We start from the raw sequence: 71,546 nt of genomic DNA, 5'->3' as shown, positions 1-71,546 counted from the left end.
CTGCTTGTTTGAGATAGAAGCGGCAGTGAAATGGATAAATGGAGTACTTTGTTTTTCTTGACACTGAAGAATTAGGTAAACAGGGTGCAAAACTGGTTAATGCAGTGAATTTTGCTGTATTAAGCACGTGAATCAATTTTGTGTCCCAGTTGAGCTAGATAGAGCGATGTGAAAACTTTTTAATGGTGAGGAGGACCATGTATGTAGTGAGGATTTCTGTTTATTGTGGGAAATGAGGGCTATAAATTTAGACCAAACACTGCTGATGGTCTTGATTAAAAGATAGTTTCCGGTCACATGATCACTTAAAAAAGTCAATGTACATTTTTTTAATCTTGACCATTTATGTGTGGTTGTATCGTATAGATTTACAGGCAACAACTTCATTCATGCTTATCCTTTATTATAAGCGGTAGTTGGGATGGTCATTTTTTATTCTTAATTAATAATGGGGTGATAGAATGAAATTTTTACTTTTTGAAAGAATTTTTCTAGAAAAGGAGATCTTCAACAATTACCCCATTTCTCCTTATCTTTATCTTTACGGAAGTGGCTTAAGCATTAGCAAAGATCTGCCTACACCAAATGTCAGAACACCATCTGTACCTATGATTTCTAACTTTTGAACTGTAAGCAAGGTTGAAGGAGAATTTTTAAGATCACCCTTTTGACATTAATGTGAAAGAAGGCATCTACTTTGGGACTAACAAATTGCAGCCTTGTATCTTGGATCCACTAGTTAACAGGACAACTTAAAATATGTTTATACTGCTGATAGGTGCTTGAGTGTCTATCTGTAATGAAATGTGATTTTCTTAAGCTAGAAAAAAAAATGATTGTTTCTGCAACTGATTTTATTATGTTCTGTTACTTGTGCTTGTAGATCATGTGAAGCAGTGAGACTCTTGAAAATATAGAAAGCAAAAATATGGTCCTCTAATGTGTACCCTATGCAACATATGATGGATCAACTTTAGGTGGGGTAGAAACTGGGATAACTGCTAGTAAAGCTAGGACCATGATTTTGGATGCATTAATTCGACTGAAAATAAAGGCTATAAAACTTCCTTATTATGTTGGGGTTTAGGTAATTGTATTTCGGCTTGAGTGGAACAAAATCATGGTTTAACCTCTTAGAGGAAATTCACATTAGATAAACTGATATGTTAAAACTAGTAAAAGGGGTATTATTTGTCAACTGACCTGTCAAAAAGTAAGTAGTATTGTTTTAAACTACACCCCTACCGGAGAAAAAACTCTCAAACTTTTTTCTTCAAGAGTAATTCTGAGCTATTAAAATGAAATCCTCCTGAAGGAATCTCTCGAGGAAGGATGGGTCATGCTTGATCACTTAGATCTCACCTCAGTAAATGATACGGTGGTTGTGGGCTTCCACGTCTAGTCATAAGTGAATATGCCATATTTTTCATTTTTATATGTTGAATTTCTACTGTCAATCTGTCAGTTTGTGCATTACCTTTTAGCTCTGAATTTTTAAATCATGTGAGAATTATTTCCGACTTTTGAACTTAAACTAATGAATGCATATTTTTCCATCCTTATATAGAAGATAACAATAGTTATTGTAATATTAATGAACTTGGATATTTGTTACAGGTAGATCCCCAGACCAGGAATCAGTAGGGTCTGGGACAAAGAGGTCCAGTGTATCATCTGGGGGTAGGCCTCGGAATCAGCAGTTCTTCTATAAGTTTGTTGACAGTGGCAGCTTGACTGCAAAACTTGTAGATTGGTTTGGATCTGTAACAGAAGACTCTGCATTGAAACAGCAGGCATTTGATGTTCCATTTGAGTTGATTGAACTTCAAAAATTTGATTATGCATTGGAAGGGATTTCATTTCAGCAGCTGACACGCATGCCCAATGCTGTTCACGCTTCTACATCTGATGCTTTAGAAGCAACCGCTTATCTCGCGATTGAAGATTTTTTACATGCAAGTATAAAAGGCTTGTGGGAGGCATTTTGGAGTCAAGATGAGCCCATGCCTTTTTCTGTGGCTTGTCTGTATAATTCCAACATGAAGTTTTATCAGGCTGAACAGGCTATTGCAAATGGAAGGCTTGGAGGTCTTTGTGGTACTGGTATATTGCTTAATAATTCTCGACATCCTCATGGAAAATGGGATCATGTCCTTGAATTGGCACTTCTAAGGCCTGATATTGGAGGCCATGCTGTTGGCAGTGATCGTCAGCCTTCTCCATCAGTTCTTGGAGAAGCTCTATTTTATGCTCTTCGAATGCTGTTGGCAAGAAGTTTAAGTAGACTGAGCTTCTTTCCAGATCCATGCACAGTGTTTGTTCTTCTAGTTGATTCTCAATATGGGGGAGTTGTAAAGGTTGAAGGAGATGTAAATAAGCTCAATTTTGACCTGAATAATGTTTATGAATGTGCTGCTGAATGGGTAAAAAATCATTCTAGAATTTCTGTTTCCCCAATTGATAGGATCTGGAACAAACTTGGAAATGCAAATTGGGGAGATATTGGCGCTCTACAGGTACTATTTGCAACCTTCCACTGTATAATGCAATTTGCCGGAATGCCCAAGCACTCTGTTGAGGATTTAGCTGCTGATCATAGTTCACGTCTCCAAACAAGAAGAGTTGAGAGGCAGTTCGGAGATACCAGCGTAAATGGAAATGGTGTATTTCGATACCAACAACGTAGTGTTTCCCCTGAAATTGTTGAAGTTGAGGATGATTCAGTTAAAGTTGATTCCAAGGAGTCTATGATATCAGAAGGAACCATATTATGGGTGGAGGATTCAGATTGGCAAAAGGGTTTTCAGATAAAAGAGGTAATCAACACTGGTGAATTGACATACTTCATTGCATCCCATGTTGAAGAATCAGGAAAAAATCTGTTCCTATATGTGGGCTCTCATCCGTCCCAGCTGGAACCAGCATGGGAAGATATGAATCTATGGTATCAAGTTCAGAGGCAGACCAAAGTATTGACAATAATGAAGCAGAAAGGTCTTTCAAGCAAATATCTGCCTCAATTGAGTGCCTCTGGTAGGATCATACACCCAGGTCATTGTCGCCGACCCAGTTCTGGTGGAAATTGTGACCACCCGTGGTGTGGGACCCCTATTCTCGTAACCAGTCCAGTTGGTGAAACAGTAGCTGAAATGGTACGCAGTGGCCAATTTGGTTCAGAGGAAGCTATCAGATGTTGCCACGATTGCTTATCAGCGCTTTCAGCTGTTGCTTCTGCTGGAATTCGGCATGGAGATATCAGGCCGGAGAATGTGATATGTATAAAGTCTGGCGTGAGGCACCCTTATTTTGTTCTGATTGGATGGGGTCATGCCATTCTTGAAGATAGAGATCGTCCTGCTATGAATCTTCATTTCTCATCTACTTATGCACTTCAAGAAGGAAAGCTATGCTCTGCTTCAGATGCTGAAAGCCTAGTTTATATGCTTTATTATTCATGTGGTGGAGTTTTCCCAGATCTAGATTCCGTAGAGGGAGCTCTACTGTGGAGAGAGACATCTTGGTCAAGGAGATTAATTCAGCAGAAGCTAGGTGATATTTCCACAGTGCTGAAAGCTTTTGCTGATTATGTTGATAGTCTATGTGGGACACCTTATCCCATGGATTATGAAATATGGCTGAGAAGGTTGAGGCGAAATATTCATGAAGATGATCATGGAAAGGAAATTGATGCTACAGGCTAGGCTTTCAAACTGGGTCCAATGTCCGAAATGGAAAGTCTTCGTCTTAACGTGTTTCTCATTGCAATGCTTGGACTTTTGGGTGGTAAATAAAACATGGAAGTCATTGGTTTGATCTCTGGTGCTCATGCATTTATATACCAAGAACGATTGATTTGGAGAATGGTTAGTGCATTCCATGAAATGAGCATGTCATGATTGCTCATGTTGGTCTGCTGTATCTTCTATAAATCTTGAGACTTGATTGGTGGCATCTTTGGGTATATGAAGAATAATCATTCCTTCATTTTGAGGTGCCAAAACATGACTTTAACAGCTTTCTTTCCATTTCATTTTTCTGGTAATGAGTTTCTAATCGAAGTAATCAATCTGTATTGATAACATCATTCGTTTGTAAAGATAAAAAGGTCTTTTTAGAATGCTTGATGTTTGTGCTGTTACTTGGCTCCTCTGGCCATTCTGAACGGTACAAACTGCACATGACATGTAAACCTATTCTGTAAATGTGTTGTTTTTCTTGTGTTCATTGGTTTTCTTTTTCACTTTTGAATTTCTGTCTCTAATTTGTTTCCATTTCCATATATGTGCTTTAAGCCTTCAACTTGATGAGGAAAAAGGATATTGTAGTTGTTTTTATCACCATCTAAACTGTCCATTTATTGTGGGATAGACTGAGAACATCATTGTAGAACCTTGTTGAAAGAAACAACTATTTATATATCAGATGCGCTACCTTACTTACATCCATCTTCATTCAGTATTCGTATGAAATTCCTTTATGGCTGCTGAAGTTTCATGCCTCAGGTCTGGTAGGTGAAATTCAGTGTTGTTTACATTATGAGAAGTTAACTTACGAAATTTAAAAGGGAATCACTTATTAATAACATACAAACTAACACCTTTGTTTCTATTTTTCTTCGTGCATGTAAATGCATAGGAATTTGACTTTGAGTAAAAATCACTAGCGTTGTTCGTTGGAAATTTACATTGATTAGAGATAAAACGATTTTATAATATATAAATAAGGATAAATTTCACTTTACAAGTTGATTTTATAGAATTAAGTTAAGTCTGAAATTCATTTCTTAACCTTATTTAAAATCACAAAAACTTTTAACTTTTTGTGTGGTGATCGTGTGTTCCATAATTTCCATTAGTTGCTTGAGCCTCCGCTATCAGTATTTAACTTGGTGGTTATATATTTTAGAAACTAAATGATAAAGGATACTTCATTAAGGAGCAGAGTGAAGAGTGAGTTACAATTAGATTTGGAAATCTGTTAGTGAGATATTTACATTCTAAGATGAGGAGTCATCTACGTACATTTCGCTCTACCTACTGTTTTAATGCTTTTGAAGAATGAACACTGAGTTTATTTGGGGAGAAGACTGCTTTCGAAGAGTGAAATAAAAGAAAATTATAATACCACGAAGTTTGAAAACAAGACTTCGTTTCAAATGGCTTGCTTTCTCAGTACTCCACTGTTCCCTTCTAATTGATAATTTCTTTTGACTGAGCATAAAAAAAAGAAGAAAAAGACCGAGACAATGTCATAATCTCTTAATTACCCTTTGAGAAATTTTTTTTCGTGGCTTAAATAGAAAAATACAAGATATAAGTGCGACACATTTGACGAATGAGTTTTACATTAATAATGTACCTTGGATGTTTTTAAGTCTTTCAAAGTTGCTATTGAGTTAAAAACAGGAAAGAAGATAAAATGTGTAAGGTTTGACAAAGGTGGAGTGTATTATGGCAGATGTGATGAGACCCGAAGAAATCTTGGACCTTTCGCTAGATATCTTGATGAATGTGGTATTGAAGCTTAATATACTATGTCTGGTACTCCTCAGCAAAATGGAGTTGCAGAAAGGAGGAATCACACTCTTTTAGAGATGGTGAGATGTATGTTGAGTCATTCCTCTTTACCAGATTTCCTTTGGGGAGATGCTTTAAGGAATGCTGTGTATATTCTTAATCAAGTACCTAGCAAGTTTGTTTCAAAGACTCCTTATGAACTCATGTATGGGAAGAAGCCAAGTTTGAGACATTTCCATGTGTGGGGCTGTAAGGCGGAGGTGAGGCCTTATAATCCTCAGTTAAAAAAACTTGATTTCAAGACTGTCATTGGGTTCTTCATTGGTTATTGTGTGGGTTCTCGTGGTAGTAGGTTTTATTGTCCTTCTCACTCTATGTGGGTTATTGAGTCTAATCGTGTGGTATTCTTTGAGGATGATTTGGACAGTGGGAGCAATGCACCACGATCAGTCACTCTTAGAGAAGACCGTGTTGTTATTCTCGTGCCATCCATTTATCTTCCTGCAGATAATGTGATTCTAGTTGTCCGTGATGAAAATGAATTTGTTCCAGATCTTGTGGATGCCACATCACCTGTAGTAGATGAACAAGTTCATGATGATGTTATTGAAGAAATTTCTTTGAGAAGATCTCAAAGAGTACGCAAGTCTTCTATACTTGATGATTATTTTGTGTATCTTCAAGTCCATGAATATGATCTAAATAATGTTGATGATCCTACTACTTTTGTAGAGGCTATCTCTAGTTCTCATGGTGATGATTGGTTAAATGTTATGCATGATGAGTTAGCTTCTATGGCCCATAATGATGTTTGGGATCTTGTGGATTTGCCACTAGGTTGTAAACCAGTTGGGTGTAAATGGGTCTTCAAGACTAAGCGTAGTCCAAATAGAAAAGTTGAGAGATATAAAGTCAGACTTGTAGCAAAAGGCTATAGTCACAGGGATGACATTGATTATAAGGAGACTCTCACCAATCTCTACTAAGGATGCTTTTCGTGTTGTTATGGGTTTAGTAGCTCATTTTGATTTGGAGCTTCATCAAATGGATGTCAAAACAACTTTTCTAAATGGAGATTTATTTGAAGAAGTGTATATGGTTCAACCTGATGGCTTTGCTAAAAAAGGTAAGGAGCATTTGGTTTGCAAGTTAAAGAAGTCTATTTATGGACTTAGACAAGCTTCTAGGCAATGGTATTTGAAATTTGATCAGGTGGTCACTTCTTTTGGCTTCAAGGAAAATGCCTCAGATCAATGCATTTACTTGAAGAAAAATGGGAACAATTTCATCATTCTTGTCTTATATGTTGATGATATTCTTCTTGCTAGTAGTAGTGTTGAACTTTTGACTGAGACAAAATTTATGTTAAATAGCCACTTTGATATGAAGGACCTTGGTGATGCTTTTATTGTTCTGGGCATTCAGATCTCCCGTGACAGGTAACGTGGCATTCTTGGATTGTCTCAAAGAGGATACATTGATAAAGTCCTCAAGAGGTTTAACATGCATTCTTGCTCCTCATGTGCAACACCTGTTCAAAAAGGTGAAAAACTCTCCAAATCTCAATGTTCTCAAAATGATAATGACAAAGTTGAAATGAAAAAAGTCCATATGCTTCAGCTGTTGGTAGTTTAATGTATGCTCAAGTTTGTAATCATCCCGATATTGCTTTTGCTGTTAATGCTTTAGGAAGATACTTGAGTGATCTAGGTTTAGATCATTGGAAAGTTGTTAAAAAGGTCTCTAGATATTTGCAGGGAACTAAGAATCATATGTTGACCTTTAAGAAGTCTGATCAACTTCAGGTCATTGGGTATTCTGATTTTGATTTTGCTGGTTGCCTTGACGACCGAAAGTCTACTTCTGGCTCTATTTTTATGATGGCAGGAGGAGCCATTTCTTGGAAGAGTATTAAACAAACTCTTATAGCTACTTCCACTATGGAGGCATAGTATGTTGCTTGTTATGAAGCTACTTGTCAAACTGTGTGGCTTAAAAATTTGATTTCTGGCTTTCAAATTGTTGAAAGTATTTCTAGGCCACTTGTGATATATTGTGACAACACTGTTGCCGTCCATTTATCTCAAAACAACAGAAGTTCTACTCGCTCAAAGTATTTTGATATAAAATTTCTGTTTGTTAGAGAGAAAGTTTTGGATTATCAAACTTGGATTGAGCATACTGCTACAGAAAATATGTTAGCAAACCCATTAACTAAAGGCTTGTCTGTTGGAGTTTTTCAAAATCATGTAACTCATATAGGTGTTGTTAAGTCTTTTGATGTATTGGGTTAGTGGGAGTCTGAGATTTACACTTTATATTATTACGGTTTTCATGAGATGTAAATTTGTCAATGACATCAGTTTCATTACATCTTTTTCTCTTTCTACATATAGAATTTATGAACCATTTTGGGATCACATATTTATTATGTTTGTTTTATTTTATATATTATCCATTATTTAAGAAATCTAAGCATATGGTAAGTATCCCTATCGGATATTATCTTTGTGATTCATGTTTATATTTCTTAATTGGTATTTTGTACTTATGTTGCAATTGATATAATTAATTAATTTATTAGTGTTATCCAAGTGGGAGAATGTTATATTTTATATAATTTTATTATATAAAATTATTATTCTCTATGTTGTTATTATTATGGATTAACATTAATCAATAAGTTAAGTTATTTGTTAATGTTAATTATATTGCACATAATTTATTATTGTATGGGTAATATATATAATTTTGGGTTTCTGATAAACGATTCGTGATGAGTTTGATTGTTTAGTAAACGTATGTGATGGGCTTGAATAATTAGATACTTATCTGAGAGGTCCCTGATCTCTGTTGAGAGGTTATAAAGCTGATACCCTTTAGTCAGTTTTCGAGTAACAACGTAAAACACTATTCTCTTACATTAATACTTATCAGAAAAAGAACAGTAGCATCTCATACTACGTGCTTCCATGGATCCATCATAACACAATTTTTAACTCATACTTGAATATTTTGAAGCGGAAGAAAAAATTGTTATCAAAATTTGATACTAGTATTATGTCAATTACACCAACAAATCAAACAAGCATCCTTATTCATAATTTCAATTTTGATGAAAAATCTAATTCAAGAAATTTAACGAAAATGACAAAATTGCATCATTTTTTCAAAAATCAAAACCATAAAAAAAAACGAAAGAACTAAAAAAAAACTGAAAATAGGAATCAAAAAAGTAATTTCAAAATTTTTATATAAACTAGTAAAAACATTGTATTTACTTTTTTCATGATAATAAAATATAATAAAATTATAATGATTGTTATTATTATAATTATAAAATTAAATATAAATAATTTTTATAATTTTAATATAATTAATTTTCATTTATCATAATTAAGTTTAAAAAAAATAATCAAATAAAAAAGAGTTAAATTATACAAATAATTATTTAAAAGATAATAGGTTAAATTACCCTTTTGGTCCCTTTATTTGTCATGAAATTTCATTTTGGTCCTCACGTTTTTCATTGTCTCAATTTGGTCCTCATTTTCTTAAAAATGACTCAATTTGGTCCTCACCGTTAACTTTGACCAAACAGTGTTAAAGTCAATGCCACGTGTCAATTTCTGGTTTTTTTAAATTTTTTTAATATTTTTTGAATTTTTTTTTAAATTTTTGACAAGTGTCATTTTACCGTTATGCCACATGTCAGTGACTCAATTTTGTTCCTATATTTGTTTTTAGTTTCAATTTAGCACACATAAATTTAGGAACTAAATTTCAAGTTCAAAACAAAATCAAAGTCTAATGTTTTGTGTAGAATTTAAAGTTAATTTAAAATATTTATAGAAATATTTAATAAAAACGTTAATTTTAGTAAGACTATCACCATAAAATTTATAAAAAAGTAAATTTAGTGTCAATTTGAGGAAGGACAATATTGCTTCATTTTTACAAAATTTGGGACTAAATTGAAACTAAAAACAAATATAGGGACCAAATTGAGTCACTTTGACATGTGACACAACTGTGAAGTGACACGTGTCAAAAAGAAAAAAAAATCAAAAAAAATTCAAAAAATATTAAAAAAATAAAAAAAAAAACAGAAATTGACACGCGACGTTGACTTAAACACCGTTTGGTCAAAGTTAACAGTGAGGACCAAATTGAGTCATTTTTAAGAAAATGAGGACCAAATTGAGACAACGAAAAATGTATGGACCAAAATAAAATTTCATGACAAATAAAGGGACCAAAAGGGTAATTTAACCAGCATAATATTAATAAAATAATTATTTTTATTTCAAAAATATTTAAAATATAAAATTAAAAAATAAATATAAACAACTTAAAGGAAACAAATTTACTAAAATATTATATATATATATATATATAATATTATAAATATTATTTTTTGAAAATAAATATTTAAAATTATATATTAAAATATATAAATATAAAAAAATTGGGGGGCCATGGCTCTCTTAATCCCAACGGAAGTCGGTGCATGCATATAATAATTAGTATTATATAATAAAATATGTATAATATATATATATATATATATATATATATATATATATATTAATTATATGGATATTGATAATTGTATATTATTTTATAAATATATATATATATATATATATAATTTTAATTATTATGATAATTAGTATTATATAATAATAATTAATATTATTATTGAAATAAATATCTTTTATAAATGAATTAATTATATAAAATAAAAGTAAATTTAAATAAATGTGGAGATATAAATTAAATAGTGTATATTATAAATTATTTTAAGTTATCATTGAGAATAATAATAATTTATTTTAAATTATTTATGATATTAATAAATTATATTTTTCTAATTTTAAATAAAATTTTTAATTTTATTTTAATATAATTTCTTCTATTTATATTGGAGGGTAAAATGATAATCATACAATTTTTATTTTATTAAAAATTATAGTTTATTAAATTTTATCAATCACATCATACACAAACTTTTATAAACTTTCTACTCATATCCATTCAAATCATATCATCTTTTCTTTATTCTAAACAACTTCATCTTTACCTACAAATCAAACGTAAATCCGCTCCATCAAATCCACATCCCAATCCAAACACAACATAAAGTTACTTCATTATCCTTTGTTTATACTTATTACTTTCCTTTTATATATATATATATATATATATTAGAATAGAATATATTATAAAGATAATATATATTATAATAATTATACACATATATTAATAATAACTATAATTATAATTATAATTATATAATATAATATATTTAATAATTATATATTAATTATATGTATATTGTTATAACTCCGTATATTAATATATATATATATATATATATATATATATATATATATATATATATATATATTATAATTATACATATATTTAATTACTATTTTTTGAAATATTATTAATAATTATTATTATAATATTTAGTATTATATAATATTAATAATATTATTATTATTTTTATTATTATTCAAATAAATATATTTTGTAAATGAATTAATTATATAAAATAAAATAAATTTAAATAAATGTGGAGATATAAATTAAATAGTGTATATTATAAATTATTTTAAGTTATCATTGAGAATAATAATAATTTATTTTAAGTTATTAATGATAATATCAATAAATTATATCTTTTTAATTTTAAATAACATTTTTAATTTTATTTTAATATCATTTCTTTTATTTACATTGAAGGGTAAAAATGATAATCATACAATTTATTCTATTAAAAATAATAATTTATTAAATTTTATCAATCACATCATACACAAACTTTCATAAACTTTTCATTCATATTCACTCAAATCATATCATCTTTATCTTAATCCAAACAACTTCATCTTTAACTACAAATCAACTCAAATTATCAACACAAATTCATTTTCTCAAATCCACGTCCTAATCCAAACACATCATTAACATATGATCTTAACAACACTTTGACTAACACTTGAAGACGACAATTATTTTTTATTTAGACATTTTACTAAACATGTTACCTATACAAAGTACCACCATCACCACAACCATACACCCCTAATTAGAAAAATGAAGGAAAGTGAAAATAAATTAAATTAAAAATTTAGTTAATTAATTAAGTTTAAGTCTATCATATTGATATATTCTCAATTTTTTTGGTGTACTAAAACAATATTATTTTTTTCACTTTAATATCTACAGTTCGCTTTTTCTGTTAAATAGATTACATGATTATTATTATTATCTTATCTTATCTTATCGTCTTGCTTAGTTATTTTCACATGTTATTTGTGTTAATATAAAATGACTTAGTTTTGTGGTTAACATAACATATGACTTATATTATTGGAATAGGGTAAACTGAAACAACGAGACAAAGATCAAGTTTATCCGAAAATAAAAATGGTCTTTTGCATGACCTGATACGTGGCCATGGATAGAGATGCATAACTCTTCTTCATGATTATTACGTTTCGTTTTGGTCGGTTCCTTAACAATAAAAATAATCTATTATGTTAACTACAATAAAATTGTAAGGCCCATTAAAATCAGTTCCTCTTTTCTGCCCTAATGTGTAAGGACTGGCCTTAATCTTTTGGGCCTAAGGACTGGTCCATAGGGTGCAAAATCCCTAAAGCTGCTAGGGTTCCCTTTGTCAGTCTCACTTTTGCAAATTCATATCTAAACACTGTCCCTCCTGTTTCAAAGCTCTGCTAGGGTTAGCCGTCACCCTCTCCGAGCGAACTTCAACTTCTCCACTCCATGTAAGTTATTTCCGAGCTCGTTGTGGTTTCTACTAACTCTTCTGTGGCATTTCCGTGGGACTCTTTTGATAACCCCTTCTGCTATATTTTTTGGTTTCCTTCCAGCCGTTGTTCTCCTTCCTTGAGCTGTTATGCTCTTACCTTCTGTGTCGAGGGCGAGTAGGGCTGCCTTGCTAGCTTATTTTCAGATAAGGGAAGCTAGAACCCTTTTGTCTGGTGAAATGATGGTAGTTTTGATGGTGTTCTGTGAATTTTCGTGCTTGTATGTGGCTGTGATTGTATGGCATGATTTGTGTTGTTGTTGGGCATGATCTGTGTTGATAGCAGTAAGGAGCAGTGGCGGAGTCTGTTAAACTCACCTAAGCGAGCCTGCCTCGCCTAGGCGAGATTAACAGGGACTCGCCTGTGTATTTCTCCACGAAGGGTCGCCCAGGCGACCCACTGCACTTTTGGGCGAGCGAACGTCTCGCTTAGGCGAAGAGGGTCTCGCCTAAGCGAGAACGCGCGCATGGTTCTAATTCTGGAGTTCGAGCTCTCGCCTAGGCGAAGGGAGCTCGCCTGAGCGAGGGTCCTCCTCGCCTAGGCGAGACCCTTCTGCCTGAGCGAGATGCTGGGCGAGAAGGTGGTTGGAATTGATATTTTCTTTAATTTCAAAAGTGGACAACATGCTTGTATGAGTATTCTTTTAAGTTTATGAACTGGATGGCCTTTGTGAATGAGTTATGATTTGTGGGTTTTAACATGATGTGAGCATGACGATTGTATGAGATGATTCATGAAATTGAAATGATGAGTTTGGTATGAGTTCAACATGAGATATGAAAGGGTTAGTATCAATGTGGCATGACAATGGTATGAGACAGAGCTCCATATTCTGGGCTCGAGAATAACGAGTTGGCAAGGTTTGGTTGGGAATACGAAAGATGTGGACAAGGAGAAATTGTATGAGATGTATATGTATATGTATATTGTGTGTATGCATGCCGAATCTGTTTAATTGATTAAGGAAGTTTGGTCCGTGTCATTGCGTAAGTCCTTGGGATCTCTAGGTGAGATTCCCAGGGTCGTGCTTCAGTGGTCGGGACGTAATCCCATGGCCCCTGTTAGTGGGTGTCCATGGTGGTGCCCCATCTGTATAACTAGGTAAGGATTCAAGGTAAGGTTGCATCCTGACACTCTAAGGAGTCAATTAGTCTCACCTAGAGCGGACTGACTCCTGTGGTGAGAGTAGCAGGAGGCCCGAAATTCACTAAGGGCTAACCTTGTGGTGAGGGAAATTGATTCATTATAACACTTGTAACACATAGCTCGGGGGTGAGCAGCTCGGGGGTGAGCAGAGGTATCCACCACAAGTGCAAGCATCCGTTGAATCCGACCAAGTTATATGTATCCGGATGAGTCGAGTCGAATCGTAGTGTATTGCTTGGAAAGTCGTACATTCTTGTTTGATGTATGTTTAATGGACAGCGAATATGTATATATCTGACTTTTTTTTATGAAATGATTTTGGCTCTAGCTTACCCTTTGTTTGTTTGATTGTCTTGTGTGTGTGGTACTTCTCTTTTGCGATGATCATCAATTATTGATGTGAGCAGAAGCGAGACGTTCTCGCGGTCAACAGGGGAACGGTGACTTCGCTGCATAGCCCATCTGGGCTGGAGCTGGTGTTTTATCTTGTTGAGTTTCTTAGGGCTACGACCCATGTATTTCGTTGACTTGTGACCTCCTTAGGTTTCTTTTAACTTAATGTCTGGTTTCCTTTGGCATCGTGGTGTGCCTTACGTTGTAAGGAGTGGGTTTAAACTCCAAGACTGCGCTACGTTATTATTCCAGTGTGACGCTTCTTTAATTACGTTACTAATTAAATTGGGTGTTACATTTATGGTATCAGAGCGGTTATTCCTTAGGTCTGTGGACTTGGATGTCCGCTTAGCTTTCTCTGTGTCTTCTGTTGTTCTTAGTTGAATTCTTGTCTTGTTCGAGCCTAACCAAGTGATTTTCTGTGTGCCAGTGAACTATGGCACCTCCTCGTAGGACTTCGCAATCATCCTAAGGGAACGCATGATAAGTGCCAAAATTCAGTAAAAATTCATAACAAACTCTGGCACTTATGTTTTAAATTTGTGTTCATTTCATATTGATTCTCCCTAAATCTAAGTTTCAATCACATGCTTCCAAGTTTTGATTTAAAGAAATCATTTGATCCTATTTTGTGTGTTTTTCAGGAAAGATTAAAGAGAACTCAAGAAGAATGAAGGAGAAAGCAAGAAACAGAGAAAATAGGGAAGAAATGCTGTCAAGGTCGCTCAAACCAAAGCATTCTCGCCTAAGCTAAAACCACTGCCGCCATTCTCGCTCAAGCGACGCAGGAGCTCGATTAAGCGAGCGCTCGTGCAGTGGAGACCTTCCCTTGCCGCCATTCTCGCCCAAGCGAGTTCAGATGCTGCCAATCTCGCCTAAGCGAGATCCTTTCTTCAGCTTGAAGTACTCTTGCTCGCCTAAGCGAGATGTTGGCTTCAGCACATCTCGCCCAAGCGAGAGGCTTTCTTTGGGATGAAGAATGCTGTCTCGCTTAAGCGAGACTCAGGTAGCTTGAGCGAGACTTCGTGGGTATATATTCTCCATGCATCAGAAAGTGAAAAGAGCTTGGAATTTTGGAGAAGAACGCACTTGAAGATCTGGAGAACTGCAACCACGAAAGCAGAACACAATTTCTCATTTTCTTCTTCTTCTTCTTAGCTCATAGGATTTTGTTGGCTACCATGAGTGGCTAATCTTCTCCTTTGGGATTGAATGTAGTCTACTCAAACTTGGATGTAATCTGGTGATATTTATATATAGCATTTCTGTTTTACTTAATATTGGTATTATTGTTCTGCTCTTAATGCTTACTTCTATCTGATCAATAGATGTTTTGATTTTGATTTTTAGATCTGACTGGAAAGTATTTCTGAAAATCTGATTTGAACAATGATACTTGATATACTGTGATGCTAGGAATAGATCTCAATATATCAATTGCTTTTAACACTCGATCCTAATGCTGGATAGTTTGTTGAATATGTGAGGAATCAATATTCAAGGAACTAATCTTATGAATTTTATACGCGAGGGATCGGTATAAATGATTTTTGAGTGTGCATCAATATTAGTGTTTTCAGATGTTATATATTATATTCATCCAGATTACAGACAAGGGAGATAGATGAAATTCAATCCTAGTTTCTTTTACTGTATTTTTCTAAACTTTTCCGCTTTTACTGTATCAATTTTACGCAATAGTTAATGTCAAATCAAATTAAAATCTTTGTATATATATGCTGATCGAGATAATTAATTATTTTAACTGAATCCGTTCCTCGTGGGTTCGACACTCTTACTTCAAATCATTATACTACAGTTGACTTTTGGTACGCTTGCCAAGAGACCCAACAAGTATTTTTGGCGCCGTTGCCGGGGAACGGTGTTCTTTTGAAATTTTTAGTCATCTCATCCAGCTTTGTGTATATTTTTTTTCTTTATTAGATAGCTTATTAAATTTTCCCTTTGTACTAATCCTTGCTTGAGCTGTTTGATTTATGCTCTTAAGAGGTCAGGTTCCTGAAGATCGATTAGCATTTGACCCGGAGATAGAAAAGACAGCTAGAAGGAACAGAGGAAAAAGCAAAAAGAAGCAAGGAAAGACAAGGGAAGAATCTTCCAGTACTTCCATCACACCTCAATCAGAAAACATGGAGAATCAAAGACCAACTCCAGCCAGAAAGACACTTGGAGACTATGCTATGCAACAAGGGCCAAGATATTTTTCTAGCATAGCAATACCCTCCACCACCAAAACTTTGGAGATGAAGCCAGCTTTCCTCAGCTTGATCAGTTCTCATCAATTCACTGGAATGGATAATGAAGATCCATATACTCACCTTTCTACATTCTATGAATTGATAGGAACCATGGGCTTTCAAGAAGGAGATCTCGAGCATGTATACATGCGTGTTTTCCTTTTTCTTTGGCAGGTAAAGCAAAGGAATGGCTTAAGTCACATCCAAATCAGAGTTTGAACAGCTGGAAGGATGTTGAGGAGAAATTCTTGAACAGATTCTTTCCACCATCTCGCTACATCAAAGCCAAAGCTGATATTTTAACGTTTAGGCAAGGACCAGATGAACCATTCTGTGAAGCTTGGGAGCGGTTCAATTCCTTATTGAGGAAATGCCCATATCACGAATTTAAAGATATTGCTCAGCTGAACATATTCTGCAATGGTCTGAGGCCTGACACCAAAATGATATTAGATGCAGCAGCAGGTGGAACAATGATGAGTGTAGATGCGGAGCAAGCAACAAGAATCATTGAGGCATTAGCATCCACAGATCATCAAGCTCAGCATAATAGGCAAACTGTTCAGAGGAAGGGAGTGCTTGATCTTAGTACTACAGATGCGATCTTAGCTTAGAATAAAATTCTGACTCAACAGATTGAAGCACTGACGAAGCAGATGTCTAAATTACCAGAGCAGTTGCAAGTTGTGCAATCCTCTCCCAGTCAACAACCCATGAGATGTGATTTCTGTGGAGGCGATCATCCAAATGGTCATTGTTCTTATCAGAGTAGCTCACAAGGAGAGGTTCAATATGTGAGCAACCAAGGAAGACCAAGAAATTTCTCCAATAATAACAACTTTTCACAGGGGTGGAGAAACAATCCAAATCAGAATTTTGGATGGAAGCAAGATGCTGATCCTTCAAACAGACAACCTCCTTACCAACAACAATAACAACAGTATCCTTCTGTGCATGACAGAACAACTAAATTGGAGGATACTCTAGAAAAGTTTATGCAAGCTTCTTTGACCAATCAGAAAAATACAGAAGCTTCAATCAGAAATCTTGAGATACAGGTTGGATAGTTGGCTAAACAGTTATCAGACCAGCAAGCAGGTCAATTTTCAGCCAACACTCAGACTAATCCGAAGAAGCACTGTAATTCAATTACTACCAGAAGTGGTAAGATTGTGGGAAGAGGGATTGGAGACAACCTGGTTGTAGAGGAGAGTTGTCGGAGCCAGAGAGAGAGAAAGAAAAAAATGAGTGTGAGGGAGAGGAAGAAAAAAATAAAAGAGAGTTTGTAAATAGAAGAAAAGAAAAAGAAGAAAAAAATAAAAATAAGGAGAAAAAGAGGGAGAAGGGTGAGAAACAGGTACCCCAGTTGAAAAACCTTCCATACCCTCAAAACCCTTCCAAAAAGAACAAAGAGAGGCAGTTTGCAAGGTTCATGGATATTTTCAAGCACTGCAGATTAATATTCCTTTTTTGGATGCTATGGAGCAGATGCCAACTTATGCAAAATTCATGAAAGAGCTCCTAACAAAGAAAAGAAAATTTTCTGAAGAGATAGTGGAGCTGGAAGCAGGGTGCAGTGCTATAATCCAGAAATCATTACCTCAGAAATCCAAAGACCTTGGGAGCTTCACAATTCCAGTCACAATTGGAACATTGCCAGTAGATAAAGCATTGCTCGACTTGGGTGCAAGTATAAATTTGATGCCTCTGTCTATGCTATGAAGAATAGGAGATCTAGAAGTAAAACCTACAAGGATGACATTGCAATTAGCTGACAGATCTTTGAAGTATCCATATGGAGTGGCAGAGGATGTTTTAGTTAAAGTTGACAAATTCATATTCCCAGTCGATTTTGTTGTGATGGATGTTGAGGAAGACATTGAAGTCCCTCTGATACTGGGAAGACCTTTCATGAAAACAGCCAAGGTCATTATTGATGTTGATGATGGCAAACTGAAGGTCAGAGTGCAGGATGATGAAGTCAACTTTACTATATTCGAGGCAATGCAACACACTAAAGGCAAACAACAATGTTTCAAAGTGGATATGATAGATGAAACTTTTTTATCAGCTAGAAAGCAAGTGACAAAAGCAAACCCTTTAAAAAAGGCTTTAGCTGGTGTTCATGATGATGAGGCAGCAGGAGAAAAAAGAAAATTACAGCTGCCAGAATTGGAGGAAAGGAGACTCAGCGCTTATGAGTCCTCTAAGCTCTAAAAGGAAAAGATGAAAGCTTATCATGACAAGAAAATTCTCAAAAGAGAATTTTATCCAGGCCAATCAGTGTTATGGTTCAATTCCAGGTTGAGATTATTCCCTGGAAAGCTAAAATCAAAGTGGTTAGGACCATTCCTTGTCAAAGATGTGAAATCCTATGGAGCCATTGAGCTAGAGGATCCTGAATCTAAAAAGAGCTGGGTTGTAAACGGGCAAAGGTTGAAGCCCTATCTTGGTGGTGAGATTGATAGGCTCGCCACAATTATTCAACTTGATGAACCTTAAATGAAACAGGCGTTAGGCTCGTGACGTTAAACAAGCGCTTCCTGGAAGGCAACCCAGTGTTTTAATTTTATTCTAGCACTTTAATTTCATCTTATGTGATTAAATGTGTTTGTGTATGTAATTATGTGTTTGTGTTTATAGTTCTATGTTTTTGTGTAAAAAGGTTAATTTTAGCATCCAATCATCTCAATAAGGCAAACCATGCAATTTTGGTTGTTTTCAAACAAAATTGGTATTTTAAGCATGGGAATGAGTTTTGGTGCCAGAATTGAGATCATCAAATGCTAAAAATTGCCTTGTTTTGGCCAAATTGTGAAATTTGAGTTTAAAAGCTTGATTTTGAGTTTGTTGAAGTGAAACCTTTTGGAATGATAAAGAATTGATTGAAGTATGGTTTGATGTGTGTTTCTGAGTTAATTGGACTGAAAAGATCATGAATTGAGTGAGGGAAAGTTGAACAAAATTTTGGAAAGTGGCAAAATCAGGGTGTGTCAAAACTGCACGAAAATCTCGCCCAAGCTAAACATGTCTCGCCTGGGCGAGATATGCAGAACCTGAGCTAAACATTTTTTTTTATATACTCGCTTAAGCGAGTAGTGTCTCGCTTGGGCGAGAATGCCCTGTACCAGGGATGTTTTGGGCGAAACAGTCTCGCCTGGGCAAGACTTTTTAATTTTCCTCTCACGCTCATCTCGCTTAAGCGAGAATCAGTCGCTTGAGCGAGAATTCGCGTTTAAGTGAGGAACAAGGGCAGAGAACTCGTTCACTTTCTTCTCCCCAAACCCTCGCCCACGTCTCGCTCACTTTCTCCCCTCCTCAGTTTTGAGCGCGCAATCACTCTCTCTTTTCTCTGCATATTAGCTCACAAATTTCTTCCTTCCTTTGCTAATTCCTCTTCAAGGTAAGTTCTACTCCTCATTCTCTACATTTCCATCAAGCATAGTCACGTTTTTGTGCTCTTACAAACCCTAGGTAGTGCCCATATTTTGTTTGCTGCATTTTGTGTTTATGTTGTGAGTTTTAATATGAATTGATGCTGTAGCAGAATAATGTGGGTTGTTTATGCACGAATTGGTTCAAAAATTTCATATTTTAAGAGTGCATTCAAGCTGTTTGACAAAATGTGTGACTTAATTTCGTCTTGGTTGGTCATTTAAGTTGTGAAAGCTAACTTGGCATGCTTTTGGTGGGTTAAATTTCATCCTTGCAGGTCCATGGCTAGAACAAAGACAACAGCTAGACTTCCCACTACTGAACCCAGCAAAGGGAAGAGGAGAAGACGTGCAACTAGCTCTTCTACTGAAAGGCCAATAAGCAACCATTTTAGGGACCCCGAAAGAGAAGAACGGTATGAGAAGATAAAGAACTGGGTCTTTATCAAAGAAAGAAAGGTGGTCCTACTTCCGGATGAATATGATCCATTCTTGAATGGCCTTATCAGGAGGAATTGGATGAAGTTGGCTGACCCGCTTCCCAAATTTGACCCATAAATTGTCAGAGAATTCTATGCAAATGCTTATTCTGAGGACAATCCTGGTGAAAAGAGATCTAAAGTTAGGGGGAGGTGGGTAAATTATGATCGAGCTGCCATCAGTGAATTCCTTGGTAATCCACTACCTCTAGAACCAGGACAACGCTGTGACTTCACAACAAGAAGGAGGAGTCATGAACCTTATGATGAAAATGAAGTAGCACTCCTTATATGCGCTGCCAACCGATCTTATCAAGTCGGACCCACTAGAAATCCTCTCAGAATTCTAAGAGGGGATATAAAAACCTTAGCCCAAGTCTGGACCACATTCTTACTTGCAAACATAGTGCCCATTGGCCACGTGTCAAACTTGAACGTCCCTAGATGTCATCTCCTTTTTGACTGTTGACGTCGCCACAATTATCTCTGAAGAAATCCACAAATTTGTGAGATACGAAGTCAACACCAGGAATGACAAGGCAAAAGGTGCTTTGGGTTTTCCGGCTTTGATCACAACTCTTTGCCAAGATCAAGGGGTGGAGGTAGAGTTAACTGAAAAGATACGACCTTCAATTACCAAGAGATTCATTGAACACTTTTGTACCCATCCAGAGGACTTGGAGCAGCTAGAAGAGCCCCAGCTAGATCAACAAGCTGAAGATCAACCAGCTGAAGACCAACCAGCAATGGAAGAACAACAAACAGGGCCCACACATCAACCTCAACTCAACATGAATAATGAATTACTTGAGCAGATGAGATATCTGAGGTTGCAGATGGAGCACACTCACCAGCAAAATGCTTCCATTCATAGAGGACAACTCCACCTTCAGGAGTACCTCTATCAGGATGTCCGCGGACCATACCCAGGCATGACTCCACCAGAATTCTTCACTTATCTACAGTGGCTTGGGGACAGTCCTATTTTCCCAGGGGGAAGTGGACCTACTGCAGGTGAGGGACCATCAGGAGCTGCTGACGCAGATGGAGCAGACATTAAGGATGAGATTGATTTTGGAGGAGATTGATTCACAACATCATTCCACCCTTCAAAACTCTATAAATACGGTTTCATCGCTCTTTTTCTTTTAGTATTTTGCAGTATTTATGTAATTACTACTATTTTGCTTTAGTTGTTTTGGCTAGAATGCTATATTATCTAGTTAATTAACTGTTTAACTTTACTTTTTGGCTTAGTATTTTGTGCATAATACTTAGAGACAGCTAAAATTTTTTGGGAATCATTTTAAAAATCTTTCTTGAGGAAATTGGTCAAAGAGAAATCTGATTTCAGTAAGTATCCTGAGTCTTGAACAACTGAGTGAACTGAACACAAAGGTGAAAAAGGAAAATTTTTGGTTGAATTCATAATTAAACAGGATTAGGATATTAGTGCTGCATAGTTAGTCAAGATAATCAGTTGTAACAACAAGTGAGATACCAAGGAAATAAACCAGAAAACCCAGTGAGTGTGTGAATCTTTAAACAGTTTGAGTGTTTCCACTGTTTGTTAACAAATTGATATTGTTTGAGTTTTCATTTGATAACATCACATTTGAAGCATGGAAATGATTAAGGCAATTTTGTTGCATTTATAACTCAGTGCCAAATAGCCAACCTGTAAATAATCATCTTTTGTTGATAGCCCATTTGAACCTAATTGTTTGAATTATGCACCTTAGCCTTAACTTGAATTATTATCCTTTCCCTTTGCACACTTAGGGATAGAGAGCATAGGTGCATTTTTCAACTGTAAGGGTAATTAGTTGGTAGAATTGAACTTAAGGAAGAAAATGGCTGAGTATCATAATTCACTCTTTAGTATTATGTAGGAATGTATATATTTACTTAAAAAAAAGAAAAAAAAAGAAAAAGAAAAGAACAAAAAGAGATAAGAGTGAATTATGAATGAAAAAGAAACTTGGTGTATTGAGGTCTGAATTGTGAGGAATGGAGAGTAGAATTGAAATTGGGTTTGAATTGTAGCTATGCTCTCTTTGCTAAGTGTGCTTTTTGTGATCTTGAAAAACCATTATTCTTGAAAGCCTAGCCTCATTACAACCTTGAAAAGACCTTAAGATCCATGCTGATTGTGTGTTTGTGGTTGGATTGAAAATGACTAGCAATTTTGATTTGTTGAAATTCAGTGGAAAATGAGAGAGACACATGCCTGCGAGACTTAAGAGAGAATTTCCTTGGTTATAATCACTTGTTCTTACAATTAGTTTTCCTGAAAAATTGGCTGCACTCTTATCCTAATGTTGTTTGATAATTGGATTTACCATTTGCTTCTGATTTTGAATCTGTGGTTTGTAATGCAAAAGTTGTTTGGACAGGAACTGTGAAAATGATTTCTCAATAACCAATTTCAGTTTTAGTTTTGAATGGCTGTTGATTTTGTTACTTTGCTTGAGGACAAGCAAGATGCTAGGTTGGGGGGAGTTGATAAGTGCCAAAATTCAGTAAAAATTCATAACAAACTCTGGCACTTATGTTTTAAATTTGTGTTCATTTCATATTGATTCTCCCTAAATCTAAGTTTCAATCACATGCTTCCAAGTTTTGATTTAAAGAAATCATTTGATCCTATTTTGTGTGTTTTTCAGGAAAGATTAAAGAGAACTCAAGAAGAATGAAGGAGAAAGCAAGAAACAGAGAAAATAGGGAAGAAATGTTGTCAAGGTCGCTCAAACCAAAGCATTCTCGCCTAAGCTAAAACCACTGCCGCCATTCTCGCTCAAGCGACGCAGGAGCTCGATTAAGCGAGCGCTCGTGCAGTGGAGACCTTCCCTTGCCGCCATTCTCGCCCAAGCGAGTTCAGATGCTGCCAATCTCGCCTAAGCGAGATCCTTTCTTCAGCTTGAAGTACTCTTGCTCGCCTAAGCGAGATGTTGGCTTCAGCACATCTCGCCCAAGCGAGAGGCTTTCTTTGGGATGAAGAATGCTGTCTCGCTTAAGCGAGACTCAGGTAGCTTGAGCGAGACTTCGTGGGTATATATTCTCCATGCATCAGAAAGTGAAAAGAGCTTGGAATTTTGGAGAAGAACGCACTTGAAGATCTGGAGAACTGCAACCACGAAAGCAGAACACAATTTCTCATTTTCTTCTTCTTCTTCTTAGCTCATAGGATTTTGTTGGCTACCATGAGTGGCTAATCTTCTCCTTTGGGATTGAATGTAGTCTACTCAAACTTGGATGTAATCTGGTGATATTTATATATAGCATTTCTGTTTTACTTAATATTGGTATTATTGTTCTGCTCTTAATGCTTACTTCTATCTGATCAATAGATGTTTTGATTTTGATTTTTAGATCTGACTGGAAAGTATTTCTGAAAATCTGATTTGAACAATGATACTTGATATATTGATGTGATGCTAGGAATAGATCTCAATATATCAATTGCTTTTAACACTCGATCCTAATGCTGGATAGTTTGTTGAATATGTGAGGAATCAATATTCAAGGAACTAATCTTATGAATTTTATACGCGAGGGATCGGTATAAATGATTTTTGAGTGTGCATCAATATTAGTGTTTTCAGATGTTATATATTATATTCATCCAGATTACAGACAAGGGAGATAGATGAAATTCAATCCCAGTTTCTTTTACTGTATTTTTCTAAACTTTTCCGCTTTTACTGTATCAATTTTACGCAATAGTTAATGTCAAATCAAATTAAAATCTTTGTATATATATGCTGATCGAGATAATTAATTATTTTAACTGAATCCGTTCCTCGTGGGTTCGACACTCTTACTTCAAGTCATTATACTACAGTTGACTTTTGGTACGCTTGCCAAGAGACCCAACAACGCACCGGATATCGCCAGAGCAATAGAGGCGATGGTAGCTGCTATGACGCAGCAGAGCACAGCCATGATGCAGCAGCACGAGGCATCTATGCAGCGACAGGCAGCGTCGCTAGAGCAGCAGCAATTGGTGATGCAGCAGATGAAGGCCCTCCACCAGCTAGAGGAGAACAAGGCGGCTGCCCCTGTGTTTGGCCCTGAGCTACGACCTACAGTCAGGGAGTGGAGTCTTGAGGACTTCCTGAAACACCATCCTGTGAAGTTCAACGGGAAGACGAGCCCTGACGCAGCAGACTAGTGGCTGAAGGATCTAGAGAGGATCTTTGATGCAAAGACATGTCCAATGGAGAACAGGTTAGCTTTCATAGTGTACATGCTCACCGAAGAGGCTGAGCACTGGTGGATCAGCACAAAATTCATCATGGAGGAGAGAGGCGAGCCTGTGACTTGGGAGGCCTTCCGGGGAAAGTTCCTCTCAGAGTATTTCCCCGATAGCGTCAAATACGCCAAGGAGGTGGAATTCCTCCAGCTCACACAGGGAGGAAAGTCGGTAGCTGATTATGTTGAGAAGTTCAAGCATCTCAGCCGTTTCTACACCTTGCCACTCGATGAGGAGTGGAGATGTCGCAAGTTCGAGAATGGACTCCGCGGCGACATTCGCTTGATGGTAGCACCCTTGTCCATCAAGGATTTTGCCGCTCTAGTGGAGAAGGCCAGGGTAATGGAGAAGATGAAGAATGAGGTAGAGGGTCAGCGGCCTCAGCAGCCTCAAAGGATTGGTGGACCATCTGGGTCCAAGCCCAGACATGACGAGCGGAGGAGACCGTATGACAGACCTCCTCATCAGCCTCAGGGGTCTAGGGGTCTTCCTCCCCAGCAGGGTCGAGTGCAGTGCTACATATGTGGGGGCCCTCATCTGAGGAGTGCATGCCCACATATGGAGGGTTATCGCCGGTGCAACAACTGTGGCAAGGAAGGTCACTTTGGGAAGGACTGTCCCAACCTTGCCAGGGCAGCAACACGCCCTCCAGTTCAGACTCCCCATCAGCATCAGAGGAGAGACAGAGGCAACAGGTCTAAGGCGACAAGCAGGGTGTATGCTATGACAGGAGCAGAGGTGACTGGTTCAGGTAACTTGGTTATGGGTTGCTGCTTGATAGCTGGTGTGTCTTGTTGTGTACTGTATGATTCTGGAGCGACACATTCCTTTGTGTCAAATGCATGTGTGGAATGGTTGGGTATGGCGGTGCGCGAGCTGCAGTGTGAGATTGCGGTGTCTACTCCGGCGTCGGGTTTGGTCAAGACGTCGTCCTTATGTGCTAGGTGCCCAGTGGAGGTAGAGGGGCGCAGGTACAGGGTGAACTTAATCTGTCTGCCCCTACAGGAGTTGGTGGTGATCTTAGGGATGGATTGGCTCTCTGTCAATCGCATTCTGATAGATTGTCGGGAGAAGAGGTTGTTGTTTCCCGACTTAGAGGAGTTTGAGTTGGTGTCTCCTTAGGGGGTGGCACGAGAGATTCAGAGTGGCGCGTAGTGCTTCATAATCTTCGCACGTATGGAGGTGGAAGAGAGAGAGAACATCAGTTATACCGGTAGTGCACGAGTTTGAAGACGTATTCCCGGATGAGGTACCAGGGTTGCCTCCCAATAGAGAGGTGGAGTTCTCTATTGATCTAGTCCCAGGAACAGGTCCGGTCTCGATGGCCCCGTATCGTATGGCTCCGACAGAATTAGTAGAACTCAAGAAATAGATAGAAGAGCTGATGGAGAAACAGTTCATCCGACTCAGCACTTCGCCTTGGGGAGCACCATTGTTGTTGGTGAAGAAGAAGGATGGGAGTTCGCGCCTGTGTGTGGACTACAGGCAACTGAACAAGATGACGATCATGAATAAGTATCCGCTCCCGAGGATCGACGACTTAATGGATCAGTTGCATGGATCATCGGTTTTCTCGAAGATAGATCTGCGATCGGGTTATCATCAGATCTTGGTAAAGGTTGATGATGTAAAGAAGACAGCATTCAGATCCAGGTATGGCCACTACGAGTATGTGGTTATGCCTTTTGGCGTGACCAACGCCCCAGCGGTGTTCATGGACTACATGAATAGGATCTTCCAGCCTTTCCTAGATAAGTTTGTCGTAGTCTTCATAGACGACATCCTCATCTATTCCAAGACTCAGGAGGAGCATACAGAACACCTGAGGTTGGTGCTTGGTGTTTTGAGAGAAAAGTAGTTGAACGCCAAGTTGTCCAAGTGTGAGTTCTGGATGAGTGAGGTTCAGTTTTTGGGTCATGTGATATCTGCACAAGGCATTGCGGTGGATCCAGCGAAGGTTGAGGCGGTGGTTCAATGGGAAAGTCCTAGGTCTGCCACGGAGATCAGGAGCTTCGTGGGGCTAGCAGGCTACTATAGGAGGTTCATAGAGGGATTCTCCAAGATAGTGGCACCTTTGACCTTGTTTACTCGGAAGGACCAACCTTTCACTTGGACGGACAAGTGTGAGGAGAGCTTTCAGGAACTGAAGAGAAGATTGACTAGCGCTCTGATACTTGTGATCCCGGATGTCGGGAAGCCATTCGAGGTCTACTGCGACGCCTCCTACCTCGGACTCGGATGTGTTTTGATGCAGGAGAAGAAGGCTGTGGCATATGCTTCGAGACACCTTAAAGTGCATGAGCGTAACTATCCCACTCATGACCTGGAGTTGGCGGCTATAGTTTTTGCTGTGAAGATCTGGAGGCACTATCTTTATGGTGCTCAGTTCCGAGTGTTCAACGATCATAAAAGCCTCAAGTACTTGTTTGACCAGAAGGAGCTGAACATGAGGCAGAGGAGGTGGATGGAATTCCTGAAGGATTATGACTTCGAGCTCCTATATCATTCAGGGAAGGCAAATGTGGTGGCAGATGCCTTAAGTAGGAAGACGGTACATACGGCACATCTCATGATAAAGGAGGTGGAACTGCTAGAGAGGTTCAGAGACATGAAGCTACAGGTGGAGTTGGGGTCTGAGTTCATTAGGTGTAGTACCCTGACTATATCTAGTGACTTCTTGACCTCAGTTAGAGAAAGGCAGTTGTTGGATGCCAGTTTGAATAAGATTACGGAACAACTTGGATCAGATGAAGCTAGAGACTTTGCTTTGGGTGATGATGGCATACTGAGGTTTCGGGGCAGAGTATGTATACCTGATGATGCGGAGGTAAAACGGTTAATTCTTGAGGAAGGACATAAGAGTCGTCTTAGTCTGCACCCTGGCATGACTAAGATGTACCAGGACCTCAAGGAGACTTTCTGGTGGCAGGGAATGAAGAAGGACGTGACACAGTTTGTATCAGCATGTTTGACGTGCCAGAAGGCCAAGGTAGAACATCAGAGGCCCGGTGGGATTTTACAGCCTTTGGAAATACCCGTATGGAAATGGGACAACATCTCCATGGATTTTGTGACCCATTTGCCGCGGACTTTTAGAGGACATGACACCATCTGGGTGATAGTGGATCGGTTGACCAAGAGTGTCCACTTCTTGGCGATGAACTTGAGAATGTCAATGGCCAAGTTGGCCCAGTTGTACATTAAAGAGATAGTGAGGCTTCATGGGGTGCCTTCGAGCATAGTTTTTGACAGAGACCCACGGTTCACTTCTCGGTTTTGGCAGACACTACAGGGTGCGATGGGTAGCAAGCTCACCATGAGTTCAACTTATCACCCTTAGACCGATGGCCAGTCTGAGAGGACGATCCAGTCGTTAGAGGATTTGTTGAGGACATGCATATTGGACCACCTGGGAGCTTGGGATGAGGTATTGCCTTTGATAGAGTTTACCTACAACAACAGTTTTCATGCGAGCATTGGCATGGCGCCATACGAGGCTCTTTATGGTAGGAGGTGTAGGACTCCTCTTTGTTGGTATCAAGATGGAGAGGCGATGTTGGTTGGACCAGAATTGTTAGAGCATACCACCGAGAAGGTGAGGATGGTGAGAGATAGGATGCAGGCCTCTCAGAGTAGACAGGAGGCCTATGCGGACCGTAGGAGGAGGCCTTTAGAGTTTGTAGCGGGAGATCATGTATTCTTGAGGGTGACCCGAACCACGGGCGTGGAAAGGGCTCTCCGCTCAAGGAAGCTTTCGCCCAAGTTCCTTGGCCCCTATCAGATCACGAGGAGGATTGGGCCGGTGGCTTACGAGATAGCCTTACCCCCGCAGTTGGCGAACCTTCACCCAGTGTTCCACGTCTCACAACTGAGGAAGTATGTGTTTGACCCAGCTCATGTGTTAGAAGCCGAAGATATACAGATCAGGGAAGACCTCACCGTGGAAGTACCCCCCATCACTTTGGAGGAGAGCAAGGTTGAAGAACGCCGAGGGAAAACGGTCAGTCTTGTTAAAGTTATTTGGGATCGGAGGACCGGTGACTCGACTTGGGAGTTAGAGGAGGACATGAGAAAATCACATCCACATCTGTTTGTCTGGTGAGTCTTTATTTTCGAGGTCGAAAATTTTCTTGTTGGGGAGAATGTAAGGCCCATTAAAATCAGTTCCTCTTTTCTGCCCTAATGTGTAAGGGTTGGCCTTAATCTTTTGGGCCTAAGGGATGGCCCATAGGGTGCAAAAGCCCTAAAGCTGCTAGGGTTCCCTTTGTCAGCCTCACTTTTGCAAATTCGTACCTAAACACTGTCCCTCCTGTTTCAAAGCTCTGCTAGGGTTAGCCGTCACCCTCTCCGAGCGAACTTCAACTTCTCCACTCCATGTAAGTTATTTCCGAGCTCGTTGTGGTTTCTACTAACTCTTCTGTGGCATTTCCGTGGGACTCTTTTGATAACCCCTTCTGCTATATTTTTTGGTTTCCTTCCAGCCGTTGTTCTCCTTCCTTGAGCTGTTGTGCTCTTACCTTTTGTGTCGAGGGCGTGTAGGGCTGCCTTGCTAGCTTATTTCTAGGTAAGGGAAGCTAGAACCCTTTTGTCTGGTGAAATGATGGTAGTTTTGATGGTGTTCTGTGATTTTTCGTGCTTGTATGTGGTTGTGATTGTATGGCATGATTTGTGTTGTTGTTGGGCATGATCTGTGTTGATAGCAGTAAGGAGCAGTGGCGAAGTCTGTTAAACTCGCCTAAGCGAGCCTGCCTCGCCTAGGCGAGATTAACAGGGACTCGCCTGTGTATTTCTCCATGAAGGGTCACCCAGGCGACCCACTGCACTTTTGGGTGAGCGAACGTCTCGCTTAGGCGAGGAGGGTCTCGCCTAAGCGAGAACGCGCGCAGGGTTCTAATTCTGGAGGTCGAGCTCTCGCCTAGGCGAAGGGAGCTCGCCTGAGCGAGGGTCCTCCTCGCCTAGGCGAGACCCTTCTGCCTGAGCGAGATGCTGGGCGAGAAGGTGGTTGGAATTGATATTTTCTTTGATTTCAAAAGTGGACAACATGCTTGTATGAGTATTCTTTTAAGTTTATGAACAGGATGGCCTTTGTGAATGAGGTGGTGTATGAGTTATGATTTGTGGGTTTTAACATGATGTGAGCATGACGATTGTATGAGATGATTCATGAAATTGAAATGATGAGTTTGGTATAAGTTTAACATGAGATATGAAAGGGTTGGTATCAATGTGGCATGGCAATGGTATGAGACAGAGCTCCATATTCTAGGCTCGAGAATAACGAGTTGGCAAGGTTTGGTTGGGAATACGAAAGATGTGGACAAGGAGAAATTGTATGAGATGTATATGTATATGTATATTGTGTGTATGCATGCCGAATCTGTTTGATTGATTAAGGAAGTTTGGTTCGTGTCAGTGCGTAAGTCCTTGGGATCTCTAGGTGAGATTCCCAGGGTCGTGCTTCAGTGGTCGGGACGTAATCCCATGGCCCCTGTTAGTGGGTGTCCATGGTGGTGCCCCATCTGTATAACTAGGTAAGGATTCAAGGTAAGGTTGCATCTTGACACTCTAAGGAGTCAGTTAGTCTCACCTAGAGCGGACTGACTCCTGTGGTGAGAGTAGCAGGAGGCCCGAAATTCACTAAGGGCTAACCTTGTGGTGAGGGAAATTGATTCATTATAACACTTGTAACACATAGCTCGGGGGTGATCAGAGGTATCCACCACAAGTGCAAGCATCCGCTGAATCCGACCAAGTTATATGTATCCAGATGAGTCGAGTCGAGTCGTAGTGTATTGCTTGGAAAGTCGTACATTCTTGTTTGATGTATGTTTAATGGACAACGAATATGTATATATCTGACTTTTTTTTATGAAATGATTTTGGCTCTAGCTTACCCTTTGTTTGTTTGATTGTCTTGTGTGTGTGGTACTTCTCTTTTGCGATGATCATCAATTTATTGATGTGAGCAGAAGCGAGAGGTTCTCGCGGTCAACAGGGGAACGGTGACTCCATTGCATAGCCCATCTGGGCTGGAGCTGGTGTTTTATCTTGTTGAGTTTCTTAGGGCTATGACCCATGTATTTCATTGACTTGTGACCTCCTTAGGTTTCTTTTAACTTTATGTCTGGTTTCCTGTGGTATCGTGGTGTGTCTTACGTTGTAAGGAATGGGTTTAAACTCCAAGACTGCACTACATTATTATTCCAGTGTGACACTTCTTTAATTACGTTATTAATTAAATGGAGTGTTTCAAAAACTACCTATGTAATATTTATTGAAAATAATATGTAGAGACAATTAAACAATATAAAATGGCTATCAGTTCCAATTAAAATAAAATAAAATTAAACAATAAAGACTCAATTAAAAAAAACCTCAAACAAACAAAAAAATGTATATAATAAAAACTCAATTACAAACACTCGAATCTTAGTTAAACATATATTAAAAATAAATAAAACCAAATAAACACTTACCCCAGGATTAGAATAGAAATCATTGTTAATCACTGTTGCTCAATGATTTTTTGCCTTAAAATTGGTGAACCAACACCCATTGAAAAAGCCATGAAAGGAAATCTCAATCCTAAATCGTGAATGAAAAATGTTACTTTCGAGAAACCCATTAGCAAGAAGAAATACATCACATACCTAGTCCCCCAAATGAACCCACAAAAACTTTACTATTTTTCTCTTCGAATTGGTGCAACAAATCTCCACTACCAATCTAAAATACCTATGCATTTGTTGAGGCAAAAACTATATTACCAGAAGCTCCTCCTATTTTTAGTACAATATAGATTAAAAGGTTATTTAAAAGTCACGTGCCATGCTTCAAAATTATTAGAGGAATAAACTTTGTTAATTGGGTGCGGAGGATAGTGTAACTAAAGCAGAATTTCTAGGTAGTGTAATTTCTTTAAAGGATTAAGTACGTTTTGGTTTCTCAACTTTTAGTAAAATTTGGAATTAGTTACTTTTCAAAAATTTTAATCAATTTAGTTTTTCATATTTAAAAGTTGGTGAGTTTAGTCTTTTTAACCAAATTTTGTTAAGTTTAGTTTACATTTCAAACATATTTATTTCATGATAGTATTTGAATTGTTTACACTGTTTGACACATTTTAGTTTCAATGTTAACTCAAATATTATCATAAAATGCGTTTAAAATGTCAAATAAACTTAACAAAATTTGATAAGAAGGACTAAATCCAGACATAGAGAACTAAATTGGTATAAAATTTTGAAGAACGATAAATTCCAAAATTCGCTCAAACGTATCAAAAATACATTTAACCCTTTTTAAACTTCATAGGAGATTTGTGTAATTTCCTCTTGCTATTTAATTTGAATAAACTTGACAATAATACCATATTTGAATAAATCCAATACCATTGCTTGGATTGAATTCGTTGTTTTAGTTTATTTTTTTATTATTATTTTTTCTAAATGACGCAACTCGATTTTTTTTATTAATAAAGCCTAATGAAATTTTATGTCAGATATCATCTGCACAAAATTTTATTTAAAAAAAAACGTATCCTGGTGGATACCAATATCGTAAAAGGCTATTTTGATTTATTATTCGTTGAGATAATTAATTACTGCAACACATATATTTAAGTTAATTATTATAAAAGTCAACAAATTTATTATACTTAGTTTATTAAAGTCAGTATCACCGGAAACAATTCTCTATACTAAATTCTTGATTTTTAGGATGATAACCTCAACAGTCATGAATGATATTACATGAAATGTATGTTGTGGTAAATTCAGTTTTAAACATAAAAAACTGAAGACAGAAAAAAGAAATGTTATTTTGAGCGATTCTGATAATATTTTGAGTTATTATATGTTATGTACATATGTAATATTTATCAATTTTATATACGACTAATTTATGAGAACCTAAGAATATCTATAATGAAAATTATTTTTTCAATCACCTTTTATCGACAAAAATTAAAAAGAAAATTTATGTAAAAGATATTTGTAAGATTTCTACTCGAATGTCGTAGATATAAATTATAATTATTTTAATTAAATAAAAAATTACTTTTTTTTTCTAATTTTGATATTTTATTACAATTTATTGGAATTATATTTAATTTAGTTTGACGAGTTGAATGTTGGTTAGAATGTTCTATAAGATGGAGAGAAATTTAGTTATTTCTTGTCTTTTCCGCGTCTCAAGCGACTATTTTCCACTGTTTACGTTCTTACACTTCTCTGTGCTTGTCACGTGTCCTACCTCACCTCCTCTTCTTCTTAGTGATCCTCATTCTTCTCTTATATTCTCAAAACTTATTTTGTCTCTTCAAGTTTGTTCTCATTGCACACACTGTTCATTTCATGCAGCTTGTGAAGAGTGCATCATGATGCCATTGGTTTGATTTTTCTGTGTTGCTGTAGCATTTGTGTTTGATTTTGTGTTACGACAATTGGTTACATCCTTGTTTATTTAATGATCTTTGTGGATGCATGTGCAACTAGTTCAACTGAATCAATCTGTGTAACAATATCCAGCAACAAGAGTGCTGCTGAGGAATATTGCAGTGAAACTGAGAAGCAAGGTTTATTACGAAATGAGTTGAAGTGTTTTTATTTGATCCCTCTGTTGATTGTATTAGTTGGAGGAATTTATTGTGATGATGTTCACTCCTTTGTTTGTGTTTATTTGCTTGAATTTTTTAAATAGTTTGCTTTATAGTGTTGCTTTGAGAAGGTTCTTCCGTGTGGTGCAACTTTTGGATAAGAAAAGGACTAATGGGTTGGCTGCATTCTGCAGACTGTGATGTTTTTTGTCTGTTTGATGAAAGTTCAGTACTTCTAGTTAGAAGGAGATTAAAAGTATGCTTTTATTCCTTAAAATTATTTTCAAATTTGAGTTTAGTTTCTATAAAATTTTAATACATTCGTATCAGAAGTGATGTAATTTTAGGTTTCTGTCTACTAAAAGAACACATTTTTGCAGTTAAAATGTAGAAACTAAATAAAGATGTGACAGATTAAAAATGTATTTTATCCTTAAATAAACTTGTTGGCTTTGGCTTGTGGGTAGATTAGCTTTGTTCTTTTGGCCAATGGTAGAACTCTCCAAGTTCATTGAGTATGAGATGGTTGTGAAAGGGAACTTGGTTGTAGTTTGGGGTTGGCAGGCTCTTGAGTTCATGTTTTCTGGATAGGGTGTGTGGTCATGCTAGTTATGTTCTTCATAGTGAATATGATTCAATGGAGTGTGCCGTGGCCTCCAAGTACTCCATCAGTTTGATGATGTATAGATATGGTGATATTTTGGGAAGTTTTAATGCAAAATTTAGCACCAATGGGCTTTTTAAGTTGAGGCAGTGCATTTAACAGCATTTTTGTTGCAGAGCTTCAATTATGTACTCATGCCAATTATCTGGAAGTGATTTTTTTTTATCTGTTCTTGTATTATTATACTTTCAGGTTGTTTTAGCTTCATTGGGATTTGAAGGAAAAATGTCGTTTAAGAGATCAAAATCAGGAACTGAAAAAACTCTATCTACTGAAGAGGAGCAGATAAAGGTACTTGACATTCATCTGGCCTTATTTTATGAATGTGAAATGATAAATCTGATGCATTGTTATTGTACATTAGTGCAGACTCTGATATTTTATCTTCCATCCCAATGTTTGCATTAATTCTTCATTTTTTAGGCAATCAGTTAATTTATCTTAGACGAGAGTAAATTTTCGGAGGAATTCTGAAGTGAAAAATTATTTGATTTCCCTTTTTGTCTTAGGTTCTAGAAGTCAAAAAGCTGATTGGTCCAATTGCTGAGAAGTGCCCAGTTCTGTGTTCGGATGCATCAATTCTAAGATACCTTAGAGCGCGCAGTTATAATACTAAGAAGACTGCAAAGATGTTGAAAGGCACCATAAAATGGAGGCTGGAGTTCAAGCCTGAGAAGATTCAATGGGTGTGCAACAAATGTTATTTTTTTTTTTATCTATCTTTTCCCATAGAATAAAATAGAATATATTAGTTCAAAGCATGAAAGTTGGTCAAATATGCTAGTTTTCTAAATGCTTACTAGTTCAGTTACTCTGTAAAAACATGTGAACATAGATAAATATAGCTCAAACCCAACTAAAATTCACTGTCTAGTTTTATAGGTGGAATTACTGTAACTAGGATAGGTCTATCATTTTGTAATACTAATTGTCCATGTAATTGCAAACAAGTAATTTATATGGCTTCATCAGTATAATTCTCTCTATCTCAGATTCTATTTTGTTCAGTCAATTACATAGATGAGTTGCATGCTGCTAACTAGATAACTGCTATATATCTTGTTGTTTTTTTTCTACTTTTTATGAAATTAGAGTGATGTTGCTCAAGAAGCTGAGAGAGGAAGGCTGTATAAAGCTGATTACTTGGACAAGCAAGGAAGGAATGTTTTTGTTATTAGACCTGGTGTTCAGGTAGTCTAAATTAATTGAAGAGATCAACATTCATTTTTATTTTGTGGTTGGATATCATTGTCAATATAATTTAAACTTGAATATATGATTAATTTAATCTCTAAAGTGGTGCTTTATTATCACTTCAATCCCTATAGAATTAACAAAATTCAAGAAAATATATCTGTGATTCTAGTCCAATGACTTATGTAAACCAAAATTACAGTTCGGGTTTTATTCTAAGTTTTGTCAATAATGGGAACCAGGGTAGTTTACAATTTCAAGGACTAATTGATGCTTTAGTCTTGAAGTTTGAGTGTTTTTGACCAAGACTTCTTCATCTATGCAATTTAGAGTACAAACACTCCAATGGCGCAAATCAAGTACCTGATTTACTGTTTGGAGAATGCCATATGGAATTCAGATTCCAATCAAGAACAGATGGTTTGGCTCATTGATTTTCAAGGGTGGAACACATCATGCTTGTCTATGAAGGTTGCACGAGACACTGCTCAAATCCTGCAGGCTCATTACCCTGAGAGGTTGGGCATTGCAATCTTTTACAATCCACCAAAGATGTTTGAGTCATTTTGGATGGTATGACACCATAACATCTCATGTCTTCATCACTGTCTACTTTTCATTGGGAAGGGAGGGGTGAGGATTTTGTGAGATGAGACTTGAATATGTAATGATATTCTCCTACTAGTGTTGTTTGTCATTAGGAGAGAAAATATTTTTCTCATTTGCTTGACTTTTTTATGATGTTTTCGTTATTTATGTTGTAAAAACTTAAAGATTCTACATGAAACTCGTTTCTTGAAAGAGAAGATAAACTTGTAAACAGTCAGTCTTTAGTCATATTATGCATTATCAGTTGGAGTTATTTTGTTGATTTTTGTTCCAACCAGAATAGATAAGATAAAGTGACTCCTTTGATTTATAAGTAGAAAGAAAAACTGTAATTTTGTTTGTTGCTTTCCTTCTCTGTTAAAATTTGCTCAATAACATCTCTTACGTTCAATGTTGTTGTATTTGTTTAGTGTTTTTTTATGTTTTTTCATTGTGGCAGATGGTGAAACCATTTCTAGAAACCAAGACTCACAAAAAGGTGATATTTGTTTACCCTGCAAACGCAAAAAGCTGCGCGGTGATGGAAGAACACCTTGACATGGAGAAGGTGGAATCCTATTTTGGTGGGAAAAATACAGTTGGATTCAACTATGAAGCTTATGCTCGGAAAATGAAAGCAGATGAGAGTAACATATCTCGTATATTTGATTTATGTTGTTCATCATCGCCTGGACTTTCAGTAACCAGTGCTTCTGTGAGTGAAGAAGCATCTAGTGAGATAGCAATTTGTTCAAACTTGGAAGATGCTGATGGCAGTAGTGCAAATGGAAAGCAAGATTGCTCCCGGTATGAATCCAATAAGGTTAATGAACCAAAAAAGACATAAAGGGCTGAATCAGAATAAAACTAGGCATAGGCAAGGTGCAAGGTGGATTATATTACTCATTCAAACTACACTAGAACTACACTTCAATCAGTATGCATTATAGGTTTGAAAGTGTCATCTGAACCATTACTTGTGGTCCATGGTCCATAGCAGCATGGATCCATATCTCACTGAAAAAGATAGAAGTTTGAGTTGGCTCATATGGCATTAGAATGTCAGCAAAATCCAAAAAATAGAAATTTCAGATTTCTTTCATGTTACTTTTTCCCTCTCTCCCTCAGTTTTTCTATCTTTCTTTGTGTTGTGGTGGGGTTCTGATAGGGTGTGTTTCAGTGATTGTGATTGCTTTTTGTTCAATGTGAAGCTATGATGAGAAACACCTACCACCCTTTCATGTACTGAGGTCCAATCCAAGACCTAACATGAAAATTTTGTAGAGATGAGGCATTTTCCATATTAATATATTTGTTAGTTCATGATGAGGTGTGAAGGTGCTGGAGTTCCATCATCAAATCAGCATTTTAAACCAGGCTAGTGGTGGTTGTGACTTTACAGAAAGGAAAGCACATGACTCTTTCAGGGGAAACATCTAACTTGAGAATTAATCATACTAATTAATTAGTACTATGAGATTCTATATTAATACAAATTACCATAAAGTTTTTTCTTAAGCAAAAATTAAAGATAGAGAAAAAAAAGGGAAAAAGGTTGCTTATCTTTTGATCCTTTCTCTAACTGGCTAAGCATAATTTACAGACAAAAAGTGAGTTATTTAGTTCTGTAAGGCCCTGTTTCATCAGAGCTTTTATAACATCTTGGTCTTATATTCTTTAGGGATAACAAAGGACATTCATGAGAAGTGAATAAATTGTAAATAAATAAATTCTAAAAATGAATTTTAATTTTATATTTGACTTGCAGTTTACTCTTAACACGTTTTATAAGGTAAACTTCAAAAGACATGCTCTGTCAAAAATTAAAAAAAAAAAAACATTAGAAAATCAAACAAACCCATTGGCTGAAAATTTTAAAAAGCACTAAAAATGTATGAAGACTATTTTTTTTTTAATAATTTTCTGGACAGATGAATGCCATTTTTTAAAATTTTCTCTACTAGTTCAAACTGAAGAGGCATAATAAAAAGAGAAATATAAAATATATTAATTAGTAAATAGTATTTATTTATTTATTTATTTGTAATTTTTAATCAAGCATTTCTCAACTTCTTACAAAGAAACAGTAATTATTTTAATACAATATTGTTGTCATAATGGCCTGTCAATTCCTACTTATCTTTAATGTGAATTTAAAAATGAAGATTAAGAAGTATACAACTTATTTTTGACAGAGAAGAAGGACATAACGTTAATGCTTAGTACATATACATCAAGACGTTTATCAAGAAATGAATGAAATTCCTAAGAAAATACTAAAATATAATAAGAATAGAAGAAAGGAGCTCCAAATACATTTTTCATGAAAAATAATATGTTTATGAAATAAAATGGATGTTTGGTACTTCAATTGAAATTTAGTCAATTTATTTTTAAAATAAACTGTTTTTATGAATATGAAAATTTATATCTCAGGCATGATTATTCTTCAACATTATTCTCCTTTCAATTTTTTGTCATGCAAATATTGATTTTTGTGTTATATAAAAAAACTTAATTGTTTAAAAACTAGCCTGGTTGTAATTATTTGAAGAAACAAGAATTATGATTATAATTAGTTGTTATAGTAATAATCAATTTTCAATATAACTATTTATTAATATAAATTAATTTTGTCCCAAACACACCTGAATATCAATAATTTCATCAATATTTTCACTGTATATTGAAATAATTACTCTTAAATACTACTTAATTACTCCGTCATTCAATTATTTAATATATCCTAATATAGCATTACAACTTTAATATTTTCTCTGTTAAATATCACTCTCATTTTCCTTAATCATTTGCAAATATTAATTACTTTTTCTGCGAGTCTATGACTTCAATAAATTATCATAAAGACTTCACTTGCCGGCGAAAATCAGGAATCCAATTTTCCAAGATTTATTAAAAAAGTGCGTTTGGTGATCACCACTAATCTGGAAAAGCACGCAGACAAAAAAGCACGTTTTGTGGAATAAATATAATAATAAACTTATGTCATCGAGGATGCAATTATCATGACCAACATTCATTTTTGATTCTCTACATTTTTTAATTCGGTTTATAAATTATGTTATATCAAGAGACGTGATTATAGAATTTAAGCGCGTCAGTGAAAAATACTTGTACAACACGTTACTAGCATGAAATATTGGAATTTGAATTTTTGCTGGTTTCTTTCCGGTCTTATTTCTTTCTTTTACTTTTAAAATACATTTATGTATTCTGATTTTTAATATTTTAAAATTTAATGAAATAAAATTTTATATTTTAAAAATATGAGAGATAATAAAAAGTATAGTTTTAAACGTGATAGAAAAAACAACAAAAGTTATTTGAACATGAACAAAAACCTTCAACTTAAAAATATTGATAAAGAAAAACAAATAGTTTATTGAACTAAACCAATTATTCGAATAGAAGAAATTAACATGAGTTGTATTAAGCTTAACGAAAATAATTAATACTTTTTAATGTGATAAATTAAAATTAGAATTTGTATTAAAAGTATTCACATTTAATGTTGATAGTGTCTTGAGTAGAGTTATTTTAATAAATAAATACTTTCAGAAGAAAGAAATGAATGAAAGATTGAATCTTGCATGAATCCAAAGTCCTAGAATTTACTCTCTCTCTTTTTCTTTTTTTATACATTTCACAATAACAAGAAAGCATGACAGTGAAAAAGGTTCTTTGGAGAAAGCAACATAGGAAAAAAAATAAAAATAAAAATTAGTTGTAATAATGTAATCATAGCTTTCTTTGTCCTTTTCTTTCTTCTTCTTCTTCGCCTTCAATCTTCCCCTTTCTCTTCTTTTGGTGCCGCTCCACACTCTCTTTGTCAAACCATCAAATACACGTAGCCAATACATAACACACACGTTCAGCTCCTCATAGTTCCTGTTGCCAATGGCTTGCCACATAGAGTAAACAAAAGAAAGGACATTGAAAAGCTCAGGATTCTCAATTACCCTCTGTTTTCTTTTGTTTCCACAATCATCTCAGGTGAGTCATTTATCTACAACATTAGTTTTTTTTCATACCCTTTTTCCCCTTTATTTGGTTAGGTTATAGTGTGATCACCCATAATTTTTCCTGGATTTCTGGGGTTTTCAGGCTTGGATTGATCTGAGAGATTGTTTTGATTCATGCTGAGGTACGTTTAAGTTTGAGTGATGATAAATTTCTGTTTTTTGTTTCCTTTTTTTGAGGGAACTGGTGTTGGTGGGTCAATGGATCTTATTTGGGTACCTTTTTTGTTTGTTCATGTTTGATCAATCAAAACAGGTTTTAATTAGGGGAGTTGTCAAAGGAGAGAGACAGAGAGGGGAAGATGGGATCAGAAATTGGAATCAAAATAAGGAAAGTTGTTGTAACTTCAATCAGAGGTGGTTTCAGATCAGCTTGCAATCATCCATTCCTTTTGGGGTTTTTGTGTTTCTTACTTTTGTTGTACAGATCTTTTCCTTTTCTGTTTTCTATTTTGGTCTCTGCATCTCCTGTTTTGGTCTGCACTGCTATTCTGCTTGGGACCCTTCTCAGTTTTGGGCAGCCAAATGTGCCTGAAGTTGAAAAGGAAGACAAAGTTACTCATAGCTTATCATCCTTCCAAGCTGGGTTTTCAGAGGGGGAGACTGTTTTCTCTGACAGAGATGAGAGCTACTTTGTGAAGGGGTATTCACAGAATATGAGTGATGTGGAAGAGAGGGGCATTGAGGAAGCAAGTTTGGTTGCTGAGAGGGATAATAGGACAGAAGAAGATCAAGACTTGCGTTCTGAATTGCCCCCAGATGATGCAAACTTGCTGGATATTCAGCCTGAGAAGCAAAAAACAGGGGAAGTGGTAGGCGAAAGGGAACTCCACAGTTTTGAGTTGGGAAAGAATAAGGAAATTCATGAAGAGAACCTGACTTCTGCAGCTGTTTCAAGTGATGATGAAGCTATTGAGAAGCAATATGTCTTGGTTCAGAAAATGGATGATGATACTTTTGAATTTGAAAATGAGAAATCTCCAAGAGATCATGTGGACTTTTCTGCTAGCTCATCGTGGAAACAGGTGGAAAATGATGACGATGGTGATGATAATGTCTCGGTGGAGTCAGGTTCTGATGGGGCTGAGAGCTCTTCACCAGATGCTTCCATGGCTGACATAATTCCAATACTTGATGAACTCCACCCACTACTAGACCTAGATGCTCCACAACCAGCTCTTGTGTCCCGTGATGGTTCTGATGCTGCATCTGAGAAGTCTCAGAATAGTGACGATGACAGTGTCGAATCAGATGATGATACTGAAAACCCTGGTGATGTGGAAGATGATGGTATTGATGAACCCGATGATGAAGAGGAAGAGGAAGCTACAGGTGGCAAAGAAGATGAAAGTAAATCTGCCATTAAATGGACAGAGGATGACCAAAAGAACCTCATGGATCTGGGAAATTTAGAGCTGGAAAGGAATACGCGGTTGGAGAATCTTATTGCCAGGAGAAGACAAAGGAGATTGATGTCTGAGAAGAATCTAATAGACTTAGACTTTGCTGATATTCCCAGTAATGTTGGACCTATTGCTACAACCAGGCGCAATCCATTTGATTTCCCTGATGACTCCTTTGCTGCCATGGGATTACCACCCATTCCTGGATCTGCTCCTTCTATTCTACAGCCTAGACGAAACCCTTTTGATATTCCTTACGACTCCAGTGAAGAAAAACCTGATCTTAAGGGGGACAGTTTTCAACAAGAGTTTACAGTGTTTCATCAAAAAGATGCCCTTTTTCGGCGGCATGAAAGTTTCAGCATGGGACCTTCAGTACTGGGGTTATCCAGGCAAGAGAGGTATGATTGGAAACCTGTCTTTGTATCTGAAAGGATGACTTCAGAGGGAACAAGTTATTCTTCATTTCACAGGCAATCAAGTGAAGTAAGTGATTCAAAGTTGAGCTCTGTTCCAGATACTGAATCTTTGAGTTCAATTGATCAAGATGACAGGAAATTCAGTGAGCAGGACTTGTCTCAAGAAAATGAATTGGTATCTAACATGGATAATGCTTCTGATGTTGTTGAACATGGAAGCCACACCTCTGAAGAAAATGATTCTGTGGAGATGATACAAGTTGAGGAGAGCAATGTTCTCCATGATGAAGTTGAGATAGTGCTGGGTGGGGTGGAAAATCCTTCTGTGGCATTTTATCCTGAAACAGGAGAGGTTGAAATTCATGAACAATTTAATGCAGGGGAAACACATTTGAGAAGAGAACCAAGTGACGAGGAGAGCGACAGCCACAACAGCAGATCAAGCCATTCTTCACTATCAGAAGTAATTGACAGCACGCCAGATCACAAAATAGAGAGTTTGCAAGAAGGAGATGATCATGTCTCTAAATCTGGAATTTCAACACAAGTTTCAGTACAGGAATCTAACTTGCAGCATGTTAGTAGTAGTGAGGTGGAAGATAATCACCATGTAGAACCTGTTTATGATTCTAGTCCCCAGGCTTCTCATGATTCTGCTCTGGAGTTTTCCGAGAGGGCAATGCCTCCTGCTTCAGTAGAAACTGCTAATGTGGCAGATAAGGAGTTGAATGTGCATGATCACAGACAGGAAAGTAATACTTCTGATCATGATAAAACTCAAGCAGCCTCTTCCGAACATCACGTGGAAGCCCAAAATGAGTTGAGGTCTGAGAAATCTGAAGATGTGTATGTTGCAGTGAATGAGTTATCTTCAGCTAATACATCTACCGTGGCTGAGCCTCAGGTTATCCCTGTTTCTGTGGATTCAAATTTGTCTTCAGATTTGGGATCAATAACCAGTGTGATCAATTCAGACTTAGTATTAGCTGACCACATACGTGCTGATTCTGAAATTCTTCACCAAGACAATATAAATTCTGTAGATTCAGATTCTGAAAGGTCACATCTATCAGATAATGAATCTCTGGAGGAAAGTGCACTGCCCAACGAAATATCGAGATCTTTTAGTGCAAATGTGTCTGTGTTAGTCCAAGATGCAGATGAAATGTTGGATTCTGGGGCTTCTGATGCCCACCATATATCTTCTGATGGTTCCTTTATGCCTGCCCAACAGGATTTGCATCTTGCACCAGCAGCAGGGCCAGCACCAGTGGATCATCCTAGTCCACCTGAAGAAAGCGGACATACAGAAAAAAATTCATCAAATAATGATGGCATATGTCAGATTCAGCAGGGTAATGCCTTGACAAGTTCTGTGGAGCAAGGTGATTTGGATAAGAATGTGGTTGTTTTCACTTCTGACAGTCAACATGAAAGTGATGAGAAGCCTTCTTCTAACATGGAGAATCGTAAATCAATCTCCGATAAATCAGTTGTTGCACAATCTTTTAGTGATCATGATGAAAGTCAGGTAAGTCACATGACAATGTATGCTTCCATAATCTAAGTAATTTATCTGCCAAACTTTTTTTTCTTTGAGGGTCCATTTAGTTATCAAGGATAATTACTTGATGATGTCATAAAAGGAAATAGTAGTGGTTTTTATTTTAATTTTGAGGACATGCTGTTGATAATATTCTCAATGCTTACGAAATCTGTATGGGATTTGGAATTCTACTTATCTGTACTAGCCATTAAATCATAGAATTGTTTCTGGGGCAATAACTGCTTACTCCCGATAACATCTGCATCCCAAAGAAATTTCTATACTACAAATTTTCCACTTTGGGGGAAGAAAAAGATCTTATCTTCTTTAACATATATTCAGAATCTACACATAGCATTGATGCCCTGTCACAACTTTTGTAGGATATAAACAAGCTGTAATTTTGAACCCAAATGGTTAATATGTATAAAAAAGACTTGTTATATTTTTTACATTTCAATTAATTTGATGTCCATGTCCTCTGCAAAAAAAAAAAAGTTATAAAATATTGTTCATTCTAAAAAGTGCTAAGGAAAAAAAAATTGTATTAATAGATGTTTTTACCCTTTTTTTACCACATTGAGATATTGAATATGGTAGAGTTAGCTCTATTTTTTCCATTCAAATTTAAAGAATGGACAATTGAATACCCTTCAATAAGTAAATAGATCCCAAACATATGCTGTTCTTTTTTTTTTCTGGGATTCCCAGAAGTCAGAATGAGAATGAGATGTCAAACACATAACGATGTTTAGTAAGAATATATATGTGAAGTTTAGTTTCATTGTACAAGTGATAGAATATTTTCTTTCCAAGTTGTAATTGTTTGAATTATGTATTCTATGACTATTTCTGCAAACATGATTGATGTACGTGAATAACTTGTTCCGTCCTTTTGACCTGTTTTTATCTGAAGCTCATACCAGCTCTGCTGGCATTGGGTTTGTTCCACAAAAAGTGTGATTATGGATTTAAGACTCTAAATTAGCTGAGTAAACTGATCATAATTTCCTTAACATTCTGCAGAGCTCTTATGCTATCCACGTTGAATCAGAGCAGAGTTTTGGCAAATCCAATGATGAAACTGGAGAGTTGCATGATGCGACTGAAAAAGTTCAACCAAGCATTTCTTCGGTGACCTCAGAAAAATCTCAGAACCCTGAATTCGGGTCACCCTCTGGTGAAGTGGATTTGGAAGTTGATAGGCATGGGGCAGTTGAAAAGGAAGCCGAAGTGCTAGAAACTGCAGTTGCTTCAGAAGAGAGCATGTCTCAGGTTACGGAAGAAAATATCAATGAATTTGATGACATGAAGGAAATTGACGAAGGATTCTTGTCAGAATTGGACACTGTTGGAGACTTTCGTGTCAATGATGCTGGTGTATCACCTCATACTGACACTGAACATGAGAAAACTGGAGATTCTCAAGTTTTTTCACTCCATAAGGATGTAAAGATAGAAGAGATTGAACAGGGCATCCCAGTTCTTGAAGCCAGATCACTTGAAGATGTTAACCTGGCTTTTAAGCAACTTCAAGAAGGAGTGGATGTTAAAGAAGTTATGCTTCCAAGTACTATTAAGGATCAGCATGCTAGCGAAGAATCTAAAGATCATCTGGAAGCTAATTCAGACCTTCAGGTTGTTGAAGCCAGATCTCTGGAAGATATTAACATTGCTTTAAAGCAAGCATCTGAAGGAAATAAAGGGGAGCTTCCAAATTCCTTGGATTTGAAAGCCACTTCAGTCAAAGTTGAAGAAACTGGAGTTGGCTCATCAAAGGTGAATGAATCCAGTTCTGAAGAAACTAGCAGAACTATGGCAGATAAATCAGAAAATGTACCCAACAGTGGCTCCAGTGACAAGGCAAAATCTCACAGTAAGAAATCTAGTTCCAGTTCCAGCTCAAGCTCAAGCTCGAGCGATTCTGATTGATATTGTGAGAGGCCACTTTGAGCACTGAAGAAAGAATCGTAAGTTTCTCATTTGTGTTGTTTTATTTATTTGTCCTTCAGTGATGGGAATTTAGCCAACCAAGTCTTGGCTAATGGTAGTGAGGTCAGGTTTCGTAAATTTTGTTGGATTGGTTTCTTCAAGAATGAGTTTTTGGTTTTATTTCTTGAAGCGTGCAGTTTTTTGTTCAATTTTATCCCGAGTGTGAGCAATTTGGCATATACAGGGTGAGTGTTTATTTCCCACAGGTGCATATTGTGTAGTCCTAAAAAAGAAGAAAAGAGAGAAATTGGAGTATTGTACATTATACTTTGATTGTAGAAATGGTGACTGGACTTTGTTTATTGTATACATCCATCAGTGGTTTTGTTTTTCTTTTCCTTTTCTTATTTGCTACTTTTTTCGTCACCAATACATCAGCAATACAATCTTTAGTTTTTGGTTCTAAGGAAAATATCTTACATCTTAACATTTTACATAAATAATAACTATAATCTGATTTTGCCTCTACTGACCAATTCAAGAAACCAGCCTTGTTAATTTTTGGATACTCTTAAGAAAATGATGAAATTCTGCCTAATATTAACTGCATTTGTTCTATTAAGTCCCAAATTTTCTGACTCCTCATTGAATTAGTCTGCATCACGTTCGATTGATTCCTCTTTAAAGTGTACTTTTACTGGTTTTGGTTGTAATAATTTTTGAACCCCAATTGTTATAACCTGTAAAAGGTACGTACAGTTTTAAAATGTTTAGGTATTTATGGTTGTTTTCATTTGTCAGCTTCAGTTACCTCGTTCTTTTTGTGAAATTATAATAATTTTATGTACTTGAAAACACTATATCGTTTGTCCACATTTTTAATGATTATAAACAGTTAATACGATTGAAATAATTATCCTGACAGTTACTATAATTAAAAACAGTAATCGAAATATGAAAGGTAAAATAATAAGAAAATATGTAAAAAAGGTGACAAACAGAATCCCCAGTATGAACAGAATCTTGTCTAGTTTCTGTGACATTTAGTAACAAACCAAAATATATAAACAGAATATCCGAAAAAAATTTATTTAGAATTTATAATAATATTTGACACTCCGAAAGTTATAATTTACCCTTTCTCTTAAAATTCAATGTCAAAAAAGAAGAGGGATAATACTTGAAAAGATATTTTTATATTTATTGCGTTGCCACGATAAATAGAAAAGAGAAGGCGTTACAAGGACACCCTCACATGCAAATTTTTATGAAAGAGTATGTTTATAGAATCAGAGTATCAAAAAATCAGTTATGGAATCCAATATAGTAAGGCAAACGACATTACAACATGTCTTGGTTAACATTTCTTTCACTGGCTCGCTATTTTTACTGTCGATGTTTTAAACAGATGAGATATTTCTCCTAATAATATAACCAAGTATTGTGACTAAGGAACTACTGCATTAATTTCTGGAAAGACCAGCTACAGCTTTTGTTTCTTGTTTGGTGGCCCGGAAGAAGTCTCAGCCTGCAAACACATTTCAAAATTGCACAATTAAATAGAATACCAGGGGCTTTTGCCTGGAAAGCTACTGCTTCATGAAATTTTCATAGGGCTTAATTTCTTTTCTCCACATTCATTCAAATATATAAATTTTATTTTTTATCATATAATATTTTTCTATGATCATCCCTTTAATGTCCAATTCTGTGTTTTTTGTGTGCATGTCGGGCGAAGCTATGTAAGCACTTTTGCGAAGAAAATTAACCAGAAGGATAAAAGAGGATTTAGACAATATAAGGATTGTGAACAAAAAATTAAAATGCTACAACCGAAAGCAAAAATCATGGTATTTGTAAGGGTGAAAAAGATATTCCTGTTTCTTTCCTAAACTTCTCTCCAGGAATATAATGTTATAGTATACTGAAAAATAAACCATAAGATACTATGAAAAGTTTAACGAGGACCTAAATTTCTGCCAACTTCAAAGTATAACATTCATCATAACTGTAAGAAAAAATTCTTACAGTATTCAGTTGTTCCCTGATGTATGTCAAGGATCTCAGCATAGCTTCAAGAGTGTCCCTTGTGAGAAAAAACTTCACCTCTTTTTCACCTGATGGAGACTTGCTGTAATCATGCAGCTACAAACGAAAGCAGATATCACAAGGAAATCCTTCGTAGTATAGTATCACAAAGGTACATCACAACAACAGCCAAAAGAAGACATTGCAGATACATCTTAGCACTTCATAATATCTAACCGCGTTAACAAAATTTTAGTGAATCCTTCTAAAAGCAGATTTTGATTCATAATAACTACGCTTAATACATTATTCTCTTAGTTACCTTGAGGCTGATTATAGCCACTCTATCCGCAGGGGATGATGATCCACGGTTCTCCATGGTCCACGTCATCGATTTGAGGCAAGGAAGGCTTTCCTACAATGTTATTTTAAAATTGTTACAATAAAAAACAAAATTAAATTCAGTAAATAGCCAAAAGAAAAGAGGAAGCAAGGGTATTTATATTTTACAGTAAGAGACTCAATTTAGATAATAAAGAAAATGGGTCTAAAATAAATAATCACTAATAACTAATGAGCACCAAGTACTGATATAGCTCAGTTCACCCTAGGTCATTTGTAACAAAAATCAGAGCACAACTTTTCCTCACATTCACACAGTAAGCGCATTAAGAATATCAAACCACTCATATTTCAAATGTGCAATGCAGTTCTAAGTTATCACGAGTCTAGGCAATCGAGCGTCAAATGCATACATCTATCATCAAAAATCTAAACCATCAAATGAAAATCGAACGTTCCACATTTTATTTCTACACGTCAGACATAAAACAGGCATTCAAATTCTGTATCATCAATTTTACATCAACGCAGTAGCTACATGAATTTCAAGACAACCGGCCGCACTGAATCCAGTTCCTTACCAGGTCATCACAAGGAGCAACGGCATCACACTGGAAGCAGGACGACGCCGTTTCGGAATCAGCGCGATTGAGCGGGGCAACAGAGGCGGGGTCATGCCGCGGCCAGAGCAGAGAAGGAGCAACATTGGGCGTTCCGTTGAATTGCAGCGACGCGTCCTCCTTCCATCGATCACTGTTTCTCCTCAACGAGGAGAGGAGATTGGTTCGGAGTTGTTGCGGAAGGTCGGGGGGAAAGAGTTTCAAGACGTCGTGGTGGTGGTCGTGGCGAGCGAGGTTGTAGCGCGCGCATTTTCGGAGGAGGGAGCGGAGGCACGCCAAGACCTGCGAGATAAGTGAGGTGATGGTGGAAAAGAGGGAATTGGCGGTGAAAATGGTGAAGTGAGAGGGTTACTTACGGGGTCGAGTTGAGAGAGGGAAGAGAGGCGGAGGAGGGATTGGAAGCGAGTCTTGTCGGAGAGGGGAAGACCGGTGTTGCGCGTGGACCAGAGGGTGCAGAGGATGAGGTTCAGTGATTCTTCTGATTCTATGTGCGATAGGTTGTGAAGTTCCTGCAGCACTTCACTCTCCTCCATCTGCTTCTACCTGCTTCCTGTACACAGATCAACATAGGTTGCTTCCTTCCTCCTCCTTTGTTCAATTCACTTCTAAACTCTACCGTATTCTCCACAAATTATTGGGGTTAGTTAAATAAAAGAGAGAAGGGATGAAAAGAAAAAAAAATAAGGGGAAAAGTACAGTTATTATTTGAGATTGGAATTTGATCATTTTGAAAATTTTATATAAAATTCATTCATAAATGTTTGGAATATATCTTTCTCATAGAAGGACTTTAAGTTTTTTATGAAGTGTTTAATGAAAATATTGAGTTCATTAAAAGATTTGCACAACTAACACATAGACTTACACGTATAATTAAAAAAAAAATAGGTTTTTTATTTTTCTTTCATTTTACACTTTTTTTTTTCTCTTTTTTCCTTCCTTCTTTCATCTTCTTTCCAACACTAACTTTGTATTTAAATGAGGAATTTCAATGATCCAAAGAAATTGAAATATATAGTATTTGAATTACTTGCAATTGAATTAGTTTCATTTCTTAAATAGTTTCTTTGGATTAAGTAATTGAAATATTTTGGATTTCAATTTTCTTATTTAGATAAAGCAAGTTAATATCTATTTTAAGGCAAACTCAAATTTATTCTTAAGTATGAATTGAGTCACCTCAACCTCACTTGACATTCAACTAAGGCTAACTCGACTTGACCTTCAGCCTAGGTTGACTAGGCTCGACCATCAACCCAACCAGACTCTACCTTCGGTCCAAGCGAACCTAACTCAACCTTTGGTTCGGACTGACATGGCTAAACCTTCGATCCAAACTGACTCAGACTATAAGACCCGGAAAAATTAAATAAATAAATATTTATTTAATATAAATACAATTAAAGGGATCTTTATGATAATTAATGCGGGGAATTATAACAAGGAGTAATAGTAGTTCAATTGGTTGTGCATGTGGAGTAACATTGAGGGAACTTGGATTTGAGTTTTGTGTATGTCATTAATGGATTAATTTTATTATTTAATTGTTTTGCATGTATTGTTGTGGGATACCAAATTATAAAGCATGGTCATGGACTTTTTTGTTCTAACCAATTAGTAATTCCATAATTGGGGAATTTTAACTTTTTTGTCCTAACCAATTAGTAATTCCATAATTGGGGAATTTTAATTTCTTTTTTTTAGTGAATTTCAAATTCTACTACTTTAGTTATTTGAAATAGTTTCTTAAAATTTTTCAATTTCAATCTCCTTTTAATTTCCTCATCCAAACATATCATTTTCCATGAAAGTATTTCAAATTCTCCAAATAAATGAATTTTAATTTCCTTTTCCAATTATGCACAAATGAAAGTAGTCTCAAAGCCTAATACCAATAACTATGACTTACCATGGTTAATAAAAGATAAATGATACCGTGGTTGTCTATAGAAAATGCCATCATCCCCTTTTTTCCCTCTTAAAAGGAATTCATTAAACCACCTCCTTTACTCACCCTTCTACCTTAAGAAAATAAAACAACAAAACTCTAAAATTAGGCAGAGAGCGAACAAAATAATCTTATTGGGAAATAATGTTCAATCCAAAAATATCTTTTGAAGAAAACTTCATCTTTTTCTTCTTCATCTTCACCAACCTTCAACTTCATAATTTTTGTAACATCCTAGCCAGAAATTACTTATTTAAAATTTTAAATAGTACAAATAATAATCATCTGCATTTATTATTGAAAATACTTTTCTCCAAAATGCGGAAAAAATTAAAACTTTATTTCAAACGTGCCAAATAAACAAATCCATAAAGGGTTCACCTATTACAATTAGTAAAACTATTCATAGCACTGATTACAAAATAATCCATAAAACATTATAAAAAAATCTTTATGTAAAACTCCCATGCTGGCCCCACTCCGACTCTAAGCATCCACGTGCTCACCTGAATCAACATCTGCTCCCATGTAATAAGTTACACGATCATCGCCAAACACACAAAGATAGGGTGAGCTCAAATAAAAGGAAATACAATATAAATTAAAAATACAATATCAAACCCATGACCTTTGTTAGAACCCCAATCCTTAATCCTCGACTTCCAAATCTTATGTTGGACGCCTCTTGATTCTACACCCTTTGATGATTATATTGATCGACCTTTGCTATCAAGAGTGTCTACTCGCCCCTCCGACTATAGGCCACCACCTAATAGTCCACACGTGGGAATAAATTTGTAACAACTACAATCCGCGACACCAAGTGGAGTTCCCTAATACAAACCACAGTCCGTATTTGTCTCAAGACTATCAAACTCGTCAGATAACACCGAGGAGGGCAATCTTCCGGAACCCATCCATACGAGCCACGATCTCACACACTCCACTGGACTTCCAAAACCACCAAACTTCTACCTCGAGTGGCCATGTGTTACCCCAATACAAGTTCCACTCGTAACTGGGTACCCAACAAAACATCACATCAAAACCTCCATCCAAAACTGTGTAGAACACTCCATGAAGTCCAACTCTATACCTAGAACCGCCTAGCGCCACTCACTCCGTCGCTAGATGAACTTGCGCTCCAGGCCGCCTGGCGAGCACCTCACGCCGCAAGGTGCCACGCACCTTCCAGGAACTCTACCATTTTGCTTCCGCCAGGCGCCACACTAATCCAGTGGCCACTGCTACTATTTTGGATCACTACCGCCTGGCGGCTCATCATGCGTTGCCAGGCGCCATACCAGTAATGCAATATTATTGGTTTTTGGCACTTTTACTCAGGTTCTAATGAACCCCAAACACATAACACATAATCCATAACACACTTACAATTATTCAGTCATGACCCTATGACTGAATTACAATGCAGCACATTCATATATTATTTGACCAAGTAAAGCATATCATGTGAGTTCCTACTCCATCACCACTTACGCATACATACATACAATACTCAAACAACCCATTTTACCACACTGATTTTCCATCAATCATCCAAATTTGTAATTCATAACAGTTCTCAAATCATACAGTACACCACCTCATAATCAAAGTAAACTTACCACTTTTACACTCCTGTAATTCCAATTATCACATAATTCTACTTAGTTCAATTTCATAAATGTGTGTCCTTTCAAACACCTTTGCCCAATCACCCAGTAATATACACAAAATTTCCTAGAGAATCCACCCCTACAGCCCAACTCGAAACGGAATCAGAGGGACTCTCAGCCCTGATATGTCGCTTGGCGACAATTCATGTGTCGTTAGGCGATGCATAGAAATTATGGGTTCTGCCAAGATTTTTCCTACACCAGTACGAATTTCACAACTCGCAAATTATCAATTCGGCATACATTTTAACATGTCTTTAACGGTTCATCCAAATTATGATTTCCATGCTAGTTTAATTTAATACCGTTTTCATAAAACACAACAGCAATCAAGGAAAGAAAACATATTCTCTCATCTCCAATCCCGACATGACATTAATCCCCAATCATGACCATGTTCATACATTATCATCAAATCATAGAGGCTCATACATGTAACCGCACAATTGATCATTCCATTTTATATGGAAATTCCTTCCAGGCCTCCCAACATCACAAAAACCCACGAAAAATAGAAAACTGGGAACCCAGCTCGCGTCGCCTGGCAGGCAACACCTAGCCGCTAGGCAGTTCATAAAAGAAATGGCAGTTCATAAACGCAAAGAAACTTAGGTGAAAATGGCAAGAAAATACACATCAATCGTCAAGCTTAACACGCAATCATATAATTAAGATGTAAAGCACAAAGTGGAACTCCTTTAACTCAATTCTTTAGTGTTCTAAACTCCTTAGATGGTAGACACACGAAATTCTCCTATTCCCCCTCATTTTCCAGCCCACAACCTCCCAATTACCAAGTACATGCACAACCATTAAGTCAATTCGTGTTACTTGACAATTCTATACATCTAGGAATTTATAAACACTCATCATGATCAAGCATATCATAAAATTAATGAAATCAAAATAATCACACAATTGACATATATATGACTCAAACTCAAGTTCTCTGAATAGGAATAAATACTCTCAACCATTTGAGTTAGTACTTTTCCACGTCATGAAAGTTAGTATTAAATGTCATAAAGGCTCTCACTACCCACATTTATTAAATAATTATTTATTTAATTATTTAAATTTCTCGGGTCTTACAATTTTCCCTAAATTGTTCTACCTCTTTCCCCTCATTAAATTTTGCATACCTCACCGGTACGAGAAAATGTATCTCTTGTATCTCCCTTCTTCATTCACATGCACCGTCCTGGTAGTTGCAGCAAGGGTGGCTCAAGAATTTGAGAGATTTAAAGAAAAACTAAATTAAAATATGCTTTTTCGAACTCTTTTTGATGCAAAATTATCTATTAAATTTTTGTAATTAATTTCATTTGACTTTCTCACTGTTCTCGAATTACAATTCGTGTTCATCGCTTATTTTATTAGATATTTCATCTCTATTATTCACCAAAAGGCTAAAACCCTAACCTAGTTAATAATTATGCAATTCAATCCAACCAAACTTTGTAGTTCCTTATCAAAATGTATGCAAAAAAACTCTCAAAACTCATAAGTTGAAAAGCACAAAAAAAAATCAGGCAAAAAAACACATTTTTAATCCTAATACAAATTCAACAAATAGAATAAAAATAACGACAATAGAAATAGAAGAAAAACCATGCTAACCAAAATGGAATCTATCAAAATCTTTAAAAGAATAACTTTAGAATAGATGCAAACCTTGAAAAAAACTTTACAATAGAAGAAAGCAAGGAGAGAAAAGTAGATGAAATAGATGAGGAGTAGAAATCATAATTGATTATAAGAGAATAGAGATAATTAATCATTCTCTTTATCCTAAACAAAATATAATTTATTAAAAAAAAATTTTAACTCATTAAATACCATATTTAATATCAATAAAAATTAACAAACACTTATAATAATTTAATTATATTTTATTTTCAAATATAAAGTTGTAATTAATTTAATATAGGTATTTTATTTACTACTAAATATAAGGCTTAGTTGTACATTTGGTCATCTTATTTGGTCTGTTGATTCAATTTCGCCCTCTTATCTTTTTTGTTCAACTTAATTCTCTTATTTTTTTAAAATGCTTCAATTTGGTCTTTTTCGTTAAGTTGACGTTAATGCAATATTCGTACATGTTACGTGTCTATTCGTGAAGTTTTCAATTTTTTTTAAACATAAACTGTCACATGTCAGGTCATGATCGTGTCACGTGTCAATGTTATTGCCATGTGCAGTGGTTGTTTTTAATTTAATCCCTATGTTTAAAATTTTAATTCAATTTAGTTTGATTTTTTAAAATAGAGCAATTTGGAGTCTCTCCAATTTGAGACCAAATCAGTAATTAAGCTTAATTACAATTTATATATAAACATGTTAAAATATTTTTTAGAATTTATACATCACTTCACCTAAATATTCAAGTTATTTTATTTTTTAAAAGTGTAAAATTTGAGACCAAAGTAGTAATAATGTTAATTATAACTTATATATACATGTTAAAATAATTTTTTAGAATTTATACATTAAATCACTTTACCTAAATAGTCAAATTATTTTATTTTTTATATTTTTACATTTTTACATATGTAAAAAGAATTTTTTAAGGTGTTTTCTTTCTTAAACATAAGTTTATATTAATTTAATAAAAGAATATTAGTGCTAACAAAAATTAGGCCTTTATTCTTTGGAGGCTTAAAGGGAGTGTTTTACTTTATTCATCTTTGAGTCGTCGACAATGTCTCCGATGGTGACCAGTGTCATCGACAATGTCTTTGATGGTGACCGGTGTTGTCGATAGGGTCTTTGATGGTGACCAATGTCGTTGACAATATCTTTGATGATGACCGGTGTCGTTGACAGTCTTTGATGGTGACCAATGTCGCCAAGGCCTTAGTGCAAAGGAGTGACTCTTAGAGATGGAAAGAAGATGAAAGAGAAAAAAAAATAGAAATATCATAATTGTTTTAAAATTATATATGTCACTCTATGAGTTAGTCCCGTGTTCAAATATTTTAACCCACTTAAAAGTCCTTCAATATAAAAATATAACAAAAATATAATAAAACCATTAGATAAAAATATAAAAGTATAACAAAAATATAATTAAACAAAAACCATAAGTTCAAAATATAATTAAACCAAAAATATAATTAAACAAAAATATAAATGACAAAAACATAAAAAAAATATATAAGAAAATATTAAAAAATTAAAAAATAAATAAATATAAACTGGATGAACAAATCTGGAAATAACATAAAACAAATTTCAAAATCCATTGGGTTTCCAAATCGGATTTGGAAATTCAGTAATTTTCTAAATCAGATTTCGAAGTCCTATATTTTTTTTTTTTGAAATAAATTTTGATATCTAATAAGTTTTCTAATTGAATTTCTAATTTCAGTGCATTTCTAATTTAGACGGATTTACAAATTCAAGATTTACTTAAATCGAAATTACAAATCTGGTATTTTTACAAACAAGAGTTTGAAAGTTGGTGCGTTCATGATTGGTTTATTTACAAATTTAGGGTTTATTTAGAGATGTCAAAGTAGGTCAACCGACTTGTTTTTGCCTACTCATGTTTTGACCCGCAAAGTACAAACAAGACTAGCCTACTCCACATTTCAAAAACAAGTTTATTTTTCTAGTTCACCCTGTCTCGCGGACTGGCCCACATTTGTGATGATCAAAATATTCTTTTTTTATTTTTTCATAATATTTGATATTCATTTTCTATCGAAATGATTCTAATTAATCTACCTAATAAAAGACAATAAATAACAACGAAAATTATAGCTAAAGTACAATAACAATATGTCACTTTACAAGACATATGCAAATTTATTAACCTAAATATTTGTTGTTTATTGTTTTTATTATTTATTGTGGAGAACTATGAAGCCCGAATATATATACATATTAGTTTCAAACTTTTAACTAACATTTTGTCAACTAGCACAAAAATGAATCTAATTTATCTATCTAGTATCCAAAAAAGTGAGAAATAGTGACATATAAGATTTTTTTCCTTATTTTTATAAGGGTTAAGTATGATTTTAGTCCTGAACTTTGACTCAAAATTGGAATTTGCCCCTGCCCGAAACCTCAATATATTTTGGTTCCTAAACTTTAAAAATGAATGAATATAGTCTTTTTAACTCAATTACGTTAAGTTTTCTTGAAGTGTCGAACATATTTCAAGTAAGGATGTATCAAACAGTGTAAAAAACTTCAATACTAATATGAAAAGCGTCAAAAAAAGCTAACATAATTGGGTTAAAAGGACTATATTCATTCATTTCTAAAGTTTATGGATCAAAATGTATCGAAATTTCAAACAAGGACGAATTTCAATTTTGAGTCAAAATTCGGGGACTAAAAACATACTTAACCATTTTTATAATCATAATAAAAACTTATGTGATAAGTTTACAAATTTATGGATTATTTAGAAAATTTTTGAATTTGTAATTATTAACATTGTGTTGAAATCATGTAAAAATCATGTCAAAAACAAAAAAAAAAATAACTTTCAAATTAAACATTTTACAAGTGTGTCGTACGAATATGTACGTGTGCCGATATCCGATCCGTAACAAACACAATACAGAACAAGTAATTGATATGACGTATCCAGATTTCATAGTTGGAGAAGCTTCGTGCTGCTGTTGAGAAGAAACAATATACATGAAGTGTGGTTGTGAGAGAGGCACAAGATGAGTAAGAAGACACATGAGAGATTAGGTTAAATTTGGGGGTGTGGGGGTAAGGGTAGATACGTGTAAATAAATATAAATAAGAAAGAGGAGAAAGGGTGTGGTAATTAATTTTTGGCTAATAAGTAATGTGGAAATTTCAAAGATTTTGGGGGTACAGAATAAATGGTTGGAAGTGAAGGAAGAACCCCTTTTGTCACGAAAAAACCAAATTCTCAATATGGCTGGGCATTTCTTGCTGCAACCCCTTTTTCTTCCTGCACTCCGTAAAATTTATATTTCCACTTTACCTTTTATTAAAAATTTATTTAAACCTCTAAAACTATAATTTCACACTCTCTTCTTTATCTTGTTGCGGCTTCCCTTATATCGATATAAACAGACTAAAACTTTTATTTATTATTTCATCATTATTACCAACTGTTATTATTTATTTATTTAATTTGAATATACAGTCACGTGTGAGAGAATTGGATATATGTTTTGATAAAGAATCTTAAAAGAATATTTTCGTTAATATATAAAAATTTGGAATTTTGTTTTAGTAAAGAATAATTTAGTTTATATACGAGCGATTGGAAATCTTTTTTTTTACAAAAAGTTTTAAAAGAATAATTTACTTTCTAATAACTTTAAAATGTTGACTTAGAAATTCTTATAATTTTAAATTATTTTAAATATTTTAAGTTATAGAATTTAAATTAACAGAGCACAAAATTAGATTTAATTGTACTCAGTTTTTAGATTACATACATATAATTTGAACTAACTTTTTTCAGAAAATAATAATTAAATTATTTTCTAAATAATACTGCAAACAAACTGAAAGCTTAACTGTTAACTTAATTTTAACTACAATCAACATTCCACATTTTTTTTCCTTTTTTTCATTTTTTCCCAATTATCTGTTATTTATGTAAATAAAGTTGAATTTTAAAGCTCAATTTTTCATACACATACTTAATCCATAAGGTTGAGAACTAAATTTCATTCCGAACTAAAAAATATATATTACTTTTGTTTATTAAACAATATTTAAAATAAAAAATAATTTTAAATATGTGAATTTTCAGTTAAAATTGTTTTGTTTTAGATAAAAGAAAACCAAAATCTCATCAGTAAATAATAATTGTTTTCTAAAATAATAGTAAATTAAAAGAACAATTTTAAACTGAAAATTGGTACTTCAATCACATAAGGAAATAAGAAAATAAAGTAAAAGAAAGATAATACTAAACTACATATTTCATATTGTTTAAACTAACACTTTATTATTCTAATTTTAGAATATATATTTATAACAAGATTATACATTAGTATAATTGACATGAAGTTAAGAAAAAAAAAATCATGATCACTTTCTAAAAGAACATGTTTTTGTTAATTAACTTGTAACCTACCTTATTCGTTATCTTCTCCAGAAAATCTTAACTACTTTACTTCAATTTCAGAAAATTACAACCGAAGAATTTCAACCGAAGCACTTGGTCTTAGAAAATTTAAACTGAAATACTCAAAGATGAGTTCTGCTATGCTCTATAAATACAGCATGGAAGCAACAACAAAAGGCATTGGAAGCAAGAAAGAAAAAGAGAAAAAATGAGTATGAAGATCTTTCTTATTTACTTGACCTTCTTCACACTTTGCTGTTATGCTGACCAAAGGTCAACATTGCACATAAATGCCACGGAAGGAGCTGGAAGAAAAATTCCAGACACCTTCTTCGGAGCATTTTTTGAGGTAATTTAGTTTTATTTAGATTTGTGTGAATTTTGATGAAATTTATGGGTAGTGATGATGAATTATGTTTGCATCCTTGGCAGGAAATAAACCATGCAGGAGCTGGAGGACTATGGGCTGAGCTTGTTCGAAACAGAGGCTTCGAAGAAGGAGGCTCAACTGTTCCCTCAAACATATATCCGTGGACAATGGTGGGAGAGGAGTCAACCATAGAGATCTCAACCGATCGTAGCTCTTGCTTTGATCGAAACAAAGTTGCATTGCGTATGAATGTTCTCTGCCATTCATCTCATGCTGTTGGCATCTCCAATCCTGGTTTCTGGGGCATGGTCGGTGTCTTCTCATCTCACTACTTTTTTTCTTTCTCTTTTAATGTTTCTAATGTCTCTCATATATTTATTCAGAATATCGAGAAAGCACACAAGTACAAAGTAGTTTTCTTTGTCAAAGCAAGTGGTTCCATTGATCTTGACGTCTCGTTTGTTGGATCCGATAATACGAAGTTGGCATCAAACAGCATTAGGTATATATATATATGGAGTTATGATAAACAATTAATTATTAGAATTATTTAACATTGTATTTGTATTGGTGCAATGGTGGCAGGTCTTTCGATCACAATGTTACAGAGTGGACGAGGATGGAGACCGTACTGTTAGCGAAGGCCACTGACCACAATGCAAGTCTCCAAATAACGACAAGGAAGAAAGGAGTTTTATGGTTAGATCAGGTTTCAGCTATGCCCCTCGACACCTTCAAGGGTCATGGATTCCGAAAGGACCTTGCTCAGAGGGTGGCCGATCTGAAGCCCACATTTTTCAGATTCCCTGGTACGTAGAACGTAGTTTATAGGTTATAATTAATTAAGGTTAGAAAATATATAATAATGGCGGTTTGGTTTCCATAATATTATATAGGTGGATGTTACGTTGAAGGAGGTTATATGAGAAACGCATTCAGATGGAAAGACAGCGTTGGAGCATGGCAGGAGAGACCTGGACACTTCGGAGATGTTTGGGGTTATTGGACCGACGATGGTTTTGGCTACTTTGAGGGCCTCCAAGTAAGTACCTTTTTTCTTTTCTTTTTTCATTATATCCTAAAAATCTTATCTTTCTCTTTCCTTTCTCCATCAGTTTTCTGAGGATATCGGTGCCTTACCAGTGTGGGTCTTCAACGATGGTATGTTTCGCGTTAAATTAAATTATTTGGAATAATTACAATTACATTTCTTACTAACCGCATATTTGGTTCATATATAGGTCTCAGCCTCACTGACGAAGTGGATACATCTATGATCGCTCCTTTTATTCAAGTCAGTTTCTTCCATTTTCTTCATTATTTAGCATTTCTTTATATATTAAATTTGTAATATATAAAGATTCTGAATTGTGTAACAGGAAGCTCTGGATGGACTTGAGTTTGCAAAGGGTTCAGCAGATTCAAAATGGGGATCTCTGAGGGCTTCCATGGGACATCCCGACCCATTCGATCTCAGGATTGTTGCCATTGGAAATGAAGAGTGCGCCATGTCTAAGTATCGAGGTATTTACATCTCTGCTTTTCTTTTTCTTTCTCTTATATATGAAACAAGAACATGATCAAGTGGTGTTTTTGTTGCACAGAAAACTACCTCAAATTTTATGATGCCATCAAGCAAGCTTATCCAGATATCCAGATCATCTCAAACTGCGATGCTTCTCAAAAACCATTGGATCATCCAGCTGATTTCTACGATTTTCATGTAAAACTTTTCTTCAATTTTTATTTTGTAACAACAATTGTCTACAATTCTTTGATAATGTATACGTATGTACATATTTTAGATTTATACAAATGCGGAGGACATGTTTAGGAAGCATACGAAATTCGATGACGCACCACGATACGGCCCAAAGGTTTGAGCATTAATTAAGTTATGATAATGATATGATTATTGCGACGGAAGATGAAGTTTGATTATGTTTGCAGGCGTTTGTGAGTGAGTATGCTGTTTGGCAATCGGACGCTGCGAATGGAACTCTTCTGGCTGCCATTGCCGAAGCTGCATTCCTTATTGGATTGGAAAAGAACAGTGACGTGGTCCACATGGTTAGCTATGCACCGCTCTTCGTAAACACCAACGACAGAAAGTAATTTTCTTATCTTTTTTCATTTCATTTTTGTGTATTAATTAATTGATGGTGTTTGATTTGAAATGGTGTGTAGGTGGACACCGGATGCAATTGTATTTGACTCTCACCGGAGCTATGGAACTCCCAGCTATTGGATTCAACAGTTTTTTAGCAGTTCAAGTGGAGCCACTCTGCTTGATTCGACTCTTGAAACCTCTTCCGAGTACATTGTTGCATCGGCAATCCAATACACAAATCCTGCAGAGAAGAAGAAGTACTTGAGAATAAAGGTTGTAAACTTTGACAGTGATCCCCATAAATTTAGGTTTTGTATCAGTGGACTGGATTCCAAGGTGCAAGCATCTGGAGCAACAACAACAGTGATCACAGGACCTAACGTCAAAGAAGAAAATTCGTTTTCTGAACCAAACAGGATTGTGCCACAACACAGTTCTCTGGAGAAGGCTAGTGGAGACATGAATGTCGTACTTGCTCCCTACTCCCTTACTTCATTTGATCTCTTGATATAGAGTGTCAACACGAATGCATATTTTTTTTTTTTTATTTTGTTTTTTGTTTTGTTTTAAATAGGACATGTAAAGTCTTTTCTTATTAAGTAAATATACATTTTTTTCCTCTCATTTCTATTTATTTGTTTCTCTTATAAGTGATCTTTGTAAAATAAGAAGATGTTAAATTGTTATTTATATAGGATACATGAAGGAAATAATATTATTTATCGTGTATACTAACCATATTTAGTTCATAAAATCACATAATGAATTTTACTAAAATAAAAGACGTTTTTTAAGTGTTTCTTTATCCATAATTCATTATGAAACTAAATTGATTATGCTTTTTTCATTTATAATAACAATAATAATAACAAAAATAATAATAATAAATAATAAACAATAATAAAAAAAAAACATACTAAAAATAATAAATAAATAAATAAGTTTTAAAATTTATTTTAACCAAACAATATCTCTTTTTCATTAATTTTTTTTATCTTTTCTTTCTGTCTTCTTTACTTTCATCTTTTACCAAACAGAACATAAAACTAATATGAAGTTATGATTAATAATTAAATTTTAGTTTGTATTTATTAATGTGTTTGTGTAATAATTGATGGTCTAACTAAAAGCATCAACATAGGAGACATGTTATGGAACCTCCTTTGAAAAGAAAAATTGGAAAACCAAAACTCATGTAAAATTATGAATTTTAGCGTTTTTTATATTACTTCTTGACTTACAAAAGAGTGGAACTCCTGAAAAGAACATAAGTCATTTTAGATGACTCACGAGAAACCACACTTCTATCCAGTAATGGATGCATTGTACATTGACATTAAAATTTTATTTTAAGTAAAATTATTAACTTGTTATGCATGAAAAAAAAGTTATTGATTGTTATTTTAAAAAATGACCGTCGTCAATTGCGCTCAAACTTCTACATAATATTATTTAGTATTGTACAAGATATATATAAATAATATTTTTTTAATGTAATAATTTTTTAACATACTGGGAGTAACATATTTAAAAATAATATATTATAATATAAAAATTAATTATTTAATATGTTTCAAATATGATATAACAATTTATTATTTAATATATTTTTAAAATATAGATAATATCACTAAAATAATTATATTTTTATTAATGATTAATTTCTTATAGCCAAAATAACATCGTTAAAATTAATATTATTAATTAGTGCCAGTAAGATAAACCTAACAATTGCTTATATTGTATTGAGATTTTTAAACATATTTTAATAATTTAATCAATCTAATTATCAAAATAATTTACCTTTAATCCTTTTATTACTCACTAAAAGAATATATTATTTATTAGCGATTTTGTTTTTGGCGGTTACAATCAAACGCTAAAAATAAACTCAAAATAATTATGTTTCTGTTAACTTTTGTTAACTGCCACAAATTTTAATATTATTTTAATTTAAAATTACTTATATTTTAAATTAGTTGTTTTCATATTACATTTATCTTTAAACAAAACTGTCTACAGTATCTCGTTTCTATTATTGTTCGTAGTCCGTGGTGTATTTTCAAGTAATATTTTGAAATGTTAAAATTTTGATTGAATTTTTTTTATCCATTTTTTTTCAAAATTATCAAGTTGGTTATCTAGACTTTTTATCTCAATTTGGTCCGATTTTTAAAAAAATGATGCAATTTAATTTTTCTTTGTTAAAATTCTTAAAGCAAAGCAAAAAAATTTTATCAAAATTGACATGAGAATTATGTTAATTATACCAACAAAATAAACCATCCTTTTTTACAACTTTATTTTTTATGAAAAAACATTGTCCCGATTCAATAAATTAACGAAAAAAGAACAAAAATGCATCATTTTTTCAAATATCGAAATCAAATTGAGACTAGAAAAACTGGAAGGCCAACTTAATATTTTTGAAAAAAAAAACAGGAATCAGAAGAGTAATTTCAAAACTTTTATATAAACTAGTAAAAGCATTGTATTTACTTCTTTTATAATAATATAAAATTATAAAATTAAATATAAATAATTTTTATAATTTTACTATAATTAATTTTTATTTATAATGATTAAATTTAAAATAATAATCAAATAAAAAATAGTTAAATTAAGCAAATAATCATTTAAAAGATAATATTAAGAAAATAACTATTTTTGTTTAAAAAATATTTAAAAGGTAAAATCAAAAAATTAAAAAATAAATATGGAAAAAGGAAAATATTATTCCTTAAATATATACATAAAAATGAATAAAAATTTATTAAAATATCAAATATATTAAAAATATTAAGTTTTTAAAAAATATATCAAAAATTATATATTAAATATATAAATGTAAAAAAAAAAAAGTGTGGTGGTGGGGGGTTGGCATGCTCTTAAGGTCCGCTAATGCTCAGAGCAATGCTTCTTCATGAACAATCACTTGCATTATAACTTCAAGTGAACCTTAATATTACAACTCTAACATTCAGAAATTTATATTTAGTCATTTCAAAAGCTTTAGAAACCCATTACCATTAACTTATTTCGGCATGTGGTCATATTGATACAATTCAAATAATGTTCTCATTAACTTTGATAGTTGATAAATGTTTCAAAGTTATATAAGGATGATTGCTTTAACATTTTAAATGTATGTATCGTAAGGGCAGTCTACAAAACCAATGCCGATCGGTGCCCAAAGTAATTCGTATGGCACTGATCGCCGCGCAACAAACACGAGTCTAGAGAACAAATCCTATCCATGTGAAGGTCGAAGCAACAAACGACCAATTTTCCCTAGACGCAACAATCACTCTAGAGATCATGGAATTATGTCAATGAATGCCCAGCTCTCCATGGACGTGGCTATCACTTTAGAGATTATGGAATCATGTATCAACGAGCGACTACCCACAAGCGGTACCAAGCGTATGACACAGTGAGTGTTGGGATCCATTATTGACCATATGAAATTATGGGTCCACACCGAGCGGCTCATAGTGTTAGGTTAAGGTTTGACATAAATATGTGTTATTTTTTATGAATTAGACAACGAAGGGCAACCGACACAACCGAACAACGTCTAGCGTAAATGAGTCAACTAGCAATTAAGGATAGATAAGACACTAATCAAGATTTTAAAGCAATTGGGCCTTGATTAGATCAACCCTAACCAAAGGTCCGTGTAGAAAACTATAACTATAAGTCAAAGGTAAGGTGGTTGAGAATTTTTCTCTTACATGAATTTTTCTCTTACATTTATTACAACATTAATTGTTATCACCAATCAAATTATCGCTGACTTAAGCATCAAAGCCTCTTTAGCAGGTACATCGATCGGTAGGAGCACCGAGCGAAGGACAAGAACATCAAATGAGCGACCAGAGTGAATACTAGAAGATTGGACAAGTTGTTTAAGTAGACATTAGGCCCCTACATCCGAAACATTTTGGCGTCCTTCGTGGGACCGAGCATATGTTTGATAAACTCTTATGGTGACCACAAGAAACATAATGAGCAACGTAGAAGCAAGAGATGCCACTAATGACCAAATGGACTCCCGAGAGATGCTAAGGATGATTAGGGATGACAAAGCGGGTCAGCCTGATCCGTTTTGACCTGCCCCGCATTTTGGCCCACAAAGTGCGGGCCGAGTTGGCCCGTCCCATAGTTTAATTTCGCGTTCACTTTCATGGCCCGCCCCATCCCGCTGGCCTGCGGGCTGGTCCACATTTGTGATGAGCGAAATATTTTTTTTTGTGTTGAGCAAAAGAAAAACTTTTTTTATTTTTTCATAATAATTGATATTCATTTTCTATCGAAATAATTCCAATTAGTTTACCTAATCAAAGAGAATAAAAATAACAACAAAGATTATAACTAAAGTACAATAACAATATGTCACCTTACAAGACATGTACCTAAAAATGCATAAAAAGATATTCCATATTCAAGAACTAAAATCATTATCTTATATACAATGATTATACATAAACATGATAATAATAATAATAAAAATAAAATGAACTTAAAGAAATAACGTGATGAATGATGTGAGAACTAAAAAAATAAGAACATATAATTTTATAAGCGAGCCAACGGGCCAACCCGCCACACCCCACCTTTAGCCCACGCGGGCTGCAAACCTATGCGGGGTAGGCCATTACGGGCTAGTGGGTTCAACATCCTAGCCTGTCCCGCGTTTTTTTGTGCGAGCCTACGGGCTAGCTCGCTTGGCCCGTCCCGAATTGTCATCCCTAAGGATGATACAACAACGAATGGACGAAATGCAATAGAATTATGAAGCGCAAATTCGAATCTTGAAGGAGGAGAATGTTGTCATAAGGCAAGAGAGGCAAAAATAGGAAGCATACGAAATTCGATGACGCACCACGATACGGTCCAAAGGTTTGAGCATTAATTAAGTTATGATTATGATATGATTATTGCGACGGAAGATGAAGTTTGATTATGTTTGCAGGCATTTGTGAGTGAGTATGCTGTTTGGCAATCGGACGCTGGGAATGGAACTCTTCTGGCTGCCATTGCCGAAGCTGCATTCCTTATTGGATTGGAAAAGAACAGTGACGTGGTCCACATGGTTAGCTATGCACCGCTCTTCGTAAACACCAACAACAGAAAGTAATTTTCTTATCTTTTTTCATTTCTTTTTTGTGTATTAATTAATTGATGGTGTTTGATTTGAAATGGTGTGTAGGTGGACACCGGATGCAATTGTATTTGACTCTCACCGGAGCTATGGAACTCCCAGCTATTGGATTCAACAGTTTTTTAGCAGTTCAAGTGGAGCCACTCTGCTTGATTCGACTCTTGAAACCTCTTCCGAGTACATTGTTGCATCGGCAATCGAATACACAAATCCTGCAGAGAAGAAGAAGTACTTGAGAATAAAGGTTGTAAACTTTGACAGTGATCCCCATAACTTTAGGTTTTGTATCAGTGGACTGGATTCCAAGGTGCAAGCATCTGGAGCAACAACAACAGTGATGACAGGACCTAACGTCAAAGAAGAAAATTCGTTTTCAGAGCCAAACAGGATTGTGCCACAACACAGCTCTCTGGAGAAGGCCAGTGGAGACATGAATGTCGTACTTGCTCCCTACTCCCTTACATCATTTGATCTCTTGATATAGAGTGTGTCAACACCAATGCATTTTTTTTTTTTAAATAGGACATATAAAAGTCTTTTCTTATTAAGTAAATATACATTTTTTTCCTCTCATTTCTATTTATTTGTTTCTCTTATAAGTGATCTTTGTGAAATAAGATGTTAAATTGTTATTTATATAGGGGATACATGAAGAAATAAAAAAAAAATAAAGAGGGAGAGAGAATAATATTGTTTAGGACAACGATATTTTGACTACTAAATTTGGACAACCTTATCTTATATCATTTTTTAAATAATTTTAAAATATTGAAAATGAAAAAATAAAAAAATGAAAAATTATTTAAAAAATTTCAGATAAAATTTTCAAAATTTAGTGCATATTAATCTTATTTAGTTCAAAAAATCACATAATGAATTTTACTAAAATAAAAGACGTTTTTTAAGTGTTTCTTTATCTATATAGTTCTTTATGAAACTGAATTGATTATGCTTTTTTTATTTATAATAACAATAATAATAACAAAAATATTAATAATGATAATAATAAATAATAAACAATAATAATAAACATACTAAAAATAATAAATAAATAAATAAGTTTTAAAATATATTTTAACCAAACAATATCTCTTTTTCATTAATTTTTTTTTATCTTTTCTTTCTCCCTTCTTTACTTTCATCCTTTTACCAAACAGAACATAAAGCTAATGAAGTTATGATTAATAATTAAATTTTAGTTTGTATTTATTAATGTGTTTGTATAATAATTGATGGTCTAACTAAAAGCATCAACATAGGAGACATGTTATGGAACCTCCTTTGAAAAGAAAAATTCGAAAACCAAAACTCATGTAAAATTATGAATTTTAGCGTTTTTTATAGGGCTAATTATGTTTTTAGTTCCTCAACTATTATCATTTTTTGGAAATGGTCCCTCCCGCAAACGTTAAACCATTTTGGTCCTCATGAATTTGAAACTACTGATTTTAGTCCCTAATTTGTGAACGGCGTTAAGTCTGTGAGTGCGTGGCAAACGGCGTTCCAAGTAGACTCCTCATGTTGCAACACGTGGTTATTCAGATTGAGACACGTGTTGACACGTGTTAAATGACATTTTTTTTTTCTGTTAAAAATTGATTAAATTAATATTATATAACATATTAAATGCAAGATTTTAACATGTGCGTTATGTCTTCCATCAGCAGTAAAAAGTTAGGTCATGAGTGTTAAGTGAATTCGGTGGAAGTTCATCTTTTTGTCGCGGTGAAAGTTGAAAACAAAAGGTGTGCGAGTAATTGTGGAGGGTGTGCGAGTAATAGTGGAGGGTGTGTGCGTGGTGCGTCATTGAGTTTGTCGGCGACGTTGTTCGACCATCATCAGCTGGAAATAGAGGTAAGTGTTTTTGCTTTCGTTTCTTATTCTTCATTTAGGGTTTTGGTGGTTTTGATTTGGGGGAAAATTTTTTGGGTGTTTCCATTTTCGTGCGGGTCTGTCATTGTAGTTTCTGGTTTTCATTCTGATGGGTTTAGGGTTCTGTATTTGGTTGTTGCACAGATGGGTTTTTCAGTCGTCTTCCATCACATGGGGAAGTTTGAAAGATTCAGGGGAAGGATGTTGCGTTACGAAGGTGGAGAGGAACATGTAGTGCGTGGACTGGATCCAGACATGTGGTCCTACTTCGAAGCGTTGGGTATTCTGAAGAAGGATTTTAAGTACGATGGAGAACTTTATATGTGGTGGAAGCCTAAGAAAGGGAGAATGGATAGAGATCTAAGGCCATTATGTGAAGATAGGCATGCTTTGGAGTTGGCTGAATACGCAGAGAAGAGAAACGAGGAGGTTGAGATCTATGTGGATCATGTGGTAAGTTCTGCTCAAGTTATTGAACTTGTTGAAGGAGTGAATGGTGATGGGGTAAATGAAGAACCTTCAAATGCTGTTGTTAATGGAGTTGGGATAAAGGAATCAGAAGGAACTGTTGTTGTTAATGGTGGGTGGGTAAATGATGAAGAGGAAAATGTTGCTGTCAATGTGGATATGGAAACTGAAGAACAGGCAAAGGGTGATGCTGCGAATGTGGATATGGAAAATGAAGAAGAGGCAAAGGGTGATGCTGACGCTGTGAATGCAGGTGGGGTAAATGAAACAGGGGGGGATGGTGATGGTTTTGAAGAGGTGGAAAATACAGCAGACATGGGTAATGTTGATCCTGAATCTGGTGATGAATCTGGTGTTCTTTCAGGGGATGAGGAACGTCATGAATTGGACGAGAGTGAGGATGAGAGACACAGAGATGATGATGATTGTTTTGGGATGCAAAGTACTCCATGGAGGAATTTTACTCAGGTTTTGGACAGGTGGAAAAAATTCAAACAAGACTGGAAAAATAAAAAGAAGCCAAGGAAGGAAACAATTGGTACTGCTGAGGCAAATCAAAGTGAAGGTGTAGGTACTTCTACCACACAACAAAGTGCTGATAATCATGAAATAGATGCCAATTACAGCACTGATGAGTTAGATAGTGATGTGGATATTGGTGATGGAGAGGGTGGGAGGAAATACCCATTATTTAGGGGCGAAGAGATGTGCAAGGAATTCAAATTCAGACTTGGGATGGAGTTCTGTTCCTTGAAACAGTTCAAGCAAGCTCTGATGGAGCATTCTGTGTTGAATGGCAGAGAGGTTAAATTTATCAAGAATGATGATGTTCGAGTAAGGGCAATTTGCAAGAGGAAGTGTGGATTTCTTATTTTATGCAGCAAGGTTGGAGGAAGTCAGACTTTTCGGGTGAAGACCTTGTTTGAAAACCATAACTGTGGCAGAGTTTTTGTTAACAAGAATGCAAACAAGAAATGGGTTTCCAAAATTGTAGTTGACAAGTTTAGGAATGTTGGGAGAATGACAGCCAATGGAATCATAGATGATGTTCGATGATCATACAACATTGGTATAACCCCTTGGAGGGCTTGTAGAGCAAAAGAGATTGCAATGGACATTCTTGAAGGAGATGGGCAAAAGCAATACAGTTTACTTTATGATTATGCTGCAGAATTGAGGAGAGTGTCCATTGAAACAACTGTGAAGATTAAAATTAATCAACCTCAGCCCACATTGCAGCCACGGTTTGGGTCATTCTATTTGTGTTTGGATGGGTGCAAGAAAGGGTTCGTCAATGGTTGTAGACCATTTATAGGTGTAGATGGATGTCACCTTAAGACTAGCTATGGAGGCCAATTATTAGTTGTTGTGGCAAGGGATCCAAATGACCAGTATTTTCCACTGGCATTTGGTGTTGTGGAGAATGAGTGCAAGGAGACTTGGAGGTGGTTCCTAACATTATTGTTGGAGGACATTGGAGATATCCAGACCAATCGATGGGTTTTTATTTCAGATAAGCAAAAGGTAAAACAAAATCCGTGTACTTAATTGTGAACAATTAAACAATATTTGTTATTGAGTTATTTTATATGTACATTTTACAGGGCCTGATGCAAGTATTTGATGAGCTATTGCATGGAGTGGAACACTGTTTCTATCTAAGGCATTTGTACAGCAACTACAAGAAGAGATTTGGTGGTTGTATAATCATTAGGAATCTCATGATGGCAGCTGCTAAAGCCACATACTATCAAGGTTGGGAGGCTAATATGGAAGAGCTAAAGAAGGTCAATCAAGAAGCTGCTGAATGGTTATATGCAATTCCACGTAAGTGTTGGTGTAAGCATGCATTTAGTGCATATTCTAGGTGTGATGTCCTCATGAACAATTTGTCAGAGTCATTTAATAGCACTATATTGCTAGCTAGGGATAAACCAATTATAACAATGATGAAGTGGATTAGGACTTACTTGATGAGTAGGTTTGCACATTTGCGAGAAAAATTAAATGCATATACGGGTGTTGTCATGCCTAAACCAAACAAAAGGCTAGATAGGGAAATAGAGAAAAGTGGAAATTGGTTTGCTGTTTGGACTGGAGATGGTAAGTTTGAAGTGACACAAGGATTCACAATGGAGAAATTCATCGTTGATCTCACAAACCACACTTGCACATGTTATTTTTGGGACTTAGTTGGCATACCATGTAGACATGTCGTGGCTGCAATCCATTATAGAGTAGAACAGCCCTCTGATTTCGTCCATGCATATTACAAAAGGGAGGCTTACCAAGCTTGTTATGGATCTCAAATTTCACCCATTAATGGCCAACAACTATGGCCTAAAACTGATGCACCACAAATCCTACCCCCAATATTTAAGACTCCTCCTGGAAGGCCACGAAAATTAAGAAGGAGAGAACCTGATGAGGATGTCAGTCACTCTAGGTTGGGGAAGAAGCATCTTAGAATGAAGTGTAGTAACTGCGGCCAATTTGATCACAACATCAGAAGCTGCAAGCAGGGAAAAACCAACAAGGTGAATATTGTTTATTATAATGAAATCATGTCATATATTTACAAACTCGGAGCTAATTACTGATGTTATTGGCAGGGAAAACAGAAGAAGAAGAAGAAGCCTGCAACAGCTGCCACTGCAACTACCACTGCAACTACCACTGCAACTGCCACTGCAAATTCATCCAGGAGAAAGACGAGCTTAAGATCTGTTACCATCACAAGAAGGACAGCTAATAGGAAGGGAGGAAGGTCATCCAAGGCCCTTAGCGACGCACCTAATTTAGGTTCACAAGCAAGTTCAAGCAACCCACCAACTGGACAACCCATGTGAACAATATTGGGAGTGGTGTTATATAGTGGTGGTCACATGGACATTTTGATTTAAAAGTATTTTTTGTTGTTAGCTGTGATGAACTTTCCAGCTGTTGTTGTTTTAGCTTTAGGAGACCGAAACAGATCACTTGGACCACTTGCACCACTGTTTTGAATATTGTATAAGATGCTACTTATTTTGATGTGTTGTTATATATCACAGTTGGCCCACTGTTTTGGGTCCTTATGCTTCATTACATTTGTTGATGATTGATTACAACTTCCTTCATCATGCGTCATTAAAATTGTCATGGCCAGGTTGATGTTTGATATGTATAGAATTTTGATTGATTCCATAAAAAAATTTCATGAACAGGTTATAAATTTTCATGGGCAGGATATTAATTTTGATTATTCGTTCACCAATTCAGACCAAATGAACGAAATTCATTACTACCAATTCACAATGGCATTAACTATTTATTGGTGGTACCAGTGAATAAACTTACATTTCATTAACAAACTTAAATTCTAAATTCAAGATTCTGCACTTCATAACACGAACTTAAATTCAACATTCTGCAATTCATAACAGTTAACAAATCACCAACTGCTTAACAACTTAATCCTTACAATTTGACTTCAACAGAAATAAAACACAAAGTATGACAGTAAAAGCCCAAGACAAAATAAAAAAAAAACAGCTTTATTTCTCCCAATTTTCTCTCTGCCAATAACTTCTTCTTTAGTTTCGCATTCTTTTGCACCAACTGTAGTATCATTGTGTCACTGTAACTTAAATTTTCATTCTCTCCTTCAATCTCACGCTTCCCTTCCAATTCAGCTTCCATCGCATCAGCCCATCGAAAGTAGTTACAATTTGATTCACTCTACAATACAAAGTATCAAATTTGTTTATGATTGCCACAACCCCACAAAAAAATTAACGAATCTGAAAACCAAAAAAAAAAAAGACGTATTGCCCAATTTCGACACCGGAAGAAAAATCTGCCATTATTCTTTGCAGTAGTTGCTTTAAGAAGTTGTAATTGGTCGCCACAACCACAAACTTTTCTTCCAAACTGAGAAGATCCGAAATGCGCAGAAGTGGAAGATGACGACGGAACACTCTTCGACCCATCACTCCTCTTCATTTATAAACCCTAAAACAGAAAAAAAATCCCAAATTTGGCGTGGTGGACACAAAAATCCCAAATACTCAAATCAACCTACCTTATGTTGATTTTAATTCTGTTCCTTCACATTAGAACCTCGGGATCTCTCTTCCACAATCTTTCTCTTCAATGCTTGGACAGACCTTCCCTCTCCACCCT

At 35.4% G+C, this 71,546-nt stretch overlaps 6 protein-coding genes and 1 non-coding gene across 11 annotated transcripts in view; 5 read left to right on the top strand and 2 right to left on the bottom strand.

Moving 5' to 3' along the window:
* Positions 1-4,224, top strand: part of LOC114181949 — a 5,471-nt gene extending 1,247 nt beyond the window's left edge. For 3 of the 4 annotated variants that reach the window (XM_028068656.1, XM_028068647.1, XM_028068665.1), the window contains one exon: positions 1,618-4,224. In XM_028068656.1, coding sequence (XP_027924457.1) covers positions 1,618-3,701 — 2,084 coding nt within the window. In that variant the 3' untranslated portion in view covers positions 3,702-4,224. Of the gene's footprint in view, positions 76-1,617 lie in introns of all 4 variants that reach the window. The other variant, XM_028068639.1, reaches the window with a different exon arrangement.
* Positions 4,225-16,436: 12,212 nt separating this feature from the next.
* Positions 16,437-16,543, bottom strand: LOC114165589. The gene has a single exon (XR_003599736.1). It is a non-coding gene; the product is annotated as a small nucleolar RNA R71 (small nucleolar RNA).
* Positions 16,544-33,375: 16,832 nt separating this feature from the next.
* On the top strand, positions 33,376-36,651 carry LOC114164359 (phosphatidylinositol transfer protein 3-like). Its single transcript, XM_028049001.1, has 5 exons — positions 33,376-33,874; positions 34,093-34,269; positions 34,676-34,774; positions 35,108-35,350; positions 35,826-36,651. Exons 1-5 carry the CDS (start codon positions 33,710-33,712, stop codon positions 36,210-36,212), a joined length of 1,071 nt encoding a protein of 356 aa, XP_027904802.1. The 5' UTR covers positions 33,376-33,709; the 3' UTR covers positions 36,213-36,651.
* Positions 36,652-39,120: 2,469 nt separating this feature from the next.
* On the top strand, positions 39,121-45,100 carry LOC114194920 (uncharacterized protein DDB_G0284459). Its single transcript, XM_028085325.1, has 4 exons — positions 39,121-39,379; positions 39,491-39,530; positions 39,662-42,758; positions 43,800-45,100. Exons 3-4 carry the CDS (start codon positions 39,708-39,710, stop codon positions 44,703-44,705), a joined length of 3,957 nt encoding a protein of 1,318 aa, XP_027941126.1. The 5' UTR covers positions 39,121-39,379; positions 39,491-39,530; positions 39,662-39,707; the 3' UTR covers positions 44,706-45,100.
* A 900-nt stretch (positions 45,101-46,000) lies between these two features.
* On the bottom strand, positions 46,001-48,330 carry LOC114176543. 2 transcript variants are annotated; one of them, XM_028061625.1, is made up of 5 exons: positions 48,052-48,329; positions 47,657-47,977; positions 47,056-47,148; positions 46,734-46,850; positions 46,001-46,233 (listed from the first exon to the last, which is right to left on the bottom strand). In XM_028061625.1, the coding sequence occupies exons 1-5, from the start codon at positions 48,226-48,228 to the stop codon at positions 46,189-46,191; spliced, it is 753 nt and encodes a 250-aa protein (XP_027917426.1). In that variant the 5' UTR covers positions 48,229-48,329; the 3' UTR covers positions 46,001-46,188. The 2 variants fall into 2 exon arrangements, with proteins under 2 accessions (XP_027917426.1, XP_027917420.1); XM_028061619.1 differs by lacking the exon at positions 46,001-46,233 and having other exon boundaries at positions 46,533-46,850; positions 48,052-48,330.
* A 9,276-nt stretch (positions 48,331-57,606) lies between these two features.
* Positions 57,607-65,526, top strand: LOC114190379 (alpha-L-arabinofuranosidase 1-like). Its single transcript, XM_028079235.1, has 12 exons — positions 57,607-57,747; positions 57,831-58,076; positions 58,152-58,270; positions 58,354-58,577; positions 58,665-58,810; positions 58,884-58,929; positions 59,010-59,062; positions 59,148-59,292; positions 59,373-59,491; positions 59,574-59,645; positions 59,719-59,879; positions 65,091-65,526. The coding sequence occupies exons 1-12, from the start codon at positions 57,607-57,609 to the stop codon at positions 65,524-65,526; spliced, it is 1,908 nt and encodes a 635-aa protein (XP_027935036.1).
* Positions 65,527-68,492: 2,966 nt separating this feature from the next.
* On the top strand, positions 68,493-70,231 carry LOC114190371. Its single transcript, XM_028079223.1, has 3 exons — positions 68,493-68,906; positions 68,987-69,919; positions 69,995-70,231. Exons 1-3 carry the CDS (start codon positions 68,493-68,495, stop codon positions 70,229-70,231), a joined length of 1,584 nt encoding a protein of 527 aa, XP_027935024.1.
* Positions 70,232-71,546: the final 1,315 nt, after the last annotated feature.

The sequence above is a fragment of the Vigna unguiculata genome, chromosome 1, assembly GCF_004118075.2.
Source record: "Vigna unguiculata cultivar IT97K-499-35 chromosome 1, ASM411807v1, whole genome shotgun sequence".
In the NCBI taxonomy this organism is placed as follows: domain Eukaryota; kingdom Viridiplantae; phylum Streptophyta; class Magnoliopsida; order Fabales; family Fabaceae; genus Vigna; species Vigna unguiculata.
This window is presented reverse-complemented; position numbering and strand designations above follow the sequence as displayed.

Bases quoted from the DNA above. Each gene is read 5' to 3' on its own strand.
- LOC114164359 (XM_028049001.1), top strand. From the start codon at position 33,710: ATGTACTCATGCCAATTATCTGGAAGTGATTTTTTTTTATCTGTTCTT. The intron at 33,875-34,092 runs GTACTTGACATT...TTTTTGTCTTAG, and splicing joins CTGAAGAGGAGCAGATAAAG to GTTCTAGAAGTCAAAAAGCT. The intron at 35,351-35,825 runs GTATGACACCAT...TCATTGTGGCAG, and splicing joins TGTTTGAGTCATTTTGGATG to ATGGTGAAACCATTTCTAGA.
- LOC114194920 (XM_028085325.1), top strand. From the start codon at position 39,708: ATGGGATCAGAAATTGGAATCAAAATAAGGAAAGTTGTTGTAACTTCA. The intron at 42,759-43,799 runs GTAAGTCACATG...AACATTCTGCAG, and splicing joins GTGATCATGATGAAAGTCAG to AGCTCTTATGCTATCCACGT.
- LOC114176543 (XM_028061619.1), bottom strand. From the start codon at position 48,228: ATGGAGGAGAGTGAAGTGCTGCAGGAACTTCACAACCTATCGCACATA. The intron at 47,978-48,051 runs GTAAGTAACCCT...CTTATCTCGCAG, and splicing joins CCCTCTCTCAACTCGACCCC to GTCTTGGCGTGCCTCCGCTC. The intron at 46,851-47,055 runs GTAACTAAGAGA...TTTCGTTTGTAG, and splicing joins TGGCTATAATCAGCCTCAAG to CTGCATGATTACAGCAAGTC.
- LOC114190379 (XM_028079235.1), top strand. From the start codon at position 57,607: ATGAGTATGAAGATCTTTCTTATTTACTTGACCTTCTTCACACTTTGC. The intron at 59,293-59,372 runs GTATTTACATCT...TTTGTTGCACAG, and splicing joins CGCCATGTCTAAGTATCGAG to AAAACTACCTCAAATTTTAT. The intron at 59,880-65,090 runs GTAATTTTCTTA...AATGGTGTGTAG, and splicing joins GTAAACACCAACGACAGAAA to GTGGACACCGGATGCAATTG.
- LOC114190371 (XM_028079223.1), top strand. From the start codon at position 68,493: ATGGACATTCTTGAAGGAGATGGGCAAAAGCAATACAGTTTACTTTAT. The intron at 68,907-68,986 runs GTAAAACAAAAT...TACATTTTACAG, and splicing joins TTATTTCAGATAAGCAAAAG to GGCCTGATGCAAGTATTTGA. The intron at 69,920-69,994 runs GTGAATATTGTT...TGTTATTGGCAG, and splicing joins AGCAGGGAAAAACCAACAAG to GGAAAACAGAAGAAGAAGAA.